Source organism: Perca flavescens, unplaced genomic scaffold (assembly GCF_004354835.1).
Source record: "Perca flavescens isolate YP-PL-M2 unplaced genomic scaffold, PFLA_1.0 EPR50_1.1_unplaced_scaf_3, whole genome shotgun sequence".
In the NCBI taxonomy this organism is placed as follows: Eukaryota; Metazoa; Chordata; class Actinopteri; order Perciformes; family Percidae; genus Perca; species Perca flavescens.
The window spans coordinates 509,948-582,036 of record NW_021166680.1 but is presented as its reverse complement, the minus strand read 5'-3'; the positions used below and the strand labels follow the sequence as shown (position 1 = coordinate 582,036).

At 46.0% G+C, this 72,089-nt stretch overlaps 2 long non-coding RNA genes and 1 pseudogene across 2 annotated transcripts; 1 reads left to right on the top strand and 2 right to left on the bottom strand.

The window, feature by feature from the left end:
- The first annotated feature begins 16,205 nt into the window (after positions 1-16,205).
- On the top strand, positions 16,206-18,498 carry LOC114551644 (uncharacterized). Its single transcript, XR_003691955.1, has 3 exons — positions 16,206-16,279; positions 18,164-18,207; positions 18,408-18,498. It is a non-coding gene; the product is annotated as an uncharacterized LOC114551644 (long non-coding RNA).
- A 26,998-nt stretch (positions 18,499-45,496) lies between these two features.
- Positions 45,497-46,373, bottom strand: LOC114551643 (induced myeloid leukemia cell differentiation protein Mcl-1-like; annotated as a pseudogene).
- A 9,108-nt stretch (positions 46,374-55,481) lies between these two features.
- Positions 55,482-57,875, bottom strand: LOC114551648 (uncharacterized). Its single transcript, XR_003691958.1, has 3 exons — positions 57,817-57,875; positions 57,545-57,712; positions 55,482-55,513 (listed from the first exon to the last, which is right to left on the bottom strand). It is a non-coding gene; the product is annotated as an uncharacterized LOC114551648 (long non-coding RNA).
- Between the last annotated feature and the right edge of the window lie 14,214 nt (positions 57,876-72,089).

The following is a 72,089-nucleotide window of genomic DNA, read 5'->3' as shown; positions in this document are numbered from 1 at the left end:
TAGCGCTTCCAGGGCTACCGCGTCTGCGATCTGTCTCTGCCCCTGCCATTCCGCTAGACACACCATGAGTCCTATCCATCTGGGGTCTGGTGAGCACGTAGGGTGTTTTATGTCACCTCTCTTGCACACAGAGGGCCAGAGGGTCTGTAGAACCATGTCAGGCAAGCGCTCACATCAAAGTTCCTCTTGGCGCCCTGTGTGACCTAGACCCTCGCGCAGTGGCCTAGGAGCACAGCTTCGTCTAAGCATGCCTCATAAACGCAGCCGCATTCGCCTGAGGCTCTGTCTGCCCTGACCATGGCATGGTGATTTGGAGAAGAATTGATTGTCAGGTTGAGATTGTATTCCGAGAGCGGGTAGGCTAGCGTGTCTTCATCACTCTCCTTGAGTCCGTCACTTTCTCGCTATCTCCACACAAGGAAAGTATTCTCCATCTCCTGGCTGGCTGAGGGCGCCCTTGAACAAGCCCGGTGCTCGCCGTTGTGCCCCAAAGCCAAGACCTCTTGTACAGAGGCTCTGTGCATCCCGCGGCTCCAATCTCGGGTTTGTTGATCTCAACGTTGAACAGACACTGCCGCGTTCTCCTGCGAGAGGTCCTGACGAGCCGCAAAACTTTCGGTTCTTCGTAGCCTCGCGTGCTATCGCTACATATGGCCTGCTCTATCCTGGACATCTCCACAACCAAAGCCCCATTGTCCACGGCTCCCGGGTCGCTTTTCGTCTTTGCCGACTTGGGAGAGTAATTGAGTTGAAAGAAGCAGTCGCTACAATCGAGCAACGGTGTAGGGAGGCCCTCGGATCCGCTCCCACGAGGACCGAGGCACAGGTCATCTGAAGCAATGTGCCCCCTCGCCTAACCAGCAGGATTCGGGTAGGACGCCGTGTGTGTCCGGAATCCTCAACGTGGCTCTGCCGAGTCCGTGCCTTGAGTGAAACAAACCGCACGCACTTAATATTTTCAAGTTAACCAGGCCCAGCGTCCGTATTCCAATTGTCGGCATCTTGAAACTCGACGAACGATATCCTCCGCGCCCAAACAGGACCACGTTTCCCGTTCTTGCGCCGAAGCTGGGTATCGCGCCAACGCCGCTGGCTATCTTTGCTACCACTCGCTCTCTTCATCATCGTCCGTGTCATCCCCACAATCGCAATCAGAGCTGCTACCACTCTCTTCCTTTCCCGCACATTCGTTTACATCCTCACGGTTTCATAGCTGTCTTCGTGGTCGCCACTTGCAACATCTTCCCACTCGCCGTCGTCAGTCTCTCCCTGGCTGGTGTGCTCGCGTTCCTCCCATTGCTCACGCTTCTTGCATCGCTCACGTTCCGCGCCGCCGGAATCCTCATGGCTCTCTTTGGCAGCTAGTCCGTCTCCGATTCGCAATATCTCCTCTTCTAGGTCCTCCCGCATCGGCTCCTCTCCGGCGTGACAGGTCCAAGGCCACGAGCCTCGAGTGCACTCTCGGGTTTGTGGAGATGATCTGTCTTAGTTCTGATAAATTCGAATGGTGTTGCACCGTAAACGTGAAACTGCTCTTTTCACAGGCACCAAAAGACTCTGTCAGACACAGGTACGACAAGAGCAGCACCCTAGCCTCTCGCGCACTCAGGTTCGACACAAACGAAAGCTGGACAGGGCTTCTAGCGTGCTCCGCTTCATCGACACCTAGCTGTCTGAATGCATCAAATGCGTACATGATAGCCACACAGCCCTGGAAACGTAACGGTCTCGGCGCGACAACGGTCTTGGTGCCCGGTAGCAGGCACACAGATTGATTGAAGATATGGCTGCTTGACCTAAACCCTCGCGGTAGAACTCTGTGATACTCGGTGCTCCTGAGGACGCCGCAGCGTTGGCACCTCTCTTGTGGAACAATGGCCCTCGCCTGGGCGCCTGTGGTCATCATCTCCGTTGCAGGAAATCACGACAGGAGGTACACCCGGGAGACCGCTTTCGACTTTGAACACAGAGTACCCACACGGGAACCATTCCGTCACGCACCCTCTCGGAGCTGAGATATTATACCCTTCCTCAGCTGAATTGCATCTCGGTCCACCCCGCGTGTCATGCCAGCCCTCCTCTTCGGTATGAACACCACAGCGTCTCTCAATATGTGCCTCAATACCACCACATTCTCGTTCTCCATAAGAATAGAGAACCCCGAAGGGAGTCTGGTCATGTTTCTGAGACACGTCAAGCCTTCCTAGTCCCAGCAACTTAGGGGATGCTCGACACATGCCAGATGCTCGACTCCATTGTCCCTGGGAATGCGGATGTCTCTCAGCGTCGACGCTGGCTCCAGTGGTTCCAGATCTCGCAAATCTAAGCCTTGATCGGGTAGAACGCATGTCAGTGTGAACTCTGTGCCCAACCTAGAGTCTCCCATCGGCAAAGCGCACAGGGTGCGGACGATCTCCTCTCGGCAAAGATGAATGCACTGCAGTGACCGCACTTGGCTGACAATCGATGTTGACCGAGTGTATATGTACTAATCTCTTGTATGGCCGATAGTTTGATGCAGCATGGATTCAGATTGTGATCACCTGGTGTACAAAAGCAACTACGCAGAAGAGGACAGGGGTGAGAACAACGTTGACACTGTTTGTCTAGTCTGTGTCGACTACCAGGTTCAGGACAAGCCGATACAATGCACCGAACCTATACCCACGGTCTCGTTTCCAGGAGAGTGGAACTCCGGGCGCATGGTACCTTACATAGAGATTCTCCAAGAGCAGCCAGAGCTAACCGTGTTCCCGGAATCCGAGCCTATACTCTATGTAAAAGATGGACGCCTCGTAGCCCTACGAGGTGCAATCTACACGCAGGACGTGTCACCCAATGGCACATGGCTCGCCGACACGGCCCTGTGTCTTAGATCGGTGTCGATGTTGCGACACGCGGGACTGATGTGTGTACAACTACCAGAGCTAAACAGAATAGTCCTCGAACAAAAAAAGCGACGACGGGCTATTGTATCTGGCTCTCGGAGAAAGAAAACATGAACCAGTGCATAGAGTTATTTGGACCCTTTTCCTGCGACGCCATGCTCGCCCGATTCTCCTTGAAACACTTTGTTCGGACTGGATCGATGAACGCAAGGAACTCAGCAGCACAAACAACGAGCTGAAAATTGGCTGGGCTCTGGGTTTTATGACTGGAAGTCTATCGCCAAGAACTGAACCTGTTCCATGGTGTTTGCTCACCACGGTGCGTGTCAATGCCAAGCCAAACACACTGTACACGGCTGCACACTCGTAACGGCGATACTGGACAAGATGAAATGGTGCGGCTGCAGCCCTTGGTCCGCCGTGCGGTCAGTGCGCTGCGCTGAGGCTCGCATTGTAAAACTTCCATGTTCAGACTGTAAGCGTAGACTCCTGACATCCTGCGTGTTTCTCATGGAGTGTGCTGCAGTCGAGGCTTCTCGACAGCGCGATTGGCTAGTGCGAAACGAAGCTGTGATTCAACTATGCTGGCTCCTGTATCAAATCCACAAGCCTCCGGGTCTGATGCCCAAGAGTTGATAGAAGCCTGGACCCAGTCAACTGTGGCACACTCGATGAAGTTCCAGGAGTGCCAGGCCACGGAGCCTCGTTTGACTTGGAGGCTCTCGTTGTCATGTTTGCCAGTGATCACATTCCATTCGCATCATCTAAACCCACACGTGCCTCAAAGTTCGAGCATGAAGCGGGTCTCAATGCCAAACCCGAGTTGGTAAATATCATTACTGAAAACCGAGGATTCTCCCTTAAGCGTGGGGCTGCCGCTGCTGCTGCTGCTGCTGCCCAGCCGACTACAAGCGAGTGGAATGGCTGGGACATATCGACAGCCGTGGATGTCCTGACCAATGCCCCGAGGCGATGGAGGCCAGGGCTCAAGAGGAGCACTTGATTACACAAGCTCTCGTCTCATGCTTCCCCAGGGTTGCTGCTTGACTGTGGACAATCTCACGCTGAAGGCTCCTAACACACGCGAGTTCTCGGGTAGAATATGGCCCGTGTTTGTCAACTCCACCAGGACATGTTACCAGTTGTTCAAAGCCCTGGCTCTCCCGTTTTCGCCCAGTTCCCAGTACACACTTGAGCTGCTGGCGAGAGCGTGGAGATGCGTGACGCACCAAGTCTTTGAACGTTTCACACCAATGGGCACCGGAGGGCTTGTCAGAGTCATCAACGCGCATTACACAAAGCACCTCCTGGGTCCCTTGAACACATTGGCCCAAGTCACTCTCATAAGCGAATCTGAAAGGTGTATGATGATCAAAGTCTTGCACAAAGGAGTTCTACCGTGCTTTGCGGGACAGGGTGACAGTATTCCTGATCTACTTGTGAGCTCCACAATAGCTTTGACATTCGCAGCTTGTGGCCTACGCGTGGTTGGGCACGAGGACAGCGAGGGTTATAATCGGCACAGCGCACGGCACACGGTCACCTCAGCAGGCCTGTTGTACTTTGCAGCGTGGTATGTACTGGTGTATGTGGGAATGTTGCACATTCAGCCTGTGTTGAAGAAACGATTGTCCCAAACCGGTTCAGATGCTGACAAACACCTGTGCGCAGCTCTGAACCTTAATCGTGCACCGGGGGATCTGATAGTCACGTAGTACTTGACCACAGCGAGATTGTACACGCTCTACGGATAGTCTTTTGCAACTTGATTGACACAGGGACCGTGCTACGCATCGCGGAGCTATCGTGCCGAGCTTCTGGCTCAGCTGTCTTACACAGAGAAACTGAACCAGACCCCAGCCAGCGTGAAGAGTGCGATAGAGAGCCGAGACATTTGGTTTGCAAAAGAGCATGGCAACGTCTATCCCGAACAAAGGCGAACCGCGCTTCACCTACCTTGGCAATCTCACGCACGGGCTACATAGCAGCATCCAGGGCACGTTAACGAGGTCTCTAGCCAGACCGATTGTACAGGCCCTGTGTGGACCCGGCAAGTTTTGACCCGTGGTGCGACACGCTTCGGATTAGCGAGGGCGAGAACGGTTACCAAATCGATAGCATGTTACACATGGCATGCAGAGATGAATCGGTTGAGACCTTTGAAAGTGTAGATGAACAGAGCAAGTCTGAGGAGCAGGACGTTTGGCACTATCCTTCTCCAATCTGCGAATCTGGAAAACACGAATGCCGCAATGAGACTATCGAACCACAGCAGGATGCTAGTCCCGATGGTGAACGTGTCAGACCCCAGGGGCCTCGGCGCATATGCAAAGGGCTAGTGGTCGGCGTAGACAAGTTTGGATTTGGCGAAAGTTGCATATTCCTGACTAACAGAAATGTGCAACCGGTATCAGAAACGAACGGAACACATCACCAAGCATCGAAAACCCTTGCATGGTCAGCATCGCGTCTACCGTGTCTGGAAAGAGCCCGGCATGCGGCAGCTGTGACAGCATGTGCATGCTCTCATGGTACACTCATAGAGGCACTCTGGGTCCTCTTCATGCATTCAACGACGAACCCCATAACTACATCAGCATCAACCGAGACAGCTGCTGCTGCTGCCGGCGCAGAACCCTTGTCACCCGTAGCTCTGACTGTTATGGCACATCTAGCAGTCAAGAGTTTCAACTGTGATGACTCGACACTTGCTGTCTGCAATGACATACGTGTTCTGTTCAAGAACCGTGCGATAACGAAGACAAGTTTATACCTGTAACAGCGATTGTAGGAGGTTTATTTGGAGTCAACATAGAGCTCAATGTCAGTGGATACAATTATTATATCGTCAACAGTCACTACACGTCGGGGGGTCCGGTTCCCTCTGTTACAATATGGGTCTCTGGCACGTAATGGTCCATGGTCTCAACCTACGTGCCGTACATGCACCCCAAGAGATGACAGACACACACTACTATCACAAGGGTAAATTACGCGCTTCGTGAGACTGAATAATCTGAATGTTGTGAAAGTGCCGTCCGACAACCACTGCGGATTCCACACAGTAGCCGCACTGGTGGGTCTAGACTATCGCCGGGTGGATCGCAAACCCTTGATCGACACTACTGTCAAATACATTGAGTCTAATAGCTACGACGAGGGCATCAAGTCATACCTAAGTGTTGAAAAGGTTGACAGTGAAGGTCTGACTGATCATCTTATGCAATACCAGCGGTGGTTGTCCATAGACGAAGTGTCCTTGATGCTCAAGGCTCACGGTCTTCACATCCCCACAAGTGCCAAAAAGGATTTGATTGGTGTGCAAATAAAAACAAACTGAGATACACGCTTCAAGGGTCATTACTGTCCACAGAACGTATAACACAGGCAATCAAAACTAAATACTACAAAAGACACTGCGTTTCCAAAGATGAAAGAGCATATACACAAGAAGGGACATTCACAAAAGCAAAGGGCCATAGGCACGATGCTTGACACTAGAGAAAGCAAAAAGGGATTCACAGAAGCAATAAAAGGCTATAGTAGAAATACACAGTCTTCCTATCCCCACAAGCACCACAAAGGACACTGATAGAGAGAGTTGGACCAGCTGTGTGTCAACATGATTTGGGTAGTGTGAATGTGAAGGTCTCGATCGACAGCTACTGCACTCACACTCTACTCAAGACTCACAGTAGCCCTTGCAGGTGTCTTGGGCACAGATCCAGAGGCTCGTTTTTGACAACTGAAGCTGCCAGAGTTTGGCAGTCTCTTGTCTCTCTGCGCTTTAGGTTGGGTGGCTATCACCTGAGCCAGGACTGGATGTTTCGTGCCAAGAACGGGCTCCACTACAATGGCTCTGTTCCACGAGAAGAACTGGTTGTGAAACTGTATGTTTGAAGCCGTCACAGGGAGGCTCGGCCAGATTCACCGTTTGATATGTTTCTCTAGAGGACTGGTAGCTCAGTGTACTGTAGGGTACCTTTCGGTCGTGGTCAAACTTCTCAGGGTATCCCAGCTCGGCTTCTCCGTCCTCGATTTTGATCCCGAGAGGCCATGTACACTTGCTGCGGTCTAGCGTTGGCAGCACGGTACATAGGTTGTGTGGTATCTCCCACGCCTTGTCTAGTGGCCTGGTTAAGCCCGTAACAGGATTGGTTATGGGTCCGGGGTCTTCGGGGCTATTAAGAAGTATATACTACCTTTATTCTGGACAATATCGTCACATATTTCGTACACAATAGCGCTGTAAGGTTGATTGCCACTTTCCTTCAGTTCTGTGCTAGTTAGACCTCTCGATTTCCAATTGCGTTTCCGTCTCAGTTTGGTCTCAGGCGTCTCCAAGGGTCCAAGAGTCCCCTCCCCATTTGTGTGCACAGGTCCTGATGTCGCCACAGGTGCCATCACAGGTCCTGCTGCTGCTACACCCTGTCCCCCATCGAGGCTTGATAGCTGATGGCCAGACAGGTGTGATTGTAGCATTTCTGGGTCAGTTACTTCGACAACATGGTTGACTGGCTGAGGAACCAGAGGCTGGGGCTGTGGCCCCTGCAGTGGCAGCTGTCCACTGTGATTGTTCACATTGTTTTCTGATACCGCTATACATCTTTGGAGATACGCAGGGATCATTGAAGCTGTTCTCATACAGGTTAAACAGCATATTGGTAGTACACTCTAAACCACTGTGCATGGAGTCGTCATGGTCCTGGATGTTTGCAAAACACAATGAGTCAGTTTAAGTCCTGGAAGTGTTTGCATCCTGAGAAGTCTCTGTGTTATCAAGGGACATACCTATATCTTCCAAGTTCCCCAGTGTTGTAAATGATCCGGATCTGTCAACATCCGCCACACACAATTGCATATGTATTCGCAGTAAATCTCCGAGAATGTGGAGATACCTGATGAGGATCCCCAAGGACGTCATTGACTTGTCCACGTCGCTTGTGCATTCTGACAGCAATGTCAGGCGTAACATGGTGCTTCTTAACTGCAACGTCAGGAACTGGTCTATCTTTGGGCGTTTGTCATTGTGTACACCTCTACCACCCTGCAAGCTTGTGTTGCTTTCTGCGGCTGTTGAAGCTGTGCGGCGTGTGGTGGCTGTCAGAGTGCTCACCAGTCTCTGGTGGATTTCAGGGTTAGCCATAGTGAATCCCTCACTGTTACAAAACACGGACGCTTCACATTCCTTCAGCAACTCTATGACGCTGACACTTAGGGGTTGCTTCAATCCCAGATCCAGAAGCTTACCCTTAAGAGCTTCGTGTGGTCTTGAATTCTCACCCAACCACACGTGAGGCACGTCGATCTCGCTTATGTCCCTACGTCCGGCTGTGTCTGGTCTCAGTGTGGCTCATTCCTTATCGCTAACCAGCCCAGTCCTGCAAAATGTCCAAGTGTCCAGCAAGAGCCTGTCTCGCGGGTTTTGACTCTCCGCTGAGCCAGCTCCCGGATAAGGTTTGTCACATTTCCACCAGTCAAAGTCTGAATATTTGCAGTGATGTGTCAGTGTTCCTGACCGTATGACATACCATCATCTGGTATTTCATGTCCCTGGCATAATAGTACAGAGTATGTTGCACGGCAATTGCCATGTAACTACTTCCATCCTGCTTGAGCGTCCATTCCACCAAGGACGCCTTGAGCCCATCGGTGATAGCTGAGGCGCGCCCGTGCTTGATCCCGCAGCTAAACGGTGTAGATTGGTAGCGTCTCAAACCAGGTAAGGAATACCAGAAACTAAACGCCAATGAGTTTGGACACGGAGAGCCCATTCTACTTCTATTTCCTGGCACCTGGCCGATCGTGCTAGTGGCCAGATCCACATCTCCCGTAAAGGGCGTGTGCATGAAGAACGATTCGTTCCGACTAGGAGGCTCGGGTAGATCCACGTGAAACGTGTCCATGTCCATGAGTATGTACCTAATTCCGTGTAGTTCGTTTCTGTGGTCTACCATCTGCTCCTCATTTGGTAGTTCGTTTGCTTGGTTGAAGAGCCACGCTAAAACTTTACACTCGATGTCCTGAACGTTGTTGCTGTGGTTTCACCACACGACAGCTTGCAGTCCCCGCAGTTTGGGGATCGCGTTGATGCAAGCAGTCTTAGTGTCGAATGCCCTCCACCTTAGATCTATGACACACATCCGCTCTGTCCGCACAGCTACGTCATTTTTTAATTATTAGCAGATCAACTCATAAACGTTTTAGATGGGCTTACTTACTATGGACAAACCATTTACTAACTGTATTTACAAGGCTTTACTGATTAGAATGAATGTAGGAACCATGCTTTACAAATGACAAACAATACATTACTAATAGCTTGTAAATAGTTTATAAAGGAAAATTATTTAATTTACCAATGGTTTTCGTAATACTTTTTGTCTGTCAAACTTCTATATATACAAATGCTTCATTTATGAGAATTAACATAGGAGCAATGCTCTACAAATGATGAGCAGAGCAGTTAGTAATAGTTTGCAACTGGTTTATAATGGGAAATGATTTCATTTACAAACGGTTGTTTCATTATATATATAAGTATAAATCTTGTACTTAGAAACGTATTTTTCTAGATAGGCTTATTTACTATGAACAAACCATTTATAACTGTTTGAACAAATGCTTTACTGATGATGAATTATGTATGAACAATTAATTAATAATGATGGACAAACCATTATCTAATGTGCTTATTTACTTTACTTTACTTTATGTAACCTTTTGTCTTGGCTTCAGCTGAAACCATTAGTCCATTATGTGTATTTGATGCTGATATTGTTGTACTTGTACTTGTTAAATGGTCAGGAACTTTACTTACAGAGTATATACACACTTGGTAGTAGTACATATACTGAAGTGGAAGATCTAAATACTTTTCCCAAGAACTATTTTAAAGTGAAACACTGTTCTTTAATGATGCATAGTGAATCAGTTGAAATTGAGATTAATAAACATCTGTTTTATATCTTCTACATTGTTGTTGACCTGTTAACGTTAAAACCCTTCAAAAGTTCAGTGAGTGAGATGTTGATGGTAAAGTCTTTATTAAACAAATGAAATCGGAATAAACTGTATGTTCTAATGTATGTATTTGTATCTTCAACTTTACTTGTAGTTCATGCTGACGTCCACCGGAGGGTGTAAATACACCGGAATCCAGCCTCTGACAGTTGGAACTCGGAATAATTAATAGCAAATGAGTAAATACAGGGATTAAGTTCCTGCTGTCACCACCAGAGGGCACCATTAAACCAGACCCCAGAAGTCACTCACTGAACTTACCAAGGTTCTAAGGTTTTATTTTGTGAATTATTTAAATATTTTGCCCTTCACAAAATTTCAGAGAGAATGGCCCAATCCCAAAGTGAGCCCTGAGGACTAAGGACACACAGACTTAAGTGATCTCAGGTACTAAGTGAGCGAGTGTGGGAGGCCACTTGGGATCAGATAGGTATAAATGGTATAAATTGGGACAGCACTTCACGAGATCACATGTTACCTTGGCTACGTTTAATAAGAAAGATGTTGCAGACACTTGCGGTTTGGGAATTTTAATTTTAAGTTTGTTGCTTTCCACACGGCCAAGGCCCAGGAGATGGCTACCTGATTCCAAACTCTTGTTTTACAAGTTGGACAAAAGGTTGGTATGTTCAGTGGCCATGTGTCGAGTTTGTTATACACCAGCCTCCAGCAGCTGACAGGTTTTTAACGTTTGTTTATGAACTATTCACACATTTGTCATTCACTGTAATATTATACGTTATACATAATAGATTAGATCCAATATCTTCAAATTAATTGATTGAAAGCAAAAGAAATTGCATAGAATTATTAATAAAAATTATCATATAGCGTTATAGTTCATGTTACTAAAGTAATTCTTGACATTTTAATTAATTAAACAAATAAAGTGTGTTGGTGTATATGATCAAACATCAAAGTCAAAATAATAAAGCACGAATATGTATTATTTACAACAAGCAGGGGGAATGATGAAGATAGGATGACAAAAGTAATATATACTGTACATCTGCCTTAGTGTGGCTTAAACCCAGAGATAACAACACAGACTGGATAAGCTCAAGAGAGATGAAAAGAAACACAGGTGTTCATGCACATACGTTTGGTGCAATATTAAAATGTAATTAGAATCAAATGTATACCCTTATGACTAATTTTGCCAAGGAGAAACTTCAGTCAAGGGGTCTGTTGACCAAATTGCAAGATATCATACTTCATCACCACCTCATAGTGATACATCATTCATTCACAAAGATAATTGGTGTCCATAAAGGTTGGATTTTTTCCTAATTTTGTTTTAATTAAGGCACTAAGGTCAATTTCAAAAGAAGATTTTTTATTCCTCTTTTAGTCAACTTTAGTCTTAATTTTCTCACATGACTGTATAAATACCACAAATGAAATTCCATTCATTGTATTGGCATGGAGGGATAAATCACAGAGAAAGACTTCTAAAACCAAAACTATCCCTCATGGTTAGAAGTTGTACCACTCAGTGCAGCAAATTAATAATTGTGTTGGATTTTTGAAATATGTTTTAACTGAGCCTTTAACTTAGGTTTAAAGTAAAGCAGTGTATAAGAAAAAACACACTAACTACTATACTCCAGCAGTTTAGTAACGCGACTAGGTGCTAATAAAGACGTGCTCAAATTTGTTGGTACCCCTCCACAAAACATGAAGAATGCACAATATTCTCTGAACTAACTTGAAACCGACAAAAAGTAATTGGCATCCACCATTGTTTATTACATATTTAAAAGGAATCACACTGCTTTTGAGTTTTTATTCAACAAAATATTGTATAAAATAATATTTCCATGCTGGGATCAATCACGCAAATATCTGGTATAGAGAGCAAAGCACTAACCACTTAGATGCACAATAGATGCACACAAACACACACACGCACACACACACACACACACACACACACACACACAGAGAGAGAGAAAGAGAGAGAGAGAGAGAGACACACACACACACACACACACACACACACAGAGAGAGAGAGAGAGAGAGAGAGAGAGAGAGAGAGAGACATGAGCTTCATGAGGTAGTCACCTGAAATGGTTTTCACTTCACAGGATTGCTTTGTCAGGGTTAATTAGTGGAATTTTTCCCTTATTAATAAAAAAAGCAAAGGGCGGCTACTTGTATGTAGAATATAACATGTTTCAGTTATTTCACAAGTTTTTGTTAAGTACATAATTCCATATGTGTTCATCTCTATCTGCAGCTCTGCATGTAGTTCCCACTGTTCGCCACATGGGGGTGTGATTACACCAGAAGCCAGCAACTGACCGCTGGGATATTGATTATATGAAAGTCCCGTGTAAACATTGTCAGTGTAACAATGATGGTAGTAAAAATATTTTCTCGTTTGAAAAAAATATTTCCGTGCTGGGATCGATCACGCAACTATCTGGTATAGAGAGCAAGCACTAACCACTTGCCTATTGTCTCACTGATGCGTATATGTTTCTCTGTAAACCTATTCAATTCACTTAAACCATCAATCATAAAGCATATCCGTGTTTCCGTGGGGTAAAGCATATCACGTTTCAGATTTAAACCAAAGACGGAAAGAAAACTATGAGGTCTGTTTCCCATAACAATATATGTGTACAATAATATAATAGTGTATATAATATAATATTTTCGTGAGCGGGAAAGGCGGAACTAATGTCCCTCGCGAGACCCAACCGCTTCTCAACGGGTTTGTCCCAGTGCCATATTTGCTAGATAAACTGCAGAAGCATTCCAGCAGTCACATATTTTACCCTGGCTGTTACACAAATACTGCAGAGTCTAAAATAATTGGCTAAAAGTATTTAATTACTGTCTGCCCCGGGACCCAGTGAAAGGTGGGCCTGTAAACATAATACTATTATATGTAATGTTATTGAACACCACACATCTTCCTCTGATGTCAGCATCTGTGTTTATCTTACCAGAGGCCTTCAGAAGGAGGAACTGGTCCTGCTGACCCATGGAGATAGCGTTGATAAAGTGGCTGATGGCTTTAAAGAGGTGGCCCGATCAGGCAACATCATTGCCGGTGAGCAGAACGTGAGATGTGTTGTGGCCCTCAATAGAATAATTAAAAATAGATTGTGGTTGTATACTCACATGCAAGTTCCAAATAAACCGCTATATTTGTTTGTATATGTTCGGCCTCGGACTGTGTATGAATTTACATCTCTGAGAAGAATGTTCAATCTGTATTTTGTCTGTTTATTTTTCCAAATCTATCTGAAATCCTGATTTATTTAATTTTGTATGTTATAATAGTTTCTTGAATGTATAAGTGGCATTCAAAGAGGAAAATGGCAATGGTAAAAGTTCTTCGCCACATCTGTTTTCCCCACCAGGAATTGCTAATGAACAGAAGAAGCTGTATGGGACACAGTTTCACCCTGAAGTGGACTTGACTGAGAGAGGCATTGAGATGCTGCGTAACTTCCTGTTCGAGATTGCAGGATGCACAAGTAATTTTACCGTACAGAACCGCAAACAGGTGTGCATCAACGAAATCAGAGAAAAACTACAGTAAAACTGCACCAAGTTTTCATGATTGTTTGTGTTGTTATCAAAACCATTTTTAGGGCAGAGTGATGACTTAAAAAAAAAACATCAGAAAAGGGAAAAAATATTTTCTCAGCACATTTTAACATATAATGGGAGATAATTTGACTCAAATTATAAAGCTGGGGTAGTGAGTGTGAAGCGTGATAGCCACTCAGGAAGTGGTGACAGTAGCAATAGTGGGAAGTAAAGTAGAACCAATTAAACTCTCAAAGTAAACCCTGTTTTATCTGAAAAGAGGTTTAAAGAAATGCATGCAGCCTCGGTTTCTTTTTCCTTTACTACAGTCTGAGGGATATGTCTTTTATTCTTTCTTACTATACTCTTGTTGTAGTTTGTTCCTGCAGTAGCAATTGGCAAGTGTGGTATTGTGGGTGTGTGATTCCCAAGAGTTGGTAGTCAGCTAATTATAAAGTAAAGAAGTGTCAAGGCTGTAGTCATCACGTCCTTTTTGATTGAGTTCATAATGCCTAATATTTTACAGCCTGCCACCAGAACCCTTTGTTAAAGAGATTTCTGGATATTATTCAGGATGTCACCGTAGACAAAGTTGAACAGTTGTTCCTTTGACTTGGTTCCATCTAGCTGCAAGACGTCAACATCTGTTGACTCCATGATGTTCTTGTGTTTCAAATACATGGGCCAGACGTGGCCGTCGAATAGGCCGGGGGGATATATCAAAGACAACATGACTAATACATTGGGAGGCTAACATGAATAGAAATTAGACATACAGCTGATTAGAGAGCAAGACAGAGTAAGTGCATCCTCCTTAATCTAGCAGGGTCACAAATGTATCTCTAAAGCGGTTGGATGTCACTACTCAACTATCTGGCTGCACAGTTAATGACTGACTGTAATGATTTTTTTCAGGTGCTGCTGAGTGGTGGGGTAGACTCAACAGTTTGCACAGCTCTCCTTAACAAAGCTCTTAACCAGGACCAGGTGATAGCAGTTCACATCGACAACGGCTTCATGAGGAAGAGAGAGAGAGTCAAGAGGAGTGGAGAAGAGCTTGCCTGCTATTTTTCCTACATGCCTGTGAGTAGCTGGGACAGTCAGCCAGCTCTCGGGACAGTCAGCCAGTGGTCGGACAGTCAGCCAGTGGTCGGACAGTCAGCCAGCTCTCGGACAGTCAGCCAGCTCTCGGACAGTCAGCCAGTGGTCGGACAGTCAGCCAGCTCTCGGACAGTCAGCCAGCGGTCGGATAGTCAGCCCACACTCGGAGAGTGCGCCTCTGTGTAGCTGTGTGCAGCTCTGTCTGTCAGGAGAGGGAGGAGTGTAGAAGAGCGCACCCTTCTATTTTGGCTGCGTGCCTGAGAGGCTTTATGCCTGTGTCTGTCTGTGTGTGCCTGTGTTTGAGAGGACAGGAGAGAAGAGGGGAAAAGTGTACACTGCTATTTTCCTTGCGTGCCTGAGGCGCTTTATGGCTGTCCCTGGCTCACCCGTGCAGGAGGCTACGAAGGTCACCTCTTTATCATTCACACAGTCACACTTCACATCAGGTAGGATTTACATTCTTCTTAAAAACACAGTTTCATATTTGTGAAATCTTTATTCTATTTGTGAAAATGCAATGGGGTGGGTTTTACTTTTTTTGTCTTCATCTGTAGACACATTTCATTGAACAAAGCACCCAATGGAAACCGTATTTATTTAAAAATAAAACTGAAAATGCACTGTTCCAAACTAGTATGCACAACAGGGTTTCAAAGCATCTTATAGGTTGTAAAGAACTGTAAATGGTCCTTTGCTGAATCTGCAGTATTGCCCTGTTGAAATGACTGTGCCTGTGTGCCTGTGTGTGTCTTGTGATGTCGTGAGAGGCTTTTCTTTGTAGCAGGTGGGGTGTAGGGCAGAGACAAGCCAAAAAGCGGTTGCAGGCAAACAGGTTTTATTTTAAGCAGTCTTTTCAGAAAATAGTCCAACGAAAAACAGTAACTCAAACTCAACAATGTACTGGGAGTAAAACGACTAGGTTTAGCAAAGTCCTGGTAGCTTAGGTTTTTCCCCATGACCTCTGCCATTCTTCTCTCTGCCTCTGCTCTCTTTGTCTTCTTCCAGTGCATGAGCACATGCAGTAATCAACAGGCTGAGGCACCTCCCTGTGCAGTGCATTCTGGGACTTGTAGTGTGGGTGGCAGCCATTTGGTGACTGGGTAGCCACTACTGTAGAGGAAAATAGCATCCCTCTACCACACATCCCCTTATGATGCCACAGTCTGTGTCTGTGAGAAGAGGAGAGCAGAAGAGTGTGGCTGCTTTGTTGCCTCTTTGTGGCTCAAAATTCACCGTGACTATTCATTTAGCCGTGTTACAGTCTGCACAGTAGCAGTTCACGTGGACCAAAGTCTGACTACAGTCTGCACAGTAGCAGTTAATGTGGACAAAACTGCCATATGGGATGTTAAAGTTAAAGTTTACCATGAAGATTGTGTGTTTCTGTGTGAGAGGTTTTGCTGCAGGAACTAGCCCACAGCATTGTGTATGTGTTTACGACAGGTCAACAAGACTGTGGTGGGGAGAGAGGTATTTCTGTCAACCCCCGGTTCAGAGAATTAACAGACCTCTGCTGTCCTCGGGTGCATTAAGCACTGCCACAGAGTACAGCAGGAGCAGAGCAGCCCAGCAGAGCGGAGCACACAATCTGGGGACAGGCTGAAAATAAAGCTAGCACGGCACTCATTCGGTGAAGGCTTTTAACAAACAGCCTGGCTCACCCGTGCAGGAAGCTACGAAGGTCACCTCTTTATCATTGACACAGTGACACTTCACTTCAGGTAGGATTTACATTCTTCTTAAAAACACAGTTTCATATTTGTGAAATCTTTATTCTTTTTGTGAAAATGCAATGGGGTGGGTTTCACCTTTTTGTCTGTGGCTTTTATGCCTGTGTTCCTGTATTTAGCTGTGTCTCTGAGGACAGGAGAGGAGAAGGGAAGAGTGTACAATGCTATTTTGCTTGCCTGCCTGAGAGGCTTTGTGGCTGTGCGCCTGTGTTTCCTGTGTGCAGCTGTGTCTTTCATGAGAGCAAAGGAGTGTAGAAGAGCTTGCCTGCTATTTTCCTGCGTGCCTGTGAGTAGCTGGGACAGCCAGCCAGCTCTCGGACAGCTGGCCAGCTCTCGGACAGCCAGCCAGCTCTCGGACAGCCAGCCAGCTCTCGGACAGCCAGCCAGCTCTCGGATAGTCAGCCCACACTCGGAGAGTGCGCCAGTGTGTAGCTGTGTGCAGCTCTGTCTGTCAGGAGAGAGGAGGAGTGTAGAAGAGCTCACCCTGCTATTTTGGCTGCATGCCTGAGAGGCTTTATGCCTGTGTGTAGCTGTGTTTCAGAGGAGAGGAGTGTAGAAGAGCTTGCCTGCTATTTTTCCTGCTTGCCTGATTGCCTTTGTGCCTGTGTGTAGCTGTGTTTGTGAGGAGAGGAAAGAAGAGAAGAAGAGCGTACCTTGCTATTTTGGCTGCACACCTGATAGGCTTTATAGCTGTGTGTAGCTGTGTCTATGAGGACAGCAGAGGAGAGCAGAGGAGTGTAGAATAGCGCCCCTACTATTTTGCCTTCATGCCGGAGAGGCTTTATGCCTGTTTGCCTGTGTTTAGCTGTTTCTCTGAGGACAGGAGAGGAGAAGGAAGGAGCATATTTGGCTTGCGTGCCTGAGAGGCTTTATGGCTGTGTGCCTGTGTGTACCTGTATGCAGCTGTGGAGAGCAGAGGAGAGGAGAAGAACGTAGCCTGCTATTTTTCCTGCGTGCTTGTGAGTAGCTCTCTGACAGTCAGCCAGCGGTTGGACAGTCAGCCAGCTCTCGGATAGTCAGCTAGTAGTTGGATAGTCACGGATAGTTCACAAAATAAAGTCTTAAAACTTTGACAAGTTTAGTGAGTGACTTCCAGATGTCAGCTTCTGGAGTCTGGTGTAATGGCACTCTCTCGTGGTGAACAGTGGGATCTACAAGCAGAGCTGCAGACACAAATACACACAATAAAACATGTTTATTCCTTTAATTTTATTGTTTGAATTTGAATGTATTTATCTTATAAACTAACCCACCTCATTTGTTTAATTAATATACATTTCAAGACTTTATTTTGTACATAATCTATTCCTGTATTTAATCATTTGCTATTAATTCCGAGTTCCAGCTGTCAGATGCTGGAGTCCGGTGTATTTGCACCCTCCGGTGGACATTAGCATGTACTACAAGTAGAGTTGAAGACATATTTTCATACATTAGAACATTTTACAGTTTATTCCGATTTAATTTATTCAATTAATAAAGAATTTGCCATCAACATCTCACTCACTGTGATCCAATATCCCTCTCTGGACTGTGTAGTGTTTCGGAAATTTCCACCTCCTCCACCTGTAAATCAGGCCAAATAATTACTCTCAATTTCTATTCAGTAATAAAATCAACTGGGCTCAAATTACCTCAGACTACACTGAGTTAATATTTCAGTTAACCCATATTGAAATATCTAAATCTCTATTCAGTTGTACAATCATTAATACATTTATTCTTTTAAGTATCAAAAGCATATAAATCCCTTTCAGGTATGGATTATATTATGGTTAAGTATTTGTAACAACAACAAGTACCTTAAATCTGTGTTTGAGTAAAAGTAATCCGTTACATTCCACGTCTGCTGTGTTTTTGTGTCTCACCTGACAGGACAAAGAGAAAGATGAAGGTCTGAGGTGTTCAACAGTGGCCAGGTGAGACAGAGACCATCCTGTGTGTGGGTGTGGGTGTGGGTGGGTGGGTGCAGTGATTCATTGAAAACTGAAATGGTTGTCTAAGTTTAATGTGTCTTTTTATTAAGTTTTGCAATAGGTGTTATACAAATAATTACAAAAACCCACAAACCTTACATAACCCAAATGAGTGTAAGAGACATGTATGTGTTGTATTGCAGGACGGGTCTCCGGCACCCCAGAGGACGAGATGATGCGTAGCGGGAAATGCATTCGACTGCATGGAGGGTCTACAAACACAGCTAAAAAAACGGCTAAAAAACGAAAATGCATGTTGAGTATGAGCAACAAAGAGGCAGTATTGCATATTAGACAAAGGCGAGAAACATGAGCACGCCGGAAGCAAGAGGATGCCAAAGTGCCTGTCCCAATTAGCCTAAACGAATACTCGTATTCTCGTATAGTATGAGCCACAAACCTGATTTCTGTAGGAAACGCTAGCACACGAGCCATGGACATGCCTAAATGTAAAGCTAGCACAGCTCGTGTGTGTGTGTGTGTATTTTTATTTATTTATTTTTATTTATTTATTTAAGGACAATGCGCATTTAATGAACATGTACAGCAGTACGTGTAAAAGTGCCAGATTATAGCCCAAAGGCTAATTTCCATCTGTAGTCCCATTTGGCAGATATAAATTACAATAACAGGACATAAGATAAACACTATTAACATCTGCTATCTAAAACAGGATAAAACAGGATGAAAAAAAAAAAACCAAATTGAAAAAAAAATTATTAATAAATGTTAAAACAGAGGCTCAACATACATATGTTTCACTAAACTAATATGGTGCGACATACGAGTAGGGGTGACCCATACGTGGTTAGTTTTAAGACAAAATATATACAGTAATAACATTTGTTATATGAAACAAGGAAAAACAAAACAAACAAAAAAAAAAAAAAAAAAACAAGACAATTTATTAGTAAGTGTTAAGACGAAGACGCAATTCACCAGCACACTCCCTGGGCTAATACGGTACAACATGCAGTCAAAGGTGATTGCACGTTTGGTTAGCTCTGAGCCACTCCTTTACCTGGCTCTTAAAGGTGGCCAAAGTGGGACATTCCCTTATAGTTGGGGTAGTGTGTTCCACAATGCACTACCTTTAATAGATAGTGCATTATGGCTAAAAAGAAGTTTTTCTAAAAGGAAGCTCACAGTCCCTGTTTACAACAGCTCTAGTAATCCGAGTCTGTCTGTATTTAATAAATTCTTGCAATGGCGGTGGTGCCAAGCCATGCAGTACTTTATAAACTAAGCATATTGAGGAAAATTTACAAAAATTGTCAAAAGTTAGTAAGTTATATTTCTCTAAGATTTTGCAATGATGGTAAGGAAAAGGTTTTTATCTAGAGTTTTGAGTGCCTTTTTGTACAAAAGCTCAGCTGGTTTTAGGATAGTAGAACCCGACATAGATGCAATAATTTAGATGTGAAAATATCATTGAGTGCAAGAACATCAGAGCTGCCGTATCTGACAGAGATCCTCTAATTTGCTTAAAATTACAAAGACTGAATTTAATTTTATTTTCTCGCTTGGGTTGTTTCCCTGTCAATTTATTAATGTTGTGTCATATTTTTTTACTGTGTGTGTGTGTGTGTGTGTGTGTGTGTGTGTGTGTGTGTGTGTGTTTGTGAGAGAGAAAATATTAATTAATTAATTAATAATTAATTTTCTAAACAGTTGTACCCATTCTTTATTTCACATTGAAAGGTGCGGCTAAATAAGCGCCTGTGTGTGTGAGTGAAATAAAGAGAATTTCTAAACAGTTGTACCCATTCTTTATTTCACATTGCAAGGTGAAGGTGAAGGTAAAATAGCGCCTGTGTGTGTTTGTTAAAGTTACTTTATTTATACCCAAAGGTAGATTTTGTTTGCAGTAGAGTCACACATCATCACATTATCCCACATACTCACATTATCACACATCATCAGAAAAGTTCTTATCGGTCCAGAATAAGATAATACATAGACCTACATAAAAATTGAGTAAACACTTGTGTCAATAAATAAAAGTCTGGCATGGGAGCCATTGTTATCTAAATGCTTAAAGAGTAAATTAAATAAAGTGACTGTTGCATCTTCCACGGCCCTCACGGGTCTATAAGCAAATTGCATAGGGTCAAGTAAATGCTCTGTTTTTCTCAATATTTCAGACCTCACCAATTTTTCACGAACTTTCATCACTATTGATGTGAGTGCCACTGGACTAAAATCATTAAGGGTTTTAGTGATGTTTAATTTAAGAACAGGGATAACCGCGGCATTCTTCCAGACCTCAGGTACTAATTATGCCTCTAAAGACTTGTTAAAAATGTAATGGAAAGGAATACTCAATTGCTTTGCACATGTTTTGAGTATGCGTCCACATATGTTATCTGGACAATGGCTTTTATTAACTCTTATAGAGAGGAATGCTTTGTGCACTTCTGTTTGTGTTATATTAAAATGTTGAACATCTATGAGCTGGTTACTCAAATTGTCAATCTCATTGCTAAAATCAAAAATATTAAAACGATTATAAAATTGAATAAGAGAACTGGCCAGTTTGTATGTTGGCAGCAAATGCACACAGTTATGGTCTGCTGAACCCGCCAGCTGTAAGGGCAGCGATTGCTAAGCGTCTTTTATAGATCCATAGCAGAGGTCCAGGGTTTAATCCCGTCTGGTAGGACAGGAAACATATTGGTAAAAATTTGTTAATGTTTTCTTGAGACATACATGATTAAAATCACCCAGTATGAAATTTGGCGCCTTGGGTGAGAGTGATTGCTTTTTCTGCACAGTTTCAATAATGGTGTTAGAAGCCGACGCAGCATTCGCCCTTGGGTGAATATAGACTGTTGGAATAAAAAGTTGTGGAAATTCACGGGGAAGGTAGAAAGGTTGTAGTGATACTGATAAGAGTTCAACATCTGATGTACAGATATGTTCTCTTACAGTCACAGAAGTGCAGTATCGTTTCTTGAAGTATAAACATGCCCCGCCACCTTGAGATTTCCCGTTACCTCTCTCTCTCGATCAAGTCAATAAGGTGCCCCAAATCCATCAATTGATAAATCTGTGTCCTGATCATTCTCCGTCAGCCAGGTCTCTGTGAAAGCCAGGACACAACACTCCCTGAAGTCCTTCAAAAAAGCTGACGTATCCCTGCAGCTCATCCATTTTATTCCTCAGGGACTGGACGTTCCCGAGGATCATGGAGGGTAGAGGAATACGAGAAAGCTGCTGTTTTCACAAGCATTGCCTGCTGCCTCCCGCCGCTTGCCTCGCCTTCTCTTTGTTGCCGCTGTTTTACCCCTGGGTCTTTTAGGATACAATCAGGAATTGTGACGTGATGTCTGTCCCGCACGTTATCCCACAGTTCAGTTGCAGCAATGTAGTTCTGCTGTACTGTAGCCTTCCACGGCTAACAGCTCCTTTGACAAAGTCGGAGATAAATAACCCAAAGAAGAGCGTCCAGAGGGCAGAAAAGGTTCTAATATCCATTGTGTATACGCGCATACATAAACGACACAATAGAAATAGAAACAGGACCGTAAAGAACTTTACCAAAATAATACAGAAGGAAAAACACAACACAAGAGCTCTAAATCTTCCACGGCAAACTTTTCACTCACTCTCACTCTCACTGCCGGTCACAGGCGTGCACATGCGCCCTTTCCAGGACAGGAGGCCTGTGTGTGAGGAGAGAACAGGGTGTCTGTTTGCCTGTGTTTGAGGAGAGGGTGCCTGCTGGCCTGTCTGTGAGGAGAGGAGGCCTGTTGGTCTGTATGTGAGGAGAGGGCAGGGTGCCTGTGTGCCTGTGTGTGAGGAGTGGAGGCCTTTTTGCCTGTGTGTGAGGAGAGAACAGGGTGTCTGTTTGCCTGTGTTTGAGGAGAGGAGAGGCAGGGTGCCTGTTGTCCTGTGTTTGAGGAGAGCACAGGAGGCCTGTGTGCCTGTGTGTGAGGAGAGGAGAGGAGGCCTGTTGGCCTGTGTTTGAGGAGAGGACAGGGTGCCTGTTTCCTGCGTGTGAGGAGAGGAGGCCTGTTGGTCTGTATGTGAGGAGAGCAGCATTCGCCCTTGGGTGAATATAGACTGTCATAATAAAAAGTTGTGGAAATTCACGGGGTAGGTAGAAAGGTCGTAGCAATACTGATAAGAGTTCAACATCTGATGTACAGATATGTTCTCTTACAGTCACAGAAGTGCAGTATCGTTTCTTGAAGTGTAAACATGCCCCGCCACCTTGAGATTTCCCGTTACCCCTCTCTCGATCAAGTCAATAAGGTGCCCCAAATCCATCAATTGATAAATCTGTGTCCTGATCATTCTCCGTCAGCCAGGTCTCTGTGAAAGCCAGGACACAACAGCAGCAGCTCATCCATTTTATTCCTCAGGGACTGGACGTTCCCGAGGATAATGGAGGGTAGAGGAATACTCGCCTTCTCTTTGTTGCCGCTGTTTTACCCCTGGGTCTTTTAGGATACAATCAGGAATTGTGACGTGATGTCTGTCCCGCACGTTATCCCACAGTTCAGTTGCAGCAATGTAGTTCTGCTGTACTGTAGCCCTCCATGGCTAACAGCTCCTTTGACGAAGTCGGGGATAAATAACCCAAAGAAGAGCGTCCGGAGGGCAGAAAAGGTTCTAAAATCCATTGTGTATACGCCGCGCATACATAAACGACGCAATAGAAATAGAAACAGGACCGTAAAGAACTTTACCAATAAAATACAGAAGGAAAAACACAACACAAGAGCTCTACTAGCTCTAACTTTTAAACTCACTCTCACTCTCACTGCCGGTCACAGGCGTGCGCATGCGCCCTTTCCAGGACAGGAGGCCTGTGTGCCTGTGTGCGAGGAGAGGACAGGGTGCCGGTTGGCCTGTGTTCCTGTTTGTGAGAACAGGAGGCCTGTTTGCCTGTGTGCCTGTGTGTGAGGAGAGAACAGGGTGTCTGTTTGCCTGTGTTTGAGGAGTGGAGAGGGTGCCTGCTGGCCTGTGTGTAAGGAGAGGACAGGGTCCCTGTTTGCCTGCGTGTGAGGAGTGGACAGGATGCCTGTGTGCCTGTGTGTGAGGAGAGGACTTGGTGCATGTTGATCTTTGTGTGAGGAAAGTAGGCCTGTTTTCTGTGTGCCTGTGTGTAAGGAGATAACAGGGTGTCTGTTTGCCTGTGTTTGAGGAGATAACAGGGTGTCTGTTTGCCTGTGTTTGAGGAGAGGGTGCCTCTTTGCTTGTGTGTGAGGAAAGGAGAGGGAGGCCTGTTGGCCTGTGTGTGAGGAGTGGACAGGGTGCCTGTTTCCTTAAGTGTGAGGAGAGGAGGCCTGTTGGTCTGTATGTGAGGAGAGGGCAGGGTGCCTGTGTGTGAGGAGTGGACAGGAGGCCTCTGTGCCTGTGTGTGAGGAGAGGATAGGGTGTCTGTTTGCCTGTGTTTGAGGAGAGGAGAGGGTGCCTGCTGGCCTGTGTGTGAGGAGAGGACAGGAGGCCTGTTGGCCTGTGTGTGTGGAGAGGACAAGAGGCCTGTGTGCCTGTGTGTGATTAGAGGACAGGCTGCCTGTGTGCCTGTGTGTGAGGAGAGGACTTGGTGCATGTTGATCTGTGTGTGAGGAGAGTAGGCCTGTTTTCTGTGTGATTGTGTGTAAGGAGAGAACAGGGTGTCTGTTTGCCTGTGTTTGAGGAGAGGATAGGAGGCCTGTTGGCCCGTGTGTGAGGAGAGAACAGGGTGTCTGTTTGCCTGTGTTTGAGGAGAGGAGAGGGTGCCTGCTGGCCTGTGTGTGAGGAGAGGACAGGAGGCCTGTTGGCCTGTGTGTGAGGAGTGGACAGGAGGCCTGTGTGCCTGTGTGTGATTAGAGGACAGGCTGCCTGTGTGCCTGTGTGTGAGGAGAGGACTTGGTGCATGTTGATCTGTGTGTGAGGAGAGTAGGCCTGTTTTCTGTGTGCCTGTGTGTAAGGAGAGAACGGGGTGTCTGTTTGCCTGTGTTTGAGGAGAGGATAGGAGGCCTGTTGGCCCGTGTGTGAGGAGAGAACAGGGTGTCTGTTTGCCTGTGTTTGAGGAGAGGAGAGGAGGCCTGTTGGCCCGTGTGTGAGGAGAGGACAGGGTGCCTGTTTCCTGTGTGTGAGGAGAGGAGGCCTCTGTGCCTGTGTGTGATGAGAGGACAGGGTGCCTGTGTGCCTGTGTGTGAGGAGAGGAGAGGAAGCCTGTTCACCTGTGTGTGAGGAGAGAACAGGAGGCCTGTGTGCCTGCATGTGAGGAGTGGACAGGAGGCCTCTGTGCCTGTGTGTGAGGATGGAACAGGAGGCCTGTGCGCCTGTGTGTGAGGAGAGGAGAGGAGGCCTGTGTGCTTGTGTGTGAGGAGAGGACTTGGTGCATGTTGATCTGTGTGTGAGGAGAGTAGGCCTGTTTTCTGTGTGCCTGTGTGTAAGGAGAGAACAGGGTGTCTGTTTGCCTGTGTTTGAGGAGAGGACAGGAGGCCTTTGTGACTGTGTGTGAGGAGAGGAGGACAGGGTTCCTGTTGGCCTGTGTGTAAGGAAAGGACAGGAGGCCTCTGTGCCTGTGTGTGATGAGAGGACAGGGTGCCTGTGTGCCTGTGTGTGAGGAGAGGAGGCCTGTTCACCTGTGTGTGAGGAGAGAACAGGAGGCTTCTGTGCCTGTGTGTGAGGAGAGAACAGGAGGCCTGTGTGCCTGTGTGTGAGGAGAGGAGAGGAGGCCTGTGTGCCTGTGTGTGAGGAGAGGAGTGGAGGCCTGTTCACCTGTGTGTGAGGAGAGGAGGCCTGTGTACGTGTGTGTGAGGAGAGGAGGCCTGTGTGATTGTGTGTGAGGAGAGGAGAGGAGGCCTGTGTGCCTGTGTGTGAGGAGAGGAGAGGAGGCCTGTTCACCTGTGTGTGAGGAGAGAACAGGAGGCATGTGTGCCTGCATGTGAGGAGTGGACAGACAGAGGCTTCTGTGCCTGTGTGAGGAGAGAACAGGAGGCCTGTGTGCCTGTGTGTGAGGAAAGGACAGGAGGCCTATGTGCCTGTGTGTGAGGAGGAGGAGGAGGAGGCCTGTTCACCTGTGTGCGTGTGTGTGAGGATAGGAGGCCTGTGTGATGGTGTGTGAGGAGAGGAGAGGAGGCCTGTGTGACTGTGTGTGAGGAGTGGACAGGGTGCCCGTTGGCCTGTGTGTGAGGAGAGGAGGCCTGTTGGTCTGTATGTGAGGAGAGGGCAGGGTGCCTGTGTGCCTGTGTGTGTGGAGTGGACAGGAGGCCTCTGTGCCTGTGTGTGAGGAGAGGACAGGAGGCCTGTTGGCCTGTGTGTGAGGAGAGGACAGGGGCCCTGTGTGCCTGAGTGGGAGGAGTGGACAGGAGGCCTCTGTGCCTGTGTGTGAGGAAAGGACAGGGTGCCTGTTGGCCTGTGTGTGAGGAGTGCACAGGAGGCCTGTTGGCCTGTGTGCCTGTGTGAGGAGTGGACAGGAGGCCTGTCGGCACTACAGGGTCAGCCACGGCACCAATAGAGCACAGCACACAGTAATCAGTGTGGTGTTTACGTACTCTAGACCTCTCCCCAGGGTGAGTTAACCCAAGATGTGTATTAGGAACCGTTACTCTTTAGGTGACAGTGCTAGGGTACACATATCCTTGCAAAAAGCTCAAGACTACATTTATGTTATGAACAACTAGCTACCCATCCAAGTGTAAGAAATGTATCCTAGCATTGTATGTTTTATGGAACGTTGTCCCTGACCACTGTTCAATGTCACTAGTCAATCATCCATCCATCCATCCATCCATCTTCGTCCGCGTATCCGTGTCGGGTCGCTGGGGAGCAGCTCCAGCAGGGGACCCCAAACTTCCCTTTCCCGAGCAACATTAACCAGCTCCGACTGGGGATCCCGAGGCGTTCCCAGGCCAGGTTGGAGATATAATCCCTCCACCTAGTCCTGGGTCTTCCCGAGGCCTCCTCCCAGCTGGGCGTGCCTGGAACACCTCCCTAGGGAGGCGCCCAGGGGCATCCTTACCAGATGCCCGAACCACCTCAACTGGCTCCTTTCGACGCAAAGGCAGCAGCGGCTCTACTCCGAGCTCCTCACGGATGACTGAGCTTCTCACCCTATCTCTAAGGGAGACGCCAGCCACCCTCCTGAGGAAACCCATTTCGCCGCTTGTACCCTGGATCTCGTTCTTTCGGTCATGACCCAGCCTTCATGACCATAGGTGAGGGTAGGAACGAAAACTGACCGGTAGATCGAGAGCTTTGCCTTCTGGCTCAGCTCTCTTTTCGTCACAACGGTGCGATAGATTGAATGCAATACCGCACCCGCTGCGCCCGATTCTCCGACCAATCTCCTGCTCCATTGTCCCTCACTCGCGAACAAAACCCCAAGGTACTTGAACTCCTTCACTTGGGGTAAGGACTCATTCCCTACCTGGAGAAGGCATTCCATCGGTTTCCTGCTGAGAACCATGGCCTCCGATTTAGAGGTGCTGATCCTCATCCCAACCGCTTCACACTCGGTTGCGAACCGATCCAGTGAGTGCTGAAGGTCGCAGGGCCGATGATGCCATCAGGACCACATCATCTGCAAAGAGCAGCGATGAGATCCCCAGCCCACCAAACTGCAACCCCTCCCCACCCCGACTACGCCTCGATATCCTGTCCATAAATATTACAAACAGGATTGGTGACAAAGCGCAGCCCTGGCGGAGGCCAACCCTCACCTGAAACGAGTCCGACTTACTACCGAGAACCCGGACACAGCTCTCACTTTGGTCATACAGAGATTGGATGGCCCTGAGTAGAGACCCCCTCACCCCATACTCCCGCAGCACCTCCCACAGTATCTCCCGGGGGACCCGGTCATACGCCTTCTCCAAATCCACAAAACACATGTAGACCGGTTTGGGCATACTCCCAGGCTCCCTCCAGGATCCTTGCGAGAGTGAAGAGCTGGTCCGTTGTTCCACGACCAGGACGGAATCCGCATTGTTCCTCCTCAACCCGAGGTTCGACTATCGGCCGAACCCTCCTTTCCAGCACCTTGGAGTAGACTTTACCAGGGAGGCTGAGAAGTGTGATACCCCTATAATTGGCACACACCCTCTGGTCCCCCTTTTTAAAAAGAGGAACCACCACCCCAGTCTGCCACTCCTTTGGCACCGTCCCAGACTTCCACGCAATGTTGAAGAGGCGTGTCAACCAGGACAGCCCCTCCACACCCAGAGCCTTGAGCATTTCTGGACGGATCTCATCAATCCCGGGGCTTTGCCACTGTGTAGTTGTTTGACTACATCAGTGACTTCCGCCTGGGAAATCGACGACAATCCCCGTTATCCTCCAGCTCTGCCTCTAACATAGAGGGCGTATTAGTCGGATTCAGGAGTTCCTCAAAGTGCTCCTTCCACCGCCCTATTACCTCCTCAGTGGAGGTCAACAGTGTCCCATCCTTACTGTACACAGCTTGGATGGTTCCCCGCTCCCCCCTGAGGTGGCGAACAGTTTTCCAGAAACACTTTGGTGCCGACCGAAAGTCCTTCTCCATGTCTTCTCCAAACTTCTCCCACACCCGCTGCTTTGCCTCTTTCACGGCAGAGGCTGCAGCCCTTCGGGCCCTTCGGTACCCTGCAACCGCCTCCGGAGTCCTCCGAGATAACATATCCCGGAAGGACTCCTTCTTCAGTCGGACGGCTTCCCTGACCACTGGTGTCCACCACGGTGTTAAGTGGGTTACTGCCCCTTGAGGCACCTAAGATCCTAAGACCACAGCTCCTCGCCGCAGCTTCAGCAATGGAAACTTTGAACATTGTCCACTCGGGTTCAATGCCCCCAGCCTCCACAGGGATGCACGAAAAAGCTCCGCCGGAGGTGCACTAGTCAATCACCTCCATAGTAAACACAGGTTGTACAATAAATGAGACATGTCAATGACAACACCTTTAATCATCAGTATTCAAATACACAACACATTATGGCAGAAACAAACACAGGGTCGTGTCAAGAGAAATGTTAAAAACAAGGTACATAGTCAAGTATGACACAAGCACGGGATACTGACATACAGGAAAAAGCTATAATCCTTGGCTATGTTATGTTATGCCAGCAATAACAGTGGGCTCCTGATGACGCCAAGGCAACAACTGGTCTGTGAGCAATCTGATACTCAGGATATTTCGATCCACGTCCTCTTCGGCATATATACGCGAATACGCAAAATGAGCTCTCGTGGGCTAAAACTGAGATCCCATTGTACTGTTGACATGGCTGCTGGCCTCTCGTGGGCTTACATCGAGATTCTCATGTACTGTTGAAATGCTTGCTGAGCGCACGTGGACTGAAATTGAGATTCCATGGTCTGTTGACACTGCGGCTGGGGCCTGGTGGACTATTGATAAGGCTGATGATCTCCCATGGGTTGATCGTGAGGTCCCATGGGCTGAACAGCTGGTGAGCTGCCACGGACTGTGGAACCGGATGATGGCCTCCCAAGGCCTGGGGAAAAGGTTGTTGAACTCCCATTGTATGTGGAAACTGCTCATGAGCTCTCAGGGGTTGTGGAAAAGGCCGATGAGTTTCCAGGGGTTGCAGGAACGGCACACTGTCCGTCATACGATGCTCATGTTCGTGCTCGTGTTTGTAAAAGCATTCAGGTCCCAAACTGCACATTCCCGGCGAAAAGTATCGACACGGTATGGCTGCCATCTGATTCTTATATCTTTGAATCAACACCTTCTTGGGTTCGTCTACACCGCCCACTGATGACTCTTGAGATAATAACGTGATACAGTTCGACACTCCGGACCACGACAAACCGGTTTGCTTGTTTCTGTATGAGACCTGCTTCCACGATTGGATGCACTTCAGGCAGTAGCAGTGACTACAGTTTGGCAGAATCGCAAAACATCGCTCTGCGGGTTTTCCTTGGCTAACACCACGTCCAGGCACAAACCACACACCATGTTGCTACTGTGCTGTCGTCAGTTGTGATTGCATGTTCAACTCTGCAATGCACAGTGTTACATTCTGTATTCTGTGTCTCCACATTCAGGAGGAGCTCACGCTGATCACGGATATCTTGCCCAGGGATCGCAGCAGCGTGGGGTTCCGGCTGCTCTCTCTCCACATTCGGAGTAGCTCACGCTGATCATGGATATCTTGTCCCGGATCGCAGCAGCGTGGGATTCTGGCTGCTCTCTCTCCACATTCTGGAGTAGCTCACGCTGATCGCGGATATCCTGTCCCCGGGTAGGCCCATCCATTGTCCTTGATTTTGTACTCAGCTTGATGTGATGTGTACAACTGTTAGTAGCCTTACAGAGGCAGCTTAATATGATCCCAACATTAAACCCTACCCCTGTCTACTCTCGTTCCAGATGAAAAGCCCCTGTCGCCGGATGCGCAGCCCCTCTCCTCGGATGCACAGCCCCTGAGAGTGTGTTCAGCCACAGACAATTCCGAAATGTTCAACACGAGCTGGACACTGTACCCTCAATATTCCTCTTCACTGTCAACTGGGGAATTATATCCACCGTAAAACGCACTCCTGGCAGTATCCGGGCCTTTTGGAGGCTTTGGTGTGTTGGACTACGTGTTTGCTATTGCAACGCTCTGGCGCATGTCGCTCACGCTCTAGAGCTTGGGATAGCTGCTGAGGCTGACGAAGACACTTGGAGTTTTTGGGCCCTGGGATGTTGCTGTGGGGCATAGGTGGAGCCGAGGGTAGTTGTTACACACGTTAGTCTCGAGCCAGCTCGCGGGTATGTCGACTATAGGAGCTGTGGGCTTTCCAGTGAGACATGCGGCTCCAGCGGTTGTTTGTCACAGGCGACGCGAACTCTTGCAGTAACGAAACAAAAGATATATGTAGTATCTGGAGAGTTTGCGATTGTCCACAACTATCGACTCTGGGATTTGGGTTTCGCGATACACCGTGCTAGCGCACTCCATAGCGTGTAGAGACTCTAGGTCTGCCCTGGGTGTGTACAATGTGTCGGCTCTCTGCTACATATCTCTCAAGTGCATCAAGGTAGTCTGGAGAGAGCTTTCGCATTTCAACGTGTCGTGCAGCAAACCCGTGGCTGGCGCACCTGCCACAATCAGGCACTCAACGACGCGTTTTCAGAGAACACGATTCCTCTGCGAGAAACCGAACCACCGTTCATCTCGTATTATTTACTAACCCAGATATGAACACGGGGTGCGTGGGTGTTGATGATCTCGCCAAAATGGCCCAGATACAGGTTACAGACAACCTGGACAAACTGATGCATCTGGTGGCGCGGTACAATCTGTTTTACGTTAAGACCTTGCGTTACAATGACTTGCGCGGCGTGCTGGATTGGCTCGGAGTACAGTGTGGCGATTTAGCATTCAGCCAACATGAAGACACGGATACAGTGCTCAATAGGCTTCTCCCATCGCGCCGTGACGCGGCGATGGTGAGTATAGACACGGAACCAGAAATCGAGGGAAAGACACGCGTAATTGTATACATAAATGGGGATCATGGGCTAGCGCGGTATGACTCTATAGTATTGTTCCTAGTGGTCAACTTCAATGGCACTCCATACAATCAGGATGCCAACATCATCTTCAAACGTGCACGGGCATTGCTCACCGAACGCAAGACCCCCCTATTCCCAGAGTTCGCCAAGTGTCAACATCATAATCCGTCAACTGTGGCAGTCCGTCAGGAGCAGTATCCCATACTAGATGGCTTCCTAGCCCTTAGCTACGATACAACTAGGCCCAAGACACCCAACGTACCCGTGGACAGATTTGGGCGAATATACAAGCCTCTAAGGTCTACCAAAGAAGCCAGTCCATGGAGCCTCTACACAGATATACCCCGGGACCTCGAATGTGCCACCGACATAGAAACACTGATAACCACAAAGGACACAGTTCTGGGGCGAGGAGGCTTTGGGGTGAACGTTCGCTCGACAAGGACCTCGTTGCAAAAACCAACCAGACATGGTGAACTGGAGCAGACCTGAGATAGACTCGGACTTTAATCGCTATGCACACATTGCCTCACAAGTGGAAGAGGTCATGATGGGTGTTTCGATGAAACACGCAACATCTTGCGCACATTAGTCGGCCTTTGGTGTGACATCCCGGGTACCAGTTGGGCCCTATGTTCACTGCTTGAGTTCATGTTGAACATTTGCAACGTCTCGACTATTGTGCCCATGGTCAAACTGGACACCTTACGAGCACTGGATTACTTGCGATCGAGAGCCATCCAGCACAGGGACATTACGCACAGAAACATCTTGGTCTGTCACCAGAAAGATAGAACACCAGCGCCGTTCATGTTCAAGATCAGCGACTTTGTACGGCGTGCTGCTTCTCTACCCCAGATCAGACACGAGGCAACTGCTGTAACATGGCGTCGGAGGTCATGTGGTGCTTGAATGCCGCCACAGGGGCGATGTGTTCAGCTGGTACTGCGTTATGTGGGAGTTGTACAATCGCTCACATTTGATACCGCGGCGTGGGGAACGAGACAGGGTTTTGTAAAAAGACGTGCGCAGAGAACCTATCCAAATTGGTTGGGGTGTACATTGCCGAGAACAATCTGTCGTTCGAACTCGACTACATGAAAGCAATCGACGCTCGTGCCCTTCACGCGAAATACAAAGATTCGAGATCTAGCGCCCGAGCAGATACGGGCAAACCTCACGCGCGCGTGGCCCTGAACAATAATAACAAGGCGTTTATCCAGATAGGAACGCTGTGCATTACGCTCTTCCCTCAGGAGAGAATGTCCCCTTCCGAACTGTTGAACCTCGCACGATACACGTGTTTGAGTAGAGACATCAGCGTGGCAACTGTGCCACACAGAGTGCTCCCGCTGTCATTACACGCAGGGGAGTACAGATTGACCAATATCATAGTCAGTGATGATTGTGCCCCGAGGGACTCGCTAAACTGATGACCAATGCAGCACGTCGGCCGACTAGAATCGCGTCCAATGTCAAAGAGTACTACGGAATAGATATTTTGAGGCTGGCCCTGGTCGAATACAGCCTTACCAGTGGTTCTCGAACAAGGTCAAAGAACTTCGCTGATGTGTACCAGATCAATAACAAACGCAAAGCTGCGGACACGGAGATTCCGATCGAGGCCAGGCGCTTGAAAGTGAACTGTGTAGATCCGGGAGAGGGCACTTCAACCGCTGGGCCCGTTCATCGAGAGCGGGCAGAGGAACTGCTACCCACTAGAGCAAGGGAACGCCCGCTTGAGACACGGCGGGCGATTCGTCACATAACTGCGATTGGAGCAATGAGCCTGTGCACATGCTGAGCTTTGGCGTTCTGGGTGCCGGCGCTCTCAATGGTGGCAATGTGTCCGCGGGGTCGATGAGCCTCAACAATCGGGCTTTAGGCTGAATCCCATTCCTCCCCTTAACCCTAACCCTTTCCCTTAACCCTTGTTGTGCGCGTTCCCGTGAGAGCTAGTGCTGTCCCAATCCTCGTCTTGATTGAGTGTTAGAGCCTAGGGGGAGGGCCAGAGGTCCCTTCCGACCAAGTAAGGACGCAAGCTCAGATACATTCCGCAACGAGGGAACATGGCTGCCAGGTCGACCAGAGAGACCCATAAATGTAAATATTTTCGGCTTAAAGATTAGTTTTAAAAATTACGACGGTGTTGTTTTGTGCTCTACACAGTCCTGTACATATATAGTTGCAACCATGTTCTTATTGAAATGTTTTTAAAAATCGCTAGTTTGCTAACGTTACATTGCTGATTTGCATAGCAGTCCGCATTTTTATTTGAATGGACTCCATGCATGTTTCCAGTCCAGCTAGCTATGTGCTTTGTTTTGGGGCCGTGGGAGAGGCAACTCTAGCCACGATGTCTTTTATTTTTTTTTTTTTGGGGGACATAACTGTAGCCACTAGCTAGCTAGCTATGTGCTTTGCTGTGGGGAAGGGGATTCGTAAATATTATATTTTGTCGTTTGTCTGTACAAGTCGAGTCGAGTCCTGCTATGTTCTTTGTTCTGGGGGTGGGACAACTCTAGTCACGATGTGTTTTGGGGGAGACGTAACCACTAGCTATGTGCTTTGTTGTGGGGAATATTATTTTGACGTTTTACTGTACATCCTGTATCGCATAGGGGACGCCAGAGGAAACCCGCAGCTGATCTTCTTTCGGACTGAAAAGGAACCAAAGTTTCTAAAATCAAAATATGCCGCAAAACAACTATGGGAGTGAGTCATACATTCATTATTGTATTAGTACTGTATATTTGTAACTGTTACTGTATTGTAATTTGTAATTCATTCCTGTTCATTTACATTGTTGTTGGTTATGATACAGGACGCTGGTGAAAGAAATGGGTTTGGAGGGAAAAGTGACTGGCCAACAGGCAGCAAAGAAGTGGGAGAATCTGAAACAAAAATACAAGGTATGTGATGTTCTGTTAATGAAAAAAAAATCTGCATCTTCAATCTCAATACGATGTAATGAATGCATACAGTATGGTTGTAGGCATGATTATAGTGTGTGTTGTGTGTCCTTCCAGGAACTAAGAACTCCCAGAACAGGGTCAGGTACGGACAGAGGGGAAGTGACCGCTGCAACCTGGCAATTTTACGAGGACATGCACGAGGTGTTGGGTGCCAGGCCCTCAGTCGACCCTCCTGTGTTGGTGGCATCCAGTTATGTTGATCCCACGCCAATCCTCATGGTATGTAATGCAGTAAATGTTGTGGTCTGGAATAGCAGAACATGTAATGGACTCTCTCTCTCTCTCTCTTTTATTTCTATATATATATACATATATATATATATTATTATTATATACATTTCCACATGACATGGTCAAAAACATTTGTGGATTGTAAATCAAGATCTATCTTGTTCTTTTAGGCGATTGGTGAGCCCTCATCCCCAGCTAGCAGAGAAAGAGAAGAAAGAAAATCCCATCCTGGATTTCCTCACTGAGGAGTCAAATAAAGAGCAGAGGCGCCACGAGGAGAGCGAGGCCGAGAACAAGGCCACGACAGAGCGGTTCTTGTCCCTCCTTGAGAAGATCGTTGAGAAGCTATAGTTGGTTTTGGTTGCCATTTGCAACTGTTTTTTTGCAAAGTGTTTTGAGTTTCATATATTTTAGTGCCTTTTTTTTTTTTTATTATATTTTTTATATTTTTGTATATTTTACTATTCCAATATTATTGCCATTGCACTGAACTGCCTTGCACTACATTCATTTTAAATATTCAAACCTCAGACTAAATTTTTATACATTTTAGTGCCTTTTTTTTTTTACTATTATCTACCTCATGTATATTTTACTATTCCAATATTATTGCCATGGCACTGAACAGCCTTGCACTACAATCATATTTAAATATTCAAATCTCAGACTACACTTGATATTGCACTATTCTTTCCCTGTTTTCAATTGTATATTTTTGTACTGACTAATGTCCTGTTTTTATTCTGGTCAATAAAGCTATATTGTTTTGCCCATTTACTTTCATTGGTCAAGTCATTTGTGCAATTCAAACTTGAATTAACTATTTGGGGGTCTAACCTTCGATGTATTAAGATAAGAGACTTTATTAATCCCACACTGGGGAGATTCCTAAGCACTGTTTGGAAACATTGACTCATACTGAAATAATTGTGTTAACAAGGTAAAAGCTTTTGGTGTAAAGCGGCTGACAAAGCTGGTGAGTGAAAAACACATTGTAACACACACGCTTCTTGGCACATCTCATCCCAATATATTAAATGTGTTATATTACAGTAAGTTAATCATTTTGTGAGAAGTCCTATCATGAGTCTTTCATAAAAGCAAATAGAAACATGCCAACATAACACTTTTTTTCTTATTACTTAAACACATTATTTCATTGAAGTAGTGGTTACAACAACCACAGAGAACCATAACGGTTAGTAGCTGAATAAATGTGTTTCTGAACATGAGTGACATTCAAAACCTGAAAGAGATATACAAAACACCATGCATTGTGTATACAAATGTTTATTGTAAACAGACCTAAGTAGTACACATACATAAAAGAACTACAAAATGTATACACTGGTCATGTTCATGGGGCTTGCACATTGCCTGAAACTAAGGCAGCCAGTCTGTTTCTTGTGTCATTCCCAGAGGTTTCATTGTATGCCATGTGTCCACGGGAGGTTGGGCATCATCCATTATAATGTCTTCATCCGGAACCAGTGTGTCACCATTGTCCATACACACATTGTGCAAAAAGGCACATGAAGCAATTACCTGGGGAGCAAACGTGGGCTTCACCTCCAAAGCTCTGAAAAGCGTTGACCTCCATCTGGTCTTCATCATGCCGAACGCCCTTTCAATTATGCTGCGCCCCTTGACTGGTAGTAGTTGAATCGCTGTTGTACTTCTCCATGCACTGGCTCCTTGAATGGGGTGATGAGGCAAATTGGAGTTTCCAAACAGGGATACCCACCATCACCCAGGAGGATGTAGCCTGTTGGGGGATACCGTCTTGTGGTGTAAAAACTGCTGTTTTTCATTATCTGTGTGTCATGGACAGACCCTGGATACCCCACAAAAATGTCCAGAAACCTGCCATTTGAGTCACATATTGCCTGCATATTGACTGAGTAAAAGCCTTTATAATTCAAATAGTCCAATCTGTGACGCTGTGGTGGTTTTATCCGTATGTGGCTGCCATCGATTGCTCCAACCACATTGTGGAATGCAGGGGTTCCTGAAATGTTAACGCGAATCCCTGACCCACTACAGGCAGGTCCACTGTTTGAGGGAAGTCGATTGCTTTCCTCAGATTGTCCCCTATGTTCTGGGCCACTCTGGGCCTTTGGCACATTAAAGACACGGGCCACCACCCGATAAGAGAGTCCATGTGCCAGCCAATAGGTGTATATGAGTACCTCAAGCTCATTACCCCAGCCATGGTCCTGGTCCCTTTGCAAAAGCCTCTGTAAGCTGTGCATCGCTCTTCTGGTGAGGCGGAAATCCTGCCTCAGCTCAGTCTCCACATCGAACCACAGGCGCAGTATAGGCATGTTGTGGTTTATGGCACAGTATGTTGTTGGATCACCAGTCTGGAAAAGAAAACCATTACACACCATTAATGGGCTGAGTTGGAAAAACCTTCACACTACTTTTAAACCGTCTCCCCTTTCCCACAACAAAGCACATCGTGACTAGAGTTGTCTCTCCCCCAAAACAAAGCAAAAAAAAAAAAAAATAAATAACGTCTCCTCTTCCCCACAACAAAGCACATAGCTAGCTAGCTAGTGGCTACACGTCTCCCCCAAAATAAAACACATCGTGACTAGAGTTGTCTCTCCCCCAGAACAAAGCACATAGCAGGACTCGACTTTTACAAAAAAAAAAAATAATAACGTCTCCTCTTCCCTACAACAAAGCACATAGCTAGCTAGCTAGTGGCTACACGTCTCCCCCAAAATAAAACACATCGTGACTAGAGTTGTCTCTCCCCCCAGAACAAAGCACATAGCAGGACTCGACTTTTACAGAAAAATAAAAGACAAAATAATACTTATACACATAGATCTTTACTGGGTTCGTATTACAATATAATACAAGTCCATGTAATGTACACGAGTCCTGCTCAGCTAGCTAGCTACTGTGTTGGTTAGTACAACATAACGTTGTTTGCTGATAAATACAACATTACGTTGTTTGCAGCTAAACCATACATACCATAAACTGATCCACCAGCATTCGCAGGCGTTGTAGACCTCTTCTTCTCCTCGCTTGATTTCTTCTTTGATTTGTTGCAGACACTCGCAAAAAATCACTAAAATCAATGCAATCGACATGCACACACTGGCAGACGGCATCTTGGAAGTTTGTGATCAACTTGTCGCCTCTGGTGACTTATAGCAGCCAGGTACCGGCGATGCTTGATGACGTAACCGTAACCAAGTAGTGTCCCATTTCTTAGGGGTATGGCTTCCCCCTTAGCCCTTGCCACTTGGTTCAAGGGACAAGGGCTAGTGTTAAGGGAAAGGGTTAGGGTTAAGGGGAGGAATGGGATTCAGCCTTAGAGTCTCGGGGTGAGGTGATTCTACAAATCAAGCAGATCCCGGGGAGATTGATACTCGCATGGTCATTCTCACAACGGGAAAGAGCTAAAACGTTTCAAGGACAACGTAGTCCTGCTGTCACAAAGCATGACCCAAACATTCCCTCTCATGTTTGCTGGTCCCCAAGACGGCTTTTCTAAGTGCTGTAAGGTGCAAAGGTGTGTTCATCTTCCAGTACACACAGTTCTTCGAGGATGTAAGCACGTGTTGGCGTTGGCCACCGGACGCATCTAACTCGGCTCACGGATTACTGCTGCAGGTTTTTCTGACGCTCAAAGTTGCTTTAGAGTGGAAGCTTCTGCCCACGCACATGACCAAGTGTACGGACATCCTAATCAGTAGAGGAGCCGTGATGATCGACATTGTCTCATACCTCAGCAGGAATTTCAACAAGCCCCAGTCCTCCATGTTCGGCGAACATTGCGAGGGCTTGCTCAGGCTCTGTGTTATTATGGTGACAAAACACTTACCCCATTCGAAACTGTGCAAACAGCTTCGAGCGATGAACCCCGAGACACCCGCATCGTGTATACTGGCCACGGCAATTGAACACTTGAGAGGCTTCGGTCCCAGTGAAAGGACCACGCCCGAGCATATCGACCCTAGATGGTAACTTTTTCACTTTCAAGGATTACGCGCGGATATACCCAACTGGCTGACAGCCGTGGGTGAGGAGGAAGATGCTCACGATAGAAGTTGCTCTAAAGTGCGGTGTACGGCCGACCGAAACCTTGCAAACGAGACTTGACAGTAGAGGGTTTCTGGCGCTGTCAAGCTGAAGACACTGGTTAGGGACATCGTACTGAGGATGAAAGCCAAGATGTTCAGACTGTGGAGGCTTGAAGTGGCGACACTGGATTGCACGCAGGGTTTCGCTAAGGTTACTCTCAAGAATTCAGCACTCTGTAAGATCCCCAGTGTAGACCACCAACTACACTTGTCGAGGTTACTTCATGATGACGACAAAAACTGTTTCGCACATGACGCTATTTCGCCCTTGTCCAAATGGGCCCCAGTCATAATGTTCACAAAGTGTAACCAATCTGGACCTACTCCAGAGTGCACTTTTGCATATTACAGCGTTAAGATCCTGATGGTTCTACTGGGACCCGAGGGCACTGTGGAATACAGATCTGTTCCAGAGCATGTCGAGTTTTCAGTGTAACACACTACTAAAAGAGTGAACCCGTGTGTAGTTTTGAATCACATGCTGGTGTGTAAACTCCCCAAGAGTCCTCACAAACTCGCAGAGCCAGCAGGCTGACTGCTCTTCTCTCATCCACGTCTCTCACTCACTGTCCACAGTCATGTATGCATGTCTTGATTTATCACGGGAGCATATTGTAGCATCATGAAACAGTGGGGTAGCTTACATTCAAGGAAATTTGCTGCCATTTGAACCTCCAGTGAGAAAGCTTTGCTGTACATGTGTTTCATGGTTGTCTTTTCACCGTATAATAAATGTGACAGTCATTCAACTTGTGATTATGAGTCAACTTTATTGATATAGGTAAGATGTGTGCACACGTGCAATAACGACACTCAGACACTCAAAGGCTGTGACTTACTTTAAAGTGTTTCGTACAGCGTGGTCAATACTCACAGAACACAACTATGACAAGAAGTTAACCCATTTCAACAATCGTTATACAAAACATGAATAGCATGCGGCAAAGTAGACTTAAACATAAGACACAGATACAGAGTATAATAAAGGTTCCTAAGCCTTCCAAACAATCATATCCTACAAATCATTTCCTACAATCATATCTCTACAAATGGACTCTGACACAATTAGGGTCAAATTGACCTGTTTTCAATTTTTGTTTTATATCAGAAAATATGGGATGTAGAAATAAGCGCTGGAAATGTAAAGAATAAAAATTTTACAATTTAAAAGCTGGCTGACTAGGGAAGTAGGGCTTATATTGCCATTGACCCCACCCCATTGCATCTCCGAGTCATCCGTCTCTGGGGCTGAAAGCTCATTTTTGTAAGGCGGGGAATCTTGTTTCTGGGGGCATGTGTGTTCTTATTAGGCTTTACTGTTTTACACCTCTTGGACTTGATCTCTTTCTAGTCTCCTCTTCTCTTTTTAAGGTCGGGACAGGCGTTTCTTTTTCAGCGCTAATCAGTTTCTCCTTCACACGTCTATCCTTCTCTTGTTTGTAGCGCTTTACAGGGGTTTGCTCAACTCCTCATCTGAGGACAATGATAGTACTCGCTTAAACACAACAGTGTCACCACCAGAGCCGGGTTGGTGAGGGTAGTCTTCTTCTTCGGACTCTGAACGAGACACATGCCCAAGCCTTGAACAGCCCTCCTCCTACTTTGATGCTGCGCACAGAACGCCTCTTGGCCTCCTCCTCAGAACTGCTACTGCCCTCCTCTCTGTAATCGTATTCATTAGGACCCTCGATCTTGTCCTTATTCATCGTTGCTGCCAAGTCCTCACCGAGGCCCTCATATTCAGCTGCTTCATCGCACTCTCCCTCATCACCACTCCCTACCATGGCCTCGCACAGTATATGCTTGTTGTACCTCGTGGTCTGGTCGTAGATTTGCGACCTGGCAGTCTGCGCTTTCATGTCTAACTTGGCCCTGAATGACTTTGAGGTTGAAAGCATATCCTTGTCAGAAAACTCCTCCACCTCCTCCTCCTCCTCATCATCCTCATCCTCCTTGCTAGTCGCTTCCACAGCATCAGAGGCTCGCTCCTTGTAGCTCCCGTGAGACTTCGTCAAGGAAACCGCTAGTGTTCCTTTCAATGTCACGCATAGCCTGGGCCGAAGGCCCCATGGATTGACTTGGGGCCCCCTGGAAGGACATCAGTATCTTGCGTTTCCAGTGCTCTGTGGACGTGGACGTTAAGCAATCCACGAGAGCTTTGCTGAGTCTATCCTGTAAGCTATGGCTGTTGAGCACATTGACCACGGGCGATTGTTAATGACCCATTCTTTAGGGATGATGCTGTGCAGGAGAGTGTTGTCTAATGCAAGGAGCGTGCAAACAGCTTATCTCCTCAGATGTTCACCAGTCAGCCATGGTTCACTCATCAGCAGAGTTGACATGTTCTTCATCCACGTACAAATGGGAACAGCTTCCGGTATGGCTATAGAGTACAGAGCGTTCTGGACTCCGGTCTTGAACTTGTTGCGCTCCTTTCCCTCGACTGTATGTTTAGAAGGCCTATCGGTGCCAATGCAGGATTGTATATCTCCTGATGCATCTCGGGTCCGAGGATGAAGGTATCCCTTTCAAGTCCTTTATTGTGTCAAGCCAACTGCTCACTATCTCCCCGCTGCCCTTAAGACAACTTCGTTTCACGGCCCTGCAAAACCTAACTGTTGTGGACACATATAGCTCACGATATATCATGCTGTCCCTGTCTCAGGATGACAACCGGGACCAGGCATGCCTTCTTGCCATCCACTGACCCACTGTTCCTTTTGTAATAGACAGTATGGTTGCCACCACTCTCGTAACGGAAGTGTGTCAAATTGTATCTCACTTGCTCTCCCGGAGACAATCCAGGCTCTTATCACGTTTGCTCTTCGTTGATTCAGCCGCATCTGTTCCTGGCACATGGGATCTATCTCGCTGTTGCTCTGGGTGCCCAGTTTGGCGTCGCTGCTCAGTAGCTGGGAAGGATGGATTTGTTGAAAGCAAGGCGTGAGAGCTGTTAAGTCCGTGGGCACTAGGGCCATGTCCCAGAATTCGTGACAACCTTCAGCAACTCAAGACTTTTGTGTCCCGGAACAAACAGCACCTCTTGTAAAAAGAATGTCTTCCCATGATCTTCCCGATTTGCGGCATTTGTACGATGTAGGTTCCGATCATGGATCTGTGTTTGTCGTATAAAATGATATTGTGGGTTCCAAAGGACTGCGTGACAACAGGGATAACCTTCTTCTTACCATTGGGGCTTTTCAACTCCTTTTGTGGCACATAGAAGAGTGTGTAGTTACCGGATGCGAAAAGCAGGTGTTTCATGCCAACCTTGTCTACATTTGCAATACAGTCAAATCCGTTCCCTCCTTCGGCATCCACTAGGTCCATAAGCGCACGTAACAGTTCAACCGACGGTTCCTGCCTGATATATTTGGCATTCTGGAGCACCTTGTCCCTGATAGTCTTGTGGATGGTTGTTGGGTTGCGCCGTTGCTCGCTTTCAGACAGTTCGGCTTGCTTGCACACCATTAGATTGGCCACGGAGTCGAAGAGTCCTTGTACACGCAAAGACATCTTTGTAGCTTGAGTCGTCGTACCATTTAGGTTTCTCTGTTACGATAAATCTAGGTTTGCTATCCGCCATGTCGTTCAGCTCAATAACTTCACCTGGATTAAACTCAAATACAAACTGCGCTCTTGAAGCAACCCAAGACGTTGTGTGCTATTCCATGGCGGGTGACCTGAGCCTGTCCTGAGCCTATGAAGCCTCAGAGGTTGTGAGGCAGATGTGGATCTTGCTAGGGCTTTTAACCAGAGTGTGACAGAAAACTCCCTCCCCTATCATTGGCGTGAAGAAGCAGAAGCTGTGAACCACCAGAGTTTCAGCTGCGGGTCACTGTCCAAGCTCAGGCTGTTGATCCTAGCTCAGTCGGGTGATCCGAGCTGGCTGAGTGTCCGGCGCTGGCTGACTGTCCGAGGAAAGGCTGAGGATCTGAGTGTAGGCTGAGGATCCGAGCTGGCTGAGTATCCGGCGCTGGCTGACTGTCTGAGCGCTGGCTGACTGTCCGAGTGCAGGCTCTTGCTCAGTGTTTGTCTTCTGGGGTTGTGTGGCCTCATATAGCTCTGCACACTATAGTCACCCAAACCTCATATCTTCTCTATCTGCCAATGAGTGAACGTGTCTGAACGTGACTGAGACTCTTGGTTAGAGAGAGACTGGGAACAAGATTAATCTGTTGCAATTAGAACCTGGATCAGTGGCATTTATGGACAACGCACATTTTGACTCATACCGTTTTTCTGACTCACCGATCAGCAAGTCTGGGAACTGGTATGTATTGAACCGAACATGGTCTTGGTTTTTACAGAATCTGAACAAGTGTTGGTGGGGCTCCATATCTGAAGAGCACATTGAGTCTTTCCTGAATAGTCCCGAGGTTGACAATGGGGCTATTGTCTTTGCAGAAAACTTTAATGGCACAGCTCCAGGAATAGTGCACTCAGGTATGCTGAAGTTCAAGAATACCATAATCGGATTTGACATGGACCTCGACCGAGTCTATTGCAGGGAAAACCTTGACACTCTTGTGATTGAAAACGTCCCAATAGGATACTTAATGGCTAGACAAGAAGGTGGTCCAAAAATGTTTTCTGGGGCATGTGTAGTGGAAGAGAAGCGTGACATGATACAGTTGCTAAAAGGTGCATGGTGGGGACTTACACATGGACGTAACACAGGTTCATTGGAATGTAGAGAACAGATAGAGGATCTACAAAGAATGAAAGAGGGATACCACTGTAATCCCGCTGCAGCGATCTGTTATATGGATGAAAAAAGTTGTGAACACCTCTTCAAAATTATAACCTCAGACCTTCGAGTTTACAATGTGACATTCTGGGCCACTGGATTTAAGCTTAAAACAGACAATGCTGAAAGCAAACACTTCTCCACGCTCCAAGTGTGTTGGACCACATGACTTCATCTGAACGGGTGACATTTGTGAGCAGACCGCCTCCTACTCTGCAACAATTATGCAGGAGGGTGATCAAGGTTGATCAGGAGACAATCAAGGTCCTTCCACAACATCTCTGGGACTTCATGGGGGTCAAGCCATGGGCCTGATACTCACGTCCGTGAACATGAAACCCTGAACATGTCTATTTCACACCCCGATTGTGTGCATCGGTATTGCTTTATTATACACAGTGTATTTATTTATGTTGTCTGTATTCACATTGCAATGTATGTACTGAACTTGCACATTTCACCCAGTAAAGACAGTGAATGACCGTTCGTTTCTTTCTATTGTTTTATTTACGTGTACTCAGCTTGCACATTTCACCCACTGTAGAAGCGAGACCATGACATTCAAATGACTATACATGATTATACAACACAAAAGTCAACTGGGTTCTTCTGAGCACAGGCTGTGGATCCGAGCACAGACTGTGGATCCGAGCACAGACTGTGGATCCGAGCACAGACTGTGGATCCGAGCACAGGCTGTCTATATAACACGCAACACATGCAGCACTAACAAGGGTAGTTATTCTCGTGTCCCATGTATGCATAGGGGTTACACGAGTCAGTGTTTGTCAGACTTGAGAACACCACACCAAGTAGTCATGGCAGCTAGGAGAGACACGACTGGGGTCATGGAGTGTACTACATTGCCTCACAGAGAGGCAAATACAGCTGTGGTAGAGAAGATCAAGGTGCCTTGCAACAGGAATGCATTGTTCCTAGCGGTTGGGACCGACATATTGCACAAGGAGACATATCACACATTGTCCTTTGGTGCGTTGTCTCCGAATGACAGAGCAACGTTTCAATTTCTGTTATATCTGACATATTGCTGCAAAGGGAGTTTCTGCAAGTAACTCTAGAAAACACAGATTTTGGCAGCATGTCACCTCCTATTAGAGAGGACTTTGCTCACGGGCCCCTATTTTGTTTTGTATTAGACATGAGCGAAGGGAGCTTGTGTGACAAAGAATCCTCTAGCGGTGCACAATCCGATCTGGGCAGAGTGGACACGGACGATGACATGGGCTAGCACGTATCCAGTACCCAGCTATACAGTCTCATGGAAGTGTTCAGAGGAGAGGAAGAGCCGAAGATAACACCGGCTCGCAAGCAGCCTCAGTTGACAAAACGCTCGAGGAAGCATTCAAGGCGTTCATGCGTCTACAGTTGGTTAGGAAAAAGGCATCTTCGCTAAACAACGCTATGTTATGCATGAGAGACGAGAAGGGTGAGTTAGGTTCCATGTTCGAGTGGATAGATATCAGCAGTGACACACTGAACGCCAGCAAGGTGGACAAGAAGAAAGTCAAGGACCTACAGGGTTCCATGTACACACCAGCGTGTGGCCGGCAGGCTGTCGTCTTGCCAGAGCCTATTACCGCCCTGAATCTCAAATCTCTGGACAACTCGATAGGAAGGATCACAGACTGTGTGAGCAATGGAGAGGGCAAGGCGTTGTTCCTGTCGGTCATATCTAAACTCACGGGCATGCAATGGTTGAAACAGAAAGTTGTGCAAATGGGCTATAACAAGGACATGCCAGAGAATAGGAAATTCATGAAACGACTGAGATGTTTCACGAGTGAAGTCGACGGTTCCTCGAGGCGCTGCGAGGTCGACATCGGCGGACTGCTGGTATTCAGGTACTCTCTGGAGACACTCATCGAAAGGGAGAACCCGGATCTGTTTGTCAAATCTCTGATTCACAGGCAAGTTCCCATCTCACAGACCACACATTGAAACTGTGTTATGTGAAATAAAGAGCCAACGCAGGACAAAAGCTCTGGCCTCTTTGCTGAACCACGCACGATGTTATTGAAAGAGGAGTAGGCACACGGAGGTGCGTGGCGCATGCAGCGGACTGTGTCAGACCGCATAATCGTGTTTTTACAATTCATCCGAGCAACGGATACATCTAATGCACGTTTTGTACCAGTATGTGCGAAACAACCCAGGCGTGTTCTCCATACGTGACTTGGTTAAAAATTAGATATTCCACGTCGCATTGCGGGGACATGTTACTTATACTTGCAGTAATCGGTTCCGTGAAAAAACTCGTGGATATTATAAAACAGAGTCGGATTTGGGGCTCTACTGGAAGCAGAGGTTGGACAACATCTGGGCTAGCTCCAATAATCTAAAGGTTGTCCAGAGTGGCTCGGAAGAGATCATCCCACATGACAGCGATGTGCCAAGAGGAAGCACTGTGCGACTTTCAGCTTGACAAAATCGTGCAGCTTCTCGAGCTCGCGACAGACAACTCTCCAGTGGATAATCAAGGATCCCAGTCCACGGCAGGCTTACTGGTGCCCGATGATACTACGTGTGACTTTGACCAAAGCGACGATGCACTGTTTCTGCTGGACGAGGTTGTACAGCTTCTCGAGCTCGCGACAGACAACTTCCCTGTGGCCAAACAAGGATCCCTGTCCGCGTGTGGCTTACCGGTGCCGATGATACTACGCTTGAATAACTTGTCAACGTTGTCATCGAGGAGCATAAGCCTGGTGTTCACTTGATCAACAAGGTCAGAGCTGCCCCAATGCCTGCAAATCCAGCAGTTGTGAGGAGTATGTTTGTCAAAGTAGACTCCTGGTCTGGTACCCAAAAGAACTCCACAAAGCCATTCTGGAAAGAAAAAGAATTGAACTCGACTTTAGCTACTCATTAGAGTGACAAGGGTAGAATTGCTCAGACTTACATTGGTAAGTCGACTGACCCAGGAGTCATTTCTAATCAGCCAGTCCATGTGGGCAGTCAGCAGGTACAGGAGATTTCCTCTCCCACTAGCGCCACACAGTCCTCTCTGCCAATCTCATTGAAGCGCTGACACAAAGCAGCACCGAATGCTATCAAGCTGGCAATGCGGCCCCAGTTCCTGGTCCCATCATTGAAAATGTTCGAAGCTATCTTGCTGACAACCCCCATGTCATCATTTCTGGTCCAATGCTCCAATGCGTGTTTGACCAGACCTAAGGGTCCAGATCAGAAACATGTTAAACTCCCTATAAGCAGTCACAACGGTCATTTGTATACATCAATACCCACCATTATATTTGCATCTGTATTACTCCAATAGGTCAGCCACAACTCTTTTCATTGTGGACAGAGCTTTGCTTTCGTCCCACGTGGGTTTCACGAGTCCCGTGAAGTCGTCTAGGCACCTATGTATGAGTTGCCTGGTCTCATTGTCTGGCGAGTCTCGGGATATTGAGGTACTGGGTTCAGCTGCCACGGTTCTGTTTTTACCCTCAATACAAATCAGATCACTGTCCTCTTCCAGATCACTGTCCAGTTGAGGTTGGGACACATACACAACCATAGGAATCACCTGAATCATCTTCACTTCTGCGTTGGATCTGTCTCTACTATTGCCTGGCATATACATGGTTATAGCTCGAACCCTTGCGTTTAGATAGATAAATGTACTGCTCAGTCTGTGTAATAGACAAAACCTCTTAACAGATGAATGTCACCCGTGGTTACTGTGCAATAGCCCTTAAGTCAACCCAGTTAATATAAGCAAGAAGCATTCCTGTCCGACTATGGCTGACAGTCCTTCCAGGGTTGACTATCCGACTATGGCTAACAGTCCTTCCACGGGTGACTATCCGACTATGGCTGACAGTCCTTCCACGGGTGACTATCCAACTATGGCTCGCTCGTTGGAAACACGGCCCCTTTCAACTTTACAATGGTCTGCCTCTCAGCCTCTTGTATCCCACTTGCATCTGACAGGATGTACCTGAGCCTGGGTTCGCCCGCGTTACCGACAATCCTTCCACTGGTGACTATCCGACTATGGCTAACAGTCCTTCCACAGCTGTGAGACACAACCGGGATCCAAAAGGACGTTGCAACTTGCTCGACTATCACGGTTTGTTTTTATTTACGCAGTGTTACATACAGCGTGATTCACAGGTACAGTGACATATAGCTAAACCAAACACAGAGTCACTTTATTCGGTAACCCTTCACTGTCTGTGGTGGCATCATTGTGATCAGTGTCCTTAGCATTGCCTTTCCCACAATCTGAGCATGACATAGACGATATCCTACGTAGAGAGTCTCGCACCGCATGGCTGACAAACGAACCGGTGCACACCACACATCCCTGGCTTAATAACATCTTGAGGTCACCTAGCTCCGTTTGTGTGAACTTGCCAGGCATCAGCTCTTCCAAGAGTGCGATCAAACTATCTTCCACACGGAGCCCCTCTTTGGGTTCTGTCACGCACTCTACAATCACCCCGAGCATGCAGCACACAGCTATGCACAGCCACCTCTTTAAGTGTAGGAACATAACGTCCAACGTAGTCTTCGACAAAAGATTGCTAGCCACGAATGCGGCCCGGTCCTTCAGGATGTACTTGGTTGTCAACAAAGTCGAAGGCTTTCCGTAGTCCAGGATCAGATACGCACACAGTAAGCTGATCATATTCTGAGCGTTCGTTGGAAATACGGCCCCTTTCAACTTTACAATTATCTGCCTCTCAACCTCTTGTATCCCACTTGCATCTGACAGGATGTATGTGAGCCTGGGTTTGCCAGCGTTGCGGATGGGTCTACAACCAAGGCCTTGTTTACACCGCGGTTGTGTCGGTTCAAATCCTTTGCATCAATTGTCATGTTCACAGCGTACATCTTGATTGAGAGCGAGAGACAGGCTGCTCGGATGTTACCGATATTATTCAATAGCTGGCGTGTATCATCGCCGAGGTGAGCGCAAGTGACAGTATCTGTCCATGATATTCACAGCTGGTATAAGGAAAGAGTTATGATCCTCACCAAGGAACAACTCGAGCAACTCACGGCCGCCAGTCAATGGGTCTGGTAATCTCTATTGTCGATCCCCTTGTCATTTGCAGCATGTTTGGTGTGTAAATGAAATTGGACAATCAGGGCTCGCTTCATGTCATCCTTATCCATCGAAAACATACCAAAGTACAAGTTCGGAAACTCCATGACAAGCCTATTTGAACCCTTTGCGTTGTATTTCATCTATGAACATCTCCCTGGGGATCAGTTGTTGTTTCCTCTTGCGCTTTAAGGGGATACAAGCTGTCACATTAGGTTGGACAGGCACTTGAACAGTGTCCATGGTTTGAATTTCACTATCCTCTTTCCCACAGTGAACACACCTTCGCCTTTAATACCGTAGCTTAGCCCATTGACTTTATACCCGAAAATGGCTGTCTCTCCGAGGACGGGTGTGCATCCGAGGGAGGCTTTGGTCACCAGCAGCCTGGGTTACTAGAGTGTGCGGAGCTACGTGAAGGCATCTGATCGCAGCTACGTGTCTCCGACTGCTGGTATCCAATGCAGATTTAACCAAGGCTAAACTAGCCAAAGTTGACTATCCAATGCTAGACTCCAATTGCCACGACTGTCACTGGTTTCATCAACAAAGTCAATGGCGCAGCTGAACGTGTTGTGTACACATTATTTTTCTGGGAGTTTCATGAACATACGTTGTGCCATGAACCTGGCACACAGTGTGGGACCTCGAATCGGACACATTGTAGTTGATATACACACGACATACACACATATCTAGTATAGGAGAGATTATTTATTCATAACATCCAGAGCACAATAACACACATTTCTATACACACAGGTCTTTATACAGTGGTCATCCCAGTCATGGGTTTTGTTCTACTGTATTCCCGGTAAGCATCTTCCACGGTTACTCTCGTGACAGGTTCTCTCGCATTGTCCAGGTCCTTTGCACAGCCAGGGTTAACACCTGCCTGTTGAGATATGCTGATGCATTGAGTTGTAGTCCCAAGTTGTCTGAGAGAGTCTTCACGGCACCGATCAACCTGTGAGCATCAAGCCTTCCCCCATTTATTGCTGTGTCCAACTTGGCGTCCTCCCTTTTCCTGCTCAGGATTAGCTTGTTCTCCTGTTCCATGGGGTGCATGTAGAGCGAGTTGAAAAAGTTTACACCACACGAGAGCACAAAGTCAGTCAAGGCATACAGTGCCAGGGCTATGGTGTGTGCTAAGCCACAACCGTGCACCCTTTGTCCCATTGGGACAGTGAAATGATTCTGACTCTTGTCAATCGTCCCATGGTATCGCAAGTTAATGGTTCAAGTATCGGGAGTACCTGGTATTTGCGAATATCCTGTTGAATATAGGGTTGATCAGGCGGTGGTTGTCTGGATGGGGTTGCAGGCAAATATACCCGTTCCGTTGATTCTAGGCGCTAGCCTCTCGAGCAGGGTCTCCTGGGTCAAGTCACTGGCACACATGAGCTTCTTGTCAGATGTGAGCCCTATACTATAGGTACCACAGTAGGCCACTCCAAGCTTTGGCTGCATTATGTCTGTGGTACGCTTGTCTCCATTCACTCTCTCCACAGTATCCTTGAAGGATCGCCAATGGGGTCGAGTACTCCCTTTTCAAACTCCGCAATGTGAAGTGTCTCTCGGAAGAGCTTGTGATTGCTTTCCTCGTTGCGGTCTCTGTTGGTGTACTTGTTTACACCCCCGCGCCGGAGCTGAAGGGATGGCGTAGACTTGGCATACAAGTGTACGCGTCGACTAGCATCCAGGGGTCCTTGGTAATGGACCCGTTGAGTCTTCGGAGCGACGGTTGTGAAGATGTAAGGTCTGCGGTAACCGCCGAGTACTCTGACTCTGGGCAGAAACCGTTGAACGCGTCCGCGACCACCATGTTGAAGGGGCCATTAGTGTGTATGTGCACGCTCCTCCTCACACGTCTTTCATGTACAGGTTGGGGACGTGGACCCCGGGGACTCTATGGTCTCTGGTATGACAGTAGACTCGCAGTATTGGTTCACGGTGTGCACCTGGTGCGTGTTGAGAAGTGGGTTTACAGAGGATCTTGGTGCCCAGTGTGTACAAAGCTGACTTTTGTCGAATGAGAGAGACACCACATCCCGTGAAACGCACGCCTCTGAAAAGCAGGTAGGATATACCCGATTAGTACTTTGTATTGTAGTGCTCTTGTATGACATTGTGGGTCAACAGGGTGCTGTAGTGCATCCCCAGTAACACCTTGGCTGGAGTCGTTGCTGATACCCGTGAGTTTTTGCAGTCTGATCGCCCACATATAGGTGACCACGGATGTTGCGCTGAATCCGGTGTCGCTAGACCGCTCGTGTGTCAACGCAGTAGGCTCAAACATGTCACTCACGTCTCACGCCGGTGCGCAGCGCTGCCTTGGAGAAAGCGCAGTTGCCATTCAAACGCATCACCGTGAGAAGGTTGCTGTTGGGAAGGCCTAACTCCCTGGTCAGATTGCGGTCCTGCCGTCTGTATTGGATATGAACGCGGGCACTTTCATCTCCATTACAGGCGCCAATCCGTACACTCGATCTTCGAGGGCTGGTAGGATGATCCAGTACATGAGATTGCAATAGTCCACATCATCCAAACTCAACCCCTCGAGTTGTAACAACACGGTACGTTCGCCTGCGGTAATTGTACCGCTCGAGGCCCCCCCTTTTGCTACGAGAACGTGGGCGTATGTGCAACGCGCAGATCGGGTCGGCTATCCACGACTAAAATGACCTGCCCTTGGTCCATTCTGTTTCAAATTCTTGAGGCACTTCTCCAGCTAGGATCTTCCGTCTTAGTTCGATCATTGACCCTATGCCGTGTTCGTGATGGAGCGCCCGGTCAAGGAACGTCAAGTTATCTTGCACCAGTTTAGCCAGCTGGGTGTCACCAAAGTGCGTGAGTAACTCACTGCCGATCTGAGCCATTTCATTGTCGATGCTGATCATGGCTGACGAGTTGAAAAGAGCCACTCTGGGTCTGACCAGTCATTGTCCAACTTGTGCGGGATTATTGTCATCAGGGATAGGTACCACCATGTTGCGCGTGTCAAACTCCAGTACGGACGCGGGGTTGTTTATCTTACTGTACCAGTCTCTACTGCGCGCGAAGACAACCCAGTGTAGCTACAGGGATGGCGTTCAGGTCGCCTCTCATCAACGTGTTGACCTGTTGTTGCAGTCTCGCTCTGCGCTCACTCGTGAACAGCTCCTCCGGGTTACCCACGGGGTGCAGGCTACGGAGACTGACCGAGGCAACTGCACCGTCATACTGGTGAAGGTACGAGGTGCAGGATGATCGCTGGGCAAGCTGCTTGTAGTTGACGCCGTCAGAGTCTGTCGTGGAGAGCACGTTCAAGGGTTGATTTGATGCAGTGAAGTACTCCCACTTGAAACCCTCCGAGTTACAGAAGGCCTTGTGTTCTGTGGAAGTGTTTTGTGGTGGAAGGTTTCCTATGAAGCAGCAGCGTTTAGAAATATTAATGATCAAATGAAAACGAATAACGACTGTTTGAGAATTAAACCAAAGTTTGGTCTTTGAGTATTTATTCACATTTGCAAATGGAGTAAACACAGTTTCAAAGGTACTGAAAATGTCTTTCCTAACTAGAAACCTAAAAATCAAAACATCTTATAGTGAAGAAACTCTCGTTAAGCCACCCCTCTTCAAATATCTTTAGCATGCTGCCACTTTTCTAAAAAATACCATAGACAGTCAGATGATTTTACAACCTTCCATTCTGCTCCTGTGTCTCCTACATTAGACTAAACACCTGCTTATCTCAGGAGACAGAAAGAGATACGGTTCAGACAGTGTTATAGCCTTCTTCACTTTATCTGAGAGAAATAAACAAATGAGGAGCTGCAATTTCTTTAGCGAAAATAACTTATGCTATTGCTCATAGTCTACAAGGCCAGCTCTCTCACTGGTGCCTTTAAGTCTACAGGAAGGAACAGGATTATGTGGAGGTTTAAAACAATCTTTAAACAAATGGTCAATATCATTAAACAAATGGTTAAAGCAGAATTTGAGCAGAATGATAACTGCTCAAATAAACAAATAAATAAAAAAACAAAAACAAAAAAAAACAGTTCACCCTTTTGATTACAAAATAATCACAAAAATAAATTTTACTTTTGTCTGTTTAAAAATACCATGTTAAATGGAAAGGTGCAAAAAAAAAACTCTTTTAAATAGTAGCAAGCATTCTTATCAAAGAATAAAACAAAATGAATCAATCTCCCACAGTATCAGAGACGGTGTCCAAACATTATTATCATATTCAGAAAGACGAAATACGTCAGAAGGCTCAATCATATTTACCATAAGAATGAAGTGAACTCTTTTTCTTGTTTAGGGTAACGACATAGCAAACAAAACAAAAACAAATCCGAAGACCAAACATAATCTGCTAAAAACCCTCCTATTTGTCACTGGTTAATGTCACATCAGACTACTGCCTTATAATTTTTGTAAAGAATGTGTTATGTATTTAACCATTAAAATAACCTGGTGTGAAGTGTGAAAATTTACTAATTTCATATCTACCCATGCGTATGTCCATTGACAACCCATGGTTAAACCCCAAGTACTCCAATTTAGTAGCATTCGTATACCAACCATCCTAATGCCTGTTATTGGAACATAAGAGTGGACGTGAGTTAATCATTACAGTAATATTAGCTCTGTACTAGTACTTATTGTATTCCAACCACCATTTTCTCCTTTACATGGAAAGCAGTGAACGTATCACTTGTCTTTCTCTCCATGTTTTTCACTATTCCTAGAGTGTTTTTGTATGCAAATATTGGTTACACGTGATTTATCATACTTTTCTCTCATCAAAAATAAAATGCAAAACCATAAACACAATAGAAAATCGTAATAATCACACTACAAATGTGGAAAACCCCCATGTTCTTCTTGAAAGGTACCTGTTCCAGTCCTTTCTGTCCGTCTGCTCCATGTGTGTGTGTGTGTGTCAGAGCACACTGCTCTGAGTCACAGAGGAATGTCAGATGCTCCTCAAAAGAATGTGCAGTGAGTGTGTGTGTGTGTTCAGAGAGGTGGTGGTGTGTCCTCTTCAATCGTGAAGTGTATTCTGCTGTCACTGTCAGAGAATGTACTGTGGTTGTCAGAGAAGAGATCAGTATCACTGCTGTCTTCTGAAAAGATTTTAAACAGCAGGCTACAATACCAATATGTAGCTTCTGTTTTTTTTCTCCTTGGAAAAACTTCTCGTTTTCTCCTCTCTCAACGTGTTGCAAACAGTGAGAAAACACTCCAGTTTTCCCTGTCGCTTCAGAAATGGCACATGGGTGACTCAGCAGAGGATCTGCTCGTCACTTGTTGCAGGTTGTAGAAAAACCTGTCCTCTTCGCCTCCAGAACCTTTTTGTAGTGATGCGTGTATCCAGGTGACTCTCCCTGGAACCTTTCACTGCCCTGAGTCACTGGAACGATCGCGATGGTCTCTTTCACCGCCTATCTGCCAATCCTTCCTCCTGAAGTTGTTATCACCACAGAATCCCCAGGCTTGACACCTGGATTCTCATGGCCAAAAAAAGCAGAAGAAAATCACTGTTAGACTTTTTATTGTATATTTGCGGGTGAGTTACTGTAACTACCCCATTACAGTACCATAACTGTACATGTTATTTACAGTATGATGCACTTACCGCAGTTCCATTGTACAGTATAATACCCTTACTGTAACTTAGTTTTACAGTATAATACCCTTACTGTAACTTGGTTTTACAGTATAATACCCTTACTGTAACTTGGTTTTACAGTATAATAACCTTACAGTAATTGTACTGTAATTACAATTTGCTAAATTATACTGTAATTGTCATGATGTATTATAGTTTTACTGCAATTGTGGTTCACAGTATATTACACTATTTGGCATTGGTAGTACAAACTATTGATTATTTTACATAAATGCTATTGAATTTAATAAATTCCAAATAATTGACTTTAGTCCATGTACAAAAGTAATACATTTTTATTTTCGTATTATACAGGTACAAATACCAAGACCAAGATAATTTTAAGTCTGCAGTGCAAAAAAAACAGACACAATTTACACACAAGCAATACTACAACCATGTTTAAGTATGCGCCAAACAATGGGCAGCCTTGATGTCACAGTTACCATTTGATTTGACTCAAAGAAAACAAAATGCACATTTTTTAATTAATAACATAGCCATCAGTTCATCCTTTATCTTGGCAGTTGTTATTTTCTTAGAAATCCTGAGTATGTTTGAAAAATGTGGTGTGGATGTTTACCACAGAGGTGAAGTTGTTGGGCATTTGGTTGGGGAGGGGAAGGAGGAGCAGTCTGTTGAGAAGCATGTGTGAAGGACGATAAGGGGCCGGACCCATGATACTCATGCTTGCTGATCCACATCTGCTGGGGTGGTCCGTCCTGGACTGTATGGGAAGCAGAGAAAGGTCATGAGTTTATCTCATCTAAACAGACTTACAATTTCTGCAAAAACATAGAATATGACAGTATAAAAATAACACATAAGTCATCAGTAGTAGTAGTTTACAGGGTTTTTCCTCCCCAGATAATTCAAAGGTCTTTCTACTTTCTTTTGCTGTCTGTCGGTCCCAGCACAGTTAAAAAATTATTTTTCCTGTTTGATTAATTTTCTAATTTCAGAATTCATACACATTTTTACTAATATATTTTCATGACTTTTCCATGTCTTTAAGGCATATCTTTATGACCAATCCTCTCAAACATCTGTATAAACATGAAAAGTAGAAATAAAATAAATTACAAAATTTACCACAGTATACAGTATATCCTAAAGTTTACCTTTTTTTCAACCTGGACCCTATTTTCCTATGTTCTTGTGTCTAAGTGACAACAATCTTTGACAATCTCTGACAACATTATGGAAAGGATTCCTACCGAGGTCAACAGTTCTTCTGTTAAAGAGTAAGATCCTTTTTCTAAATCATAAAAACATCCCCAAAATTGCTATTGCTTAACCCACCAGACTCTGTGTAAATAAACAGTAACTTTTGATCGTCTGGTGGGTTTGGTGATGGTAATTTCGGGGCTGTTTCTTGTTTAAACAAAACGGATCTTCCTCTTTAACTTAAAGGTCTATCTCTGTAGGGATCCTTTCCATAATGTTGTCAGACACTTAGAATAATAATCTGAGACCGTCAGTGGCAAAAACAGAACTTTTAGTGGACGAAATTGACGACGCACATTTGCCCTATATGATTACATTGGAGCCCGGTTCGAAGCTGCAGGTCAGTGTTCTTGCTCAATACTGGACCAATTTCAAAGATTGTTGTTCTTATCAGTCACTAAGACAAAAAAAACAAAAAACATATGAAAACTTTAACTATAATTAAAACAACACTATGTAACTTTTGCTGAGTAACTGTGACCAGTGCTGATACAAGTGTTAAATACAGGATGCCGGTGCATTTAGTTCTGTCGATGTTGGAGCAGGCAGGGTACGTAGCTGCACTGTTCATCGTACTGTGTAATCATTTTTCTGATGTTAACTATATTACATCACACAATAAAATGCTTACCTAGTTTGATGTCTTCCACTCAAACTCGGTGAGCCGTTGGAGGAAGGTGGTGACTTGGGAGCTGATGCTTGTCAGCTTTCTTTGGACAACTCCCGCCTTGCAGCTTGTACCCACTTGACCATGCACTTGGTGCCCTCATCTGGGTTGATCCTTAAGATATATAAGATATATCATAATAATCCACAGCAGTCATCTTTAAATAGAGCCATTTATCCCCCTTTAAATATACAGTATATATGGAAGAAAACCTGCCAGCGAGCACGTTCGGTTCAGTAAGTCACAGCGAAAACACACCGGGCACGCGTCGCTGTAAGCCATCCTTCTTCTCTCGGCCCCTCTCTCTCTCCGATAGAAAGAGACAGGATTTGTGGGGAAAACTGTGGTAATTGTAGGCTATATACAGTATATGTGTGTTTGTCACTCTCTTTGTCCATCCATCCTTGTGCCTGATCGCGTGTCTCGCTGTGAGAAGTCAAGACAGCCCAAATCCCCATGAACCTACTGTGGTCTTCCTGTATGTGATTAATCAAGGGGGTAAACTTCGCTTCAGAACTCGAACCTCCTATGTCGCCATTTTGATGCTACAAAGCGATCACCTCCGTTAGCATTCCACTGACTAGCATTCATTTTGACGTCACTTTGACAGAGAATAACTTTACATTTGAAGCGTTTAAAGAATATTTGTCCATTGTTTATTTCTAAAGAAACACAGCCCGGTCTCATGTAAGTTCGTGTAAATGTGACGTTATTTGAATCTATTGATACGTGTTCACGGAGACGTTTTTGTCGTTTTTTACGTGGCGGACAACACGAAAATGTAAAGTAAGGTATTTCAATGGGATGCATATTTTGTTGCCACAGCACGAAAATTGTAGGGAGTAATATAAAAAGCCGAAAATCCGCGTAGGGAGGTTGGTCGGGGTGGTGGATGGGTCAAACAAAACAGGACTTTCACCCGGGCGAGCGGGGATCGCGTCCCGTGTTCGGCGCTTTGTTTCCCGGGGATGGCGTCCCTGCGTGTGGTGTTTTGTCCCGCGTGTTACTGTGGCGCATCTCCCGGGGTTTACGACGCCCTTTCCCCGGCGTTTAAGGCACCCTTTCCCCGTAAGTTTTTTCCTAAACCCAAACTCCACCATCCCGTTATTGTGGGGCGTCCCCAGCGGGCCGTCTCGCGGGCCGCCTCGCGGGCGCCTCCCGGCTTATGGAGCGACCTTTTCGGCCGCCTCCCGGCGTCCTTTCCCCGAGAAAATAATGTGACATTTACACGTAAAAAATAATGTGACATTTACACGTAAAAAACAAGAAAAACATCTCCCGTGAACACGTATCAAGAGATTAAGAATAACGTGGACATTTACACGAACTGCCGTGAGACCGGGTTGAGAAAAACGACAATGTATAAAAGGCTCCATTACCTTGTACCTCACGTTATGTCTCTGTAGCAGATGTTTTTATAAAAATAGGCTAACGATTGGGTCATAACCACGAGACTTACTGTCACACAGTAGAGGAATTACCGTATAGTACAGGAGAAGCTCACAGGCAGTTTGGACTTACATTAGCTGTTTAGGTTTAATTACTAATGTTAACTATCATGTTAGTGATCAATAATTAGCCTGTGCCTATGTTATCTCCTTACATATACCTACACTCTCCGCCTCTGTAAGATTGGGAATGATTGAGATTTCTTTTGGCACAGCTACCAGAAGACTTACAACTTTCAGACACATTGCTCACGTCACATTTACGTTGTCTCTCTCAGTTGGAGGCTGCTCAGTAAAGCTAGGGATCACCGGAAAAGTGCTTCTAATAGCCTTCACTGGTCTCCGTCCAGAGACACGGGATCTGGTGGTCCATTCTGATATACTGTCTATGTGAGTAACTGCCTTGCTTGACACATTCTCCGAATGACAAGAAATTATTGCTGCAGCTCGCGGGCCAAAGTGGCCGCTCCGTGACTATGAACGGATCGATTGGACGACATAGGCGCTGAAATAAAAATAGCTGTGCAACGCTTACGTGCCCGGTGTGTTTTCACTGTAAGTTACCACAGTAATAGGGCTCTATATACCCAAATCTTTTTCTCAGTTGTTTTCTCTTTGTCAGTAAGTGTATAGAGTGCTCATATAGTCCAAATATGTACCATTACCTATTAAATGCTTTATGCAGATAATTACTTACCTTGTACCAACTCCAATGTAGTAGATGCTGACTCTTGATATTCAAGATTGAACGCATAAAAGGAGCCAAAGAAGACGACAAAAGCACTGGCATTAAGTTGGTTAGCTTCAAAGAGGACCTTCCCCTCAATGCTGACCATCCAATGGGTGGAAGATGTCAAACTTCTTCCTAAAAAACAAACAAACATCTTATCTCATTTACAGTGTGTCACAGAATACCAAACATACATGGCTAATAAAACATCCTCCTCTTCTTCAAACCATTTCTCGTACCTAGCATGATCCGCCTTGGTGTGGTGGGCAATGTCACCTCCTGCTCAATTGAAATCTTGGTCAAGGTTGGCTGCAAACTAAAAAGAGAAAAGCATCTCACATATTGGAAGTAGGCTAATTGGTTGTTGTTCTACATATGAAATGATGAAAATTTATATTTTTAAGTGCATGCATGGTGTTATAAAACACAATTACAACAAGATAAAAAAAAAAAATAACACAGAATGTTATGTGATGCATTAAAAGGTTAATCACGTAATAGATAGCTAGATAGCTAACAACAACACTGTTGTGAAGAAAAAAACGTAATGCATAAACCATGGTAGCTAATACGCTCAACTCCTAACACCATATTCTTTGAGTTAAACAATATTTGGCTTAGGTCTCATAAACTAAAAAGGATGAATTCAATGATATCACATTACAGAATGCAACAATACTACTGTAACGTTGGGCACTTTTTTGCTGGACATCTTGATGGTTTTAAGTGGCCAAACTCTGAAGCCAAGGGGAAAAAAATGCTATCCACAAATGCTTCACATTAACATTACTTAAAGACGTCTTCCTTGTCACCCGACATAACTTTTAGAGTGGGTGTTTTTTTAAAAAGATGTAATGTTAACATTAGGTGCTATTAAAACTAGATGGGCAACTGTAGAGGTAACGGTTTAATGTTAACTTTACCTCCACTAATGTTAGGTTAATATAAATGCGGTACGTTTTGCTTAATCATGCTAAAACACTGACAAACCAACCCACAGACTCAACATAAGCGGAGGTAATTTTAGCCAAAATGCAGCAACAGCAAGCTAAAAGGCTAGCAGTTACTGACCTTAAACTTCTAGAATATGGGTTACTTTTTAATTCCGACAAAGATAATGGTGGTCTGACAAGTGAAAAAGATGTCCCGAACAACGCGTGTTAGCTTTAGGCTACCGAACGTCGTCATTATAACTAATCACACAATGGGGGAAATGAACTATAGTTAACAGTTTGCTCTTGCCTAGCTATGACGAAGGTCGGTAAACTAAACCTACGTCTCTGCTTGGGAAGGCTTGTGAGCAGAAATTTTAATGTCACAGAATTAGCAAAATTGGTCTTACCTTGACGCTGCTCCAGCTCTCTTCGAGGAGTGTGTGTGACCGGGACTCTGGTGCGCACACGCACAGGCCAAACCGGGCGGTACTCCTTTGAAGTTACTCCTTTCAACGCCTTCGAAGTGTCTACGCGCTACTCTTCTGAAGTCGTGAGGTCAGAGTTCAAATCTGGCGGTCAAGCATTTATATCCATAATGGCTTTCTTGTTTCTCTCAATAAATGATTAACACTGCTGAAAAACATGTCACATTTTTTAATTACCTTCACTGCTAAAAGCATAACAAATTAAATGTATTTCATTTTATAGTGATATTTTATTTTTCCATTTCATTCTTATGCTTCTATAACATTAACTAACAATTTTATTTAAAATTCAGTTAGTCTTATTCAACTACAGTAGCACTACTGCTGTTGTTTTACAGCAGACTACCGCAAATTCAAAATATACAGTAAATCACTGTAAATTAAATGTTATTACCCATAATGCAATGCATATTACAGTAATGAACCGGAAAAGAAAATGATGGTATTTTACTGGGCATTTTGTGGTAAGTAACTGTAGAAATTACAGCTAAGTCTAACAGTGATTCTCACGCAATAACCTACCCAAACCTATCATTTCCCTTATACTGCTGTGGAAGAAATAGGTGTTTTTTATTATTATGGGCCTCTCCCTCACGTATGTCTAAATAAAGAAAAAAAAAATCTTTAGAGCAAAATTCTTTGGAGCAAATCGGAACCAATAAAACAAAAACAATTACTATTGCATCCCCTTACACTACTGTGTCAATCAGGGGTAGGTGATCCTTTTGTTTACAGTTGAACTATCAATTTTGTTTGTACAGTTGAACCTTGTTCTCAGTTAAGCAGATTTTTTTCTTTAAATGTACAGTTGTTAACTATTCTAGCACTTTGGTTATTTAAGGTCTTTTAAACTGGAGCTACAGTGATGTCACAACAAGTATTTCAAACGTCTTTAGAAAAATCAACCTAATTTTTTATTTTTTTTATTGAACACTTTTTATTTCCTTGCTACTTTTCCTTATTCTTTATTAAACCCCTTATTTAACATTGCTATACTATATCCCTCCTATTTGAGACATGACAAAGCTCATGACTCAAAAGCAATATAAATAATCTGTTTAATATTCTAATCCTTAACATTGTTCTAGGTTTTACAGCAAATCCTGTTTATCAGTAACCAAAGTTCAATGAATAATTTCTTTAGGGGACTTTTCACGACAGTAAAGTGTTTCAATGTCAACATCAACTAATTTAGTTACAACAATTTTTGATATAGCAACTCAAAAACTCATTAGAGTACGACATGAAATGTACTGCTTTTAGGATTAAATCTCATTTAAACCTTCATTTATTCAATATCACCATTAAGACGAATTACCCAAAATACATTGTTTTTCATTTTTTTTTTATCTATAGTTTACAAACCAAGTAACACTAATTACTATCTGCTAGTTCCAAGAATTACAAATTAAAGTTTTTAGCCTTCTATTTATCCAAATCGTTACCTATTATGGGAAGCATCATATCATATAACATTCAACAAAAATGTATATCAAAATCATTTTTTTAAACCAAAATTTCACTTGTACTACTCATGTTTGGTTTTAGATTGTGTCTTATCTCTGTGTGGTGTGTGTGTGTCTCCTCCTCTGGCTGTCCTCTGTCAAAGAAAGAAGGATCTCTCCAGGGTACATATAAACACACTGTTATTCTTTCTGTAATTTATGGCATCATTAATTAACAACTCAATGTATTCCTTACAAAGGTGTGTCAAGGTGTACAGCTTACCATCACCCAGAACTATAAAACGATATTTACAGTCTTTTCTACTGGAACTCTGAGAAAAGAAAAACGTTAGACAAAACAACAGAGATTCAAAACATTTAACATTCCCTGCAGAATGTTATGTTTAGCTGTGGGAGATATTAGGTGCTTGAGCTCAAGACCCTCTGCATTTACTGCTCGAAGGTCCTGAATGAAACTAAACTTTAACATTCGTAATAAAAATGATTCTTCTTATTTATGTTACTTGAGAGAATAAGTGTACGTGCTACAGAATCTAAACATGGAACTATAAACCCCATCCGTCAGTAAAGAGTTAAAAACACGGTCGGATTTCTGTCGATTACTTCCTGTTTTAGCGTGTACTGATGTTTCTGGGGTCTGTAGTCCGAACACAGCTTGATGACTACAGGTTGACAATTTGTCTATCAATCCACGTCACATTTGTGTGTTTTGCCCAGAGATAACGCTGTACCTGAGACAAAAAGGTGGTGAAACATCAGTAAATAAAATGTCGTTTTACCATGTGAATATGCATCTATTGTAGTCACAGGTTCACTGAATATGTAAAACACTGTGAATACAAGGCCTACGCTGTCGTATAGGTTTTCTATAGTTTCCTGTCGATGGAGACAAATAAAAACATTATCAGTAATGTCAGTCCAGTCAGTCAATTTTACTACTAATTTTAATACTTGGACATATTTTCCAAAAGTTTGTCTATTTCTGTTTGTCGTGTTGTTTTTGCATCTAATTTGATCTGTCTATCGTGTAGGGTGTTTGTAGCATGCAAAAAGCATGTCTTCATTGCAAGCATGTGTATTTACGTGAAAATCTAATCGTTAACACTAAACTGAAGAAAGCTGCTATTCTGTTCATTTTACATGAAAACAGCACTGCACCAAAAAACTTTTCATGAGGGATAAAAAGCAGATGCAGCCTTGAGTGATGTATTGGTTGTCAGGTTTCATGCAGTCAGAGGCAGGGATTACAGACGCCGCCTTAGTGAGGTCATTTTAGCCACACTGTAATTAACAAAAATGTTTAAGTCCGTTGCATCATTACGAGAAATTCTCAATCTGTCAGGTGTGGAGGTTAAACCAATTTTAAAAGTGAAAAACAAATCAATACCTAAACCAAATAAGTGGAACCTTCATACACCAAGAATTGTTTTTCCCATGTACAGGAGAAAGGAACAGAGAATTGTTCTCTCACTGTTTGACCTGCAACTCCAATTGACCAAATAGAATGACCAAATAATCTTCAGTGTCAAATCTTTAGCTCTAATAATCAAGTTATGTGAGTGGAACCTCTTTAACTTTACATTCAGTAGTAGGCATTTTCTTCTAGGTTTCAGAAGATAACATACTATAATGTATAACATATACGTTATACATTATACATAATGTATAACTGAATAGATAATTTTTAAGAACTTTCTAACCTATCAATTGTCCCTAATAGCAAAAACAAAAACAGTGTATCGGTGCAAAGCATTTCTTCATTGCATGAAGCAATTGTGTGTGTGTTAGCGCTACCTTCTTCATCAGCTGTTGGACTCAGTCAAACAGAGGCACAGGTGTTGTTCTCTGTCTGAGGTGTTTTATCTATATTTTAAAACATTCTTTGTTTTCTTATACCCAGTAGCTTTAAATCCTCTGTCTTAATTTTGTTTTTTTCCCATTAATTTTCTTTCTACTTCTTCTAAAATCTTGCTTTAACATTCTCAGTGTCTTTGTACACAAAGATCCGTTTCTCGGAAAGCCAAAGCTTTTGACCAGTTATGACAGACATCGCAAACATTCCGGTCCATATTTATAAGTCATTTCATCCACTATGGGTCCAGTTGCATCACTGGAACGGGAAATTTCGTTTCCCATAATTGATTCTTGGACTTTATAGTATATTATGTCTTGGTCGATGTGATCGTCACCACACCGCAAGGTTATTTGTTCGGGAAACTTGCGTGAAAACCCGTGTACAGCCCTGCGGACAAAATCAACTTAATAGTCAAATAACTCGACCTATTTAGTATGTTTTGCCTTGTTGCAGTCTGTCTCTAAATAATCAAGAGGCTCTCTTAGAGTAATGTTAAAACCCAGACCGTCCTGCAGGTTGTCCTTAAAGGGTCCAGAACTCGTTTAGAGTATCATTACAACCCAGACCGTCCTGCAGGTTGTCCTTAAAGGGTCCAAAACTCGTTTAGAGTGTAGACTATTTGTTTTTGCTCGGGAAACTTGTATGAAAAACCGGTGCGACCCTGCAGTCAAAAATCTCTTAAATAGTTAACTATTTTTTGTTTTGTTTTACTCTGCAGTCCGCCTCTTTAATCAAGAAACGTGCTATCAGTTTCTCAGAGATTAATTCTTTAGGCCTTGCCTACTGTTCTACCAGTTCTCTTACTGGTCTTGTCCGTCAATCAATTGTCTTATCACCATATGAGAATTCAATCATAAATATGTCCGACGTTGTCCATGTCTGCAAAAAGATGTCATTCATAACCTCACTTATATCTTTGTCCTATCTAATAACCAAAAACAAATACCCAGTTACTCACTTCACAAAAGTCAGAATTAGTTTCATTTATTCTCTTTAGTTAAGAGAATGATTTCGCCAATTATTCATCACTTAATTCGTTTAGCAACAGTTGCTTGCTTAGAATGTTTTGAACAAACCTTGAATTCACAATCCAATTGTAATTAATCAATTTTATCTTACCGTGGTGCCTGAAATCTCTTCCTGTTCGTTTTTAATGGAGTGGAAAACAGTCAAGAGTGCTCTGCGGTCCTAACCCTCTTCCCTCTGAAAAACCTTTTTAAGCTTAGAGGTATGAGGCAGGTGATTTTTGATCCCTGGTTAGCCAATCATCAGCGACCCAACGGAGCTCTTTTTCTCTGTTAACTCAACCATCCTGCTAGACAACGCCAAATTGTGGTGGAAGTTTTCCTATGAAGCAGCAGCGTTTAGAAATATCAATGATCAAATGAAAACGAATAACGACTGTTTGAGAATCAAACCAAAGTTTGGTCTTTGAGTATTTATTCACATTTGCAAATGGAGAAAACACAGTTTTCAAAGGTATCAAATTCAAAGGCACAACTGAAAATGTCTTTCCTAACTAGAAACCTAAAAATCAAAACATCTTATAGTGAAGAAACTCTCGTTAAGCCACCCCTCTTCAAATATCTTTAGCATGCTGCCACTTTTCTAAAAAATACCATAGACAGTCAGATGATTTTACAACCTTCCATTCTGCTCCTGTGTCTCCTACATTAGACTAAACACCTGCTTATCTCAGGAGACAGAAAGAGATACGGTTCAGACAGTGTTATAGCCTTCTTCACTTTATCTGAGAGAAATAAACAAATGAGGAGCTGCAATTTCTTTAGCGAAAATAACTTATGTTATTGCTCACAGTCTACAAGGCCAGCTCTCTCACTGGTGCCTTTAAGTCTACAGGAAGGAACAGGATTATGTGGAGGTTTAAAACAATCTTTAAACAAATGGTCAATATCATTAAACAAATGGTTGAAATAAAATTTGCCACCACAGTTTCTCTGGCCATCCAGCTCCATCTGGACCGAGTCCACGGTCACAATGGGGATCCTGTCCGTGGGGCCTCCTCCGAGTCCAATGTGGTGTACTTTCATGTCGAACGGGCTGTCTGGGAAGCACGACTCGTTGGTGAAGGGTAGATCTTTGTCACCCAGAGCCTGCTGTGTGACCTGTTGCATGGTAAAATCGTACCCTCCCCGCCTCTATTGTTCTCGTTGGCCATTGTGTACACGGAGAACTCGGGTGTGATACGGGTGTCCTCGCTGACTATCTGAAGCCAGACATTGCAGCTTCTCTGGGAGATGATGCGGAACAGAGTGTCACCTATGATCACAACTTCGGGCTTATCGCTTGCCAGGATCCTCCGAGCGTCTTCCAGCGCAAGACAAAGGAGTTGGGCTGTATGTTGACCATGCCGCACATGAGTTTTGCCATGATCAACACGGAGTCCAATTTCTCTGCACGACTGACGGTGGTGGTCCTGTGCGCGATCCTGTCCATCAGGGTGGGTTGAGCGGCACAGTAACGGAGCACTTCAGTGGTCCTTGTCAGCTCCCAAGAAGTACTGGCCATGTCCAACTCTCTTTTGATCGGGTCGAAGGCCTCTGTGGGCACTGTGACGCTGAGGAGGCATCCAAATTGCATGGTGACCACAAAGGACTTGTGCTGGAACACTTGGCTGTACTCTCTGCTCTGCACTCCATTGGTGATTGTGTCGTGGGTGCCATGCTGAGCCTCGCGCTGATCCGTGATCCTTTAGCGCTTGCAGAATCTGGTACCAGTGGGCACCACTTTGTCTGGGACTAGCATCTTGTAGACGAAGCCAGCGAGTAGACGACTCGTGTCTTTCTGTTGCCTAAACAGAGTAGCTCCCATTTGAGCTTGCGCCATCATCACGGTGGCCTCTGCGGTGATGGAACTATTGGTGGTTAGGTTGTCGACCACGAACTGGGCAAATGAGCTGTGGGGATCGGTCATGAATCTGGGGGCTTTCAACAAGCGCTCGATTGTGTCCAACGGTTTCAGCTTGTAGCTGCTCGGGTCCAGGTTCACCACACTCATGACGACGGAGTACCAAACTGTACAGGGTACTCGTCTGCAGCGTGAAGAGCAAGATGGATGGACAACGTGTGCGTCGTTAATGTGTATTTTGGGTTAGACGATGTCACTAGTGCAATGCTCACCATTACCGTTACCATGGGAGTTGTGGTTGTAGTGGTAGTAGTAGGGCTTCTTCACTAGTGCTCCGTGGGACGTCACAGGTCACACGGTTGATCTTTAGCACTCCACACTCTTTGTGTTTTCAGTGACCTTGCATTTCACAAAAGAGTAATCTGGACCCAGAGCCGCTACTCCGATAAAGGAGTCGAAAGTCACCATGTCTTCTTGTATGGGTTCCGTCCTGTCCTCGGTCCCATGAATGCGTTGCCGCTGAGGCATAGGCGGATGCATAGGCAAGGGAGAAGACAATGGCGTGGTTTGAGGTTGGTACAGTAGGAGAACATGGTTTAGTTTCTCAACTGTAAAGCCAGGAACCCAAAAGTGCTATCAAGAGCTCGAGAGAATTCGTAGTCTGAAAGAAAGTGTTTCAGGTTCAGCTCTACAAGACTTTGTCCAATCTCATAGGCGTTTTCTAAACCTCTGGGTCTGTAAATAGGGTTGCTCCAACCCGCAGTCTGTTCCACTATCCACCTGGGTGCCGCTGAGCCGTCCAAGAACTGCCAGGCTGGCACTCTGTTACCACTCTCTGCAATCTCAAACAACGCGTGCTTCCAAAACTCAGAAACCTTGAAAGATATCTGACAACAGGGACACAGTGTCCCGTTTGAGTGGAATCACCACACGAGGTCTCATTCACCTCTTTCAGTACCCCTAAGGGGACAGTGAATTTGGCTCTCTTTACGTGCCCTTGCCCGTTGTCGCTTTCGCCACCGACCAAGATCGTTTCTGGGACCAGCTTCATGTATCCAAAAACCGGTTGTCTTCCATGTAGAGGAAATGCCAGTCTCCTACTAGGTTGCAGCATGGAGTCTGTTGCAATGGACAGTTCTGGACAGTTCTGGCTCTTGTTGAGCACAGTACCCTCATCTTGTCTATGCAATTCCGAGATATAAGCCTCAATGCTCTGCAGCCGTGTGCCACACACTTGCATTAGGTTCCTAAGTTCCTTGACCAGAGACTGTATGTTGGACTCAGCCCTGCTCTTCGTGGCCGACCGTTTGGCAGTTGCTAGTAAAGATTCAAAGTGTCTTTTCACCATGTGTCTTTTCACCATGTCCCACACCCTTAGAATCGTGACTGTTGAGGCCACGGAAGGCGCTGCTGCTTGGCAGCTGCTGGATGAGTTATCGCTTGTCATGTTGCTGGCGCCGCTTCTGTTGCTGCTGCTCCTGCTGCAAAATGTTACCTATAGTCCACGTGCCTGTCTGGAGACTAATTAGCTTACACGCTCAATGGGCACGACAAGCTCCCGGTAACGATCACGGAACGCTCATACCCACTTTAGAAACCCAGATCATCATACCACACACACTGACATTGTGAACCGGTACTGAGTATACCTGTGACATGGGAATGTGTCAATACAACAACACACCACACTGAGACGTACACACAGTCAAAGCATCTTTAATATCAACAACATGTACCACAAAGACAATGAGCACTCGAGGCACGTGGGACTCGATCGTGTGTACTACAGGTAGAATGCTCAGCTCGTAGTGAGGCACTGAGCTCTACTCAAGGCTCACTGTACTGTCTGCTCACTGTATCTGAGCTCTTTGAAATTAATGTCCTCTAAGCTGGGAAATCCTTGGGGTGGGAGGCACTTGGGGCTTTGGTGATTGTGTACCGTAGTGATCAGTTCCACTCTAGCGTTCACTTTACTTTCCTCTCTCAGGTATGTTTCGTGCGCGAGTATCATGTTCTCGTGCAGAGCACTGGGATTGTCGAGGAGCCACGGTACTAAGTGAATAAACTCTAGGTTCTTCAGGTGGTAACGTGCGAGGACGTTATCCTGACACAAAGAGAGACTGCTACGGTGGCGCTCAACGAATGCACGTCTCACTGACTCTCTGTATCCTGGCCAGTGCTTGGGGTGGCTGCGGTCTCTCACTTGTATGAAGTATGTCTCAGTGAGGTATACCAGAGCCATCTTCTCCTGGGATGTCAACGTGCCGCACCACTCCTGAGCCAGCTCGCAGCACAACCTGTTGAGATGTACATGCATCTCCACCAGCACAAACAGTGCGGCTCAAAGCTCACTTGGACACAGGTGCAGGGCGTCCTGAGGTCTGACAAGGAAGAGTTCCAGATTACAGAGCAGGAGCTTACGATTGCCAGCATACACTAGCACCAAATGAGACCAGAGGAGCTCCACGGCGATCTTTGTCTCGGCCGAAACGTCAGCCGACCGACACACCTCGCCCGAATTTGGAGGGAGGTGTTGCACAGAGGTTGTCTATCAGGCACTTGAGGGCTCTGAGTTCGAATTCTACAGTCACCAGATCCTGTGACACGCACCAGCAATGCTTGCGCCACTGCCTTGGCTCGGTCGTGGCATTCGGACAAAAAAAGCACAGCCTGCAGTACACCGCTAGCAACTTTCCCAGGAACTGAACCACAGTAGGGCCCCTGGGCTTTATAACTGCAAATTGTCCGTGAGCGTGCTGCTGAAAGTGAACATAGGCTCGAGCCCTAGGCGACCAAACGTGAGGGCCTGAGATCAGCTCTCGGTGCTTGACGAGACACTCTATTAAGGCTTCGCTGGAGAGTGGCGGAGCCTCGCCCGTGCAGTCCAGCTCGTCCATTAGGTACCCAAGGAAGACATTGTACCTTGTTATGTCCACGTGCGGACGGGGCATCTACCGATGGGGTCTGACAAGGGATCCCGAACAGTTCTTTGTAGCGACTGCCATCAAAGCGTGTTACGGGGCGCTGCCTTCTTGGGATGAAACAAGCGGCGATCGGGAGGCGACGGGTCTTCGCTCGTAAAAGACCCAGGTTACAGAACCCACGGGGTCTGTGACTCTAGAGCGAGGCTGTGAAACTATCAACGTGGAGTACAAGCGTCTGTACTGTGAACTGAGGAATAAAGCGCTCTCAGACATAAAGGGTCTGGTGAGAGAGCACGTGGAGAAACTGAGCACAGTGTTCATGAACATATACGGCATGAGTTCCTTCGACCCACCTAATGTGACCAGGATCTCGCATCGGGACGGGTGCCTCCTATGTGCAAGTTTACCAAGCTCACCTGTCCTGAGAACAGCGCTAACTCTCACAGACTCATTCCGATCGTACCAAATACTGCGCACTGCATGTAAGCCATTACGTTGTCGGACATCAGGTAGGAGCAGATCTTGAGGGCCTTGTGGTCCGTCTGACCACCCATCATTCTCAGACCAGCCTCCTTTACCATGACCATTCTGTCACCCATCTGGGGAGCAACAAACCACAGCTTTTTATGCTTTCCCTCCACGATCGTACACGCCTGGATAAATTCCTGTATGCGAGAGTCATCCCATAGGACACATCAGACCCGTCTTTGTCCAGTTCGTATCCCGTGAACAGCCTATAGTGGATCAAGAACGCGTCAGGGTCCTGACACTTGGCCACTCGGTCTCACCCCTTGAGGGGTTACTACCCCCCTTGCCAATTGAAGAAGGGAATGAACATGGGCTTCAGCAGAGTTGCGGCACACAAAGGGGTCGCAGAAATTAGCCTTGAGGAAGGGGCCGAGGCAACATTCATGATGGTGGCAAGGTCCTTCTCGTCAATGCAGCTGCTCACAAATATTGCCAGCAGCTGGTACAGAAACAGCATGTGTGCTGGCTCCTCTCCGTGTTTGTACATCACATCGTTGTTGGCCAGGTCGGCCACGTCAAATAGCCCAAGTAGCTTTCGCAGCAGAGACACGATCGGACCTGCTTTGGCTTTTGCAGACAAAAACACGTGTGTAGGAGTCACTCCCACCCTGATCGTCGGAGGTATCGAGGTCATGTTGATGCAGAGCCTCGTCGGTCAGGGTCTCCTTTGTACAGTGAGAGGACTTTGTCCCTAGTGAACAGTTTGCACAGGCCCAGGAAAAGCGTCTGCTCGACCCCTTGGTTTATGCGAGGCACGCCTGCAAAGCCAAGAAGTGCCCCAGGTGTTCCGCGTGCACTTTCAGCACCTCGTTGGGGAAGAGGTCTGGACAATGGAGATGCAGCACCACGGAGACTTGAGCAGAACCAGAGCGAACGGGTTCGCGGGGGCAGGTGTAGACGATTCCCAGTCCTGTGGTCCCGTAGCTATGCAAAAAGCCACTCTGATCCAGGCCTATCTCGAGTGTCTTACCGTAGTTTGTCATTCTAAACAGAGAGATAACAGGTCCGTGCCCGAATGCAGACAAAAATAGTAAAGATGTTGACGTCTAAGACAAAGATTTTTGTCACTCAACAAGTGATTCGAAGAGGGATGAGTTGTGTCAACGCTGCGGGTGCGCGTGATCGGGTATCACCTGTGGTGTGCGAGCCCGAACCCAAGAGCTCAGCTGTGTTGCAGATAGACAAATTGCTTCTGGGCAGCATCTGCACCACACTTTGCGCCACGTTCTCCCGAGATATTGGCAATGGAGCCAAGAGCGACCCAAAGGGAGACCGCACTCAACCACACAAATACTGTCTCAACCACCGCAAAGACTACAGTGGCAGTCTTGAGGAGACCGTCGAACTCAACAAGGGAACACCGAGTGGACGAGGCCAAGGAGGAGGAGGAGAAGGAAAAGGAGGAGAAAAAAGAAGAAGACACAAAAGAACACAATGTCCAAGAGCGCAACAATGCGAGAACGAACTGGATCGCCTCGTGGTGGGAGCACGGATCATGATGCTACTGGGGTGAAGACCACGGGGAAGAAGACGAACGACAAAGGTGCACAAGGGACCAAGCCTTATCACGTGACGCGAGCAAAAGAGCTCGATCAAGAAGCAAAAGATCAGCGGGACTCAGGCCGATCACGAGCCTGGCTTGTGGTCGTGGCAGAAAGAGTGTCGGTTCAGACTCGGGTACACCACGCACAACCCAACGGTCTGCAAACACAGATTCTGGGAGCTGTTCCTCTCGGGCTCAGGCCTCAGGCCACCAAGGACCCGTACTCTCTGGATGACACCTTGGTGGTGGTCGAGGCGCTTGAGGACAATTTTGGAGACCTGGCTAAGTGGTTTGAGTCGTTTGAGGGCACGAGAGCTCGGGACGTAATAGGGTTTGACCTGGCTATGGAATTGTTACGAGCTCGTCCTCAGGAGGTTGGGGAAGGGCATACGGGACATATTCGGCAGGTGTAAATTTATGCAAAGTGCCGGGAGCTCCAAGACGCTGAGCAAGTGTTGCTGCGGCTAGAGTCTATTTTAACGGCACCCTCGGAACTTGACTCTTTCCGTGACACAGCGTCTAGTGAATAGTGAGGCGGACCTGGTTCAGTGGAACTATAGACCGCACTTTCGGTGGATTGTTGTCACAACACAGACTTGTTATCGGCACTTGCGACACGGGAGTCTCTTGATGTGCATTGGAGACGGTACTCGAGTTCAGTGCTCTTATTTTCATGGTCGAGAACGGTAACAAACTGCTTGTGGAGTCGACAAACGAGTGCACAGCGCATCAGAGCAAGTTGACGTCCTTGGTGTACATCGCCGCTTGCGTCATCTGATGGGTGACGCCTGCATCTGAGCGTACCACATTTGATAGCTTGCCATGACCGAGAACTTGGCGTTGGTGTCGTGCAACGCGCCCTCGGTGTTCCTCATCATGGCGTCCCTCAACATGACAAAGTTGCTGTTGACAATGTCGTTATTCTTCTGAATCTTCTTCTCCTGCTCGTCGATCCGGCCACTGACCAGGGCTATGTTCTCGTTGAGTTTGCCGCTCACTTCGACCAGTCGGCTCGACACATCGACGAGCATATTCTTAAGCAAATCCGTTAGTATCTCCAACTTGTCCACCCTACTGGAGACGTGCCATGCCAGGCCCAAGGTTGCCGCGCCTGTCAACACGCCGAAAAACCGCTTGCATCTGACGTTGCCACGTTGGGGTTTGTCCAGCCAGGGAAGGGCGCGTACATCATGGCCTTAGTCTCCTGCACAGCCAATCCTCGAGACCTTCCTCATCATCTCTCCGGCCCCGCGAAAGTCGTCGATGATCTCGTGTGCTGAATTGCAGAGCCTGCTGTAGTCCTTCCTGCAACTACTGTCACCTCCGCATATTGCAATCAGACAGGGACGTGAGCGCTCACGTCGTAATTGATGCAGCTCACGTTCAGGTTGATGAAGTCAATGCCGGTGTGAAGTTGGACACGAAATACAGCGCTTGACCGGTTTCACCATCACCCCGTGGTCGGCCTCGACCACAGGTTTGTCCACCGTATAACTGTTGTCCACCTGGACCACGTTCATGTGGAGTGAGGTCTCTCCAGTTTTGTGTAAGGCACACACTTTGTTGATGGGAGGCGCGTACTCCACTGGTGCCGTGGAATCAAGGATGCCTACCATGTAGTGGTTGCGGTCCGTGGTGGGGCTCAAGGTGTTGACGTTGACTGCGGTCTGAGGTGGCGGCGTGGATGATTCAGCCCTCTTGCTAGGTTCTCGGCGACTGGAGCATGTGCAAATTGACTATGTATATTTTATCGTAGCTGGTGCTGTACATCTCGACATGGGACAAGCGGAAGCGTCGGCATTGGTTATGCCTAGTGTAGGACCTCTGAAATTGCCTCGTACACAGAACGTGACACGCTCGGACCAGAAACAATTGTCCCCAGTTGCGGTAACAGCTGCCAATGGACTC